This window comes from Sorex araneus, chromosome 2 (assembly GCF_027595985.1).
Source record: "Sorex araneus isolate mSorAra2 chromosome 2, mSorAra2.pri, whole genome shotgun sequence".
Taxonomy (NCBI): domain Eukaryota; kingdom Metazoa; phylum Chordata; class Mammalia; order Eulipotyphla; family Soricidae; genus Sorex; species Sorex araneus.
The window spans coordinates 229576401-229632677 of NC_073303.1; the positions used below are offsets into that span (position 1 = coordinate 229576401).

At 47.7% G+C, this 56277-nt stretch overlaps 2 protein-coding genes across 11 annotated transcripts; one reads left to right on the top strand and one right to left on the bottom strand.

The window, feature by feature from the left end:
* The first annotated feature begins 620 nt into the window (after positions 1–620).
* SLC25A18 (solute carrier family 25 member 18) lies at positions 621–23875 on the top strand. Of its 10 annotated transcripts, none has more exons than XM_055127529.1 (12): positions 621–1084; positions 5195–5328; positions 11232–11296; positions 12870–12985; positions 13940–14062; positions 14421–14476; positions 14597–14687; positions 17158–17276; positions 20717–20882; positions 21497–21651; positions 22826–22901; positions 23165–23875. In XM_055127529.1, exons 4-12 carry the CDS (start codon positions 12966–12968, stop codon positions 23304–23306), a joined length of 948 nt encoding a protein of 315 aa, XP_054983504.1. In that variant the 5' UTR covers positions 621–1084; positions 5195–5328; positions 11232–11296; positions 12870–12965; the 3' UTR covers positions 23307–23875. The 10 variants fall into 10 exon arrangements, with proteins under 10 accessions (XP_054983504.1, XP_054983506.1, XP_054983508.1 ...); XM_055127531.1 differs by having other exon boundaries at positions 5211–5328; XM_055127533.1 differs by having other exon boundaries at positions 5265–5328.
* Positions 23876–26968: 3093 nt separating this feature from the next.
* On the bottom strand, positions 26969–55918 carry ATP6V1E1 (ATPase H+ transporting V1 subunit E1). Its single transcript, XM_004616704.2, has 9 exons — positions 55756–55918; positions 46714–46779; positions 42071–42180; positions 40904–40970; positions 37771–37860; positions 36617–36685; positions 34460–34554; positions 29695–29782; positions 26969–27570 (listed from the first exon to the last, which is right to left on the bottom strand). Exons 1-9 carry the CDS (start codon positions 55786–55788, stop codon positions 27508–27510), a joined length of 681 nt encoding a protein of 226 aa, XP_004616761.1. The 5' UTR covers positions 55789–55918; the 3' UTR covers positions 26969–27507.
* Positions 55919–56277: the final 359 nt, after the last annotated feature.

Genomic DNA, 56277 nt, shown 5'->3' on the forward strand with positions numbered 1-56277 from the left:
CCCTTCGAATATCCTGGTGGGTGGCTAAATGCTTTCCTCCACCACCATGCCCCAACTGAAAAAACGTTGGTTTAAATGGTAATGTCCTTGGAACCAGCACAGTCTTTGCTGGCTGTTTCTCACAAAGTTACCCTCCCTCAGACCAGAGCAGACAACAAAAGCTAAGTAGGGCAAGATTCAGGGAAAGAAACCACATGTTGTCAGTGAGGATTAGTCTCCAGCTCCTGATGGAACTTTCCATTTTGACTTTGGAAACCTCGTTAAATATAAACCTTTTGTCTCTAAAACAGTGTCTGTTATTGGTATCTTAATTTTATAAACAGATACTTGAAAATGTAGTTTAACCATAATTTTCACATTCTCTGCCTCCACTTAACTGAAAAAAAGAGTCTATGGTTTGGCTTTTTCAAAGACCAATCAAAAATCCTCCTGGGGAGGTGAATGGCCTTTGTCATCAAATTGTTATGCAAGAAGTGCCTTGAAAGAAAAGGACCTTGTGACTGGATTCCAGGCGGACAGGAAGGGGCAGCAATTCAGAAAGCCTCAGTGCACTGTCCCTCCCCTCCCCCACGGTTCTCTGCAGGTCTGTGTCCTGACCTTGCACATGAGAAGGCTCCCAGGACTGAGCCACGGCCCCAAAGAATTATTTTGTATCTGCTAGTCTCCTTTCTGCTACCACAACTCACCCTTGTTTCCACAGGCAATAGCTAAACTTTCTGAACTGAATTACTCGCCAAGAGGCAGCTGGAAAATCCCCAAATCTGGCTCTTGTGTGCAAGTTCCCAGCCCCAGTCTGCCTCCATGGTGTGCATATAAATTTACACACCCTTGAAAAGTTTGAAAAACCACAACTTGCACCTACAATCTTGGATTTGAACTTCATCCTGGAAGTATATGACAAGGATAGAGTAGCTTTATAGTAGTTAAAAGCCGGCAAGTACTTCGAGTGGAGTACTTTTCTTGGATTGTATCCAAGGTTTTTGCTTTGGGAAGAAACAGTTCTTAGTGGAAAAATGAATCTCCAAGACCTGTGCACTCTCTGAGAAGTAAGATGAAGATTGCCTAGCTTGCTGCCAAATTTTCTGTAAGTATTTTATTACATACTAGCATTTTGTCTAGCTACTATGGAAATTGTTTCCTCTGGGCAGACTCCTTAGTTAAGAGCAGGAAAACTGGCAATAGGAGTGGCTAGAGTAGTAGATGAAGACATTTCTATCCTCCCTGCAGCTTAATCATTAAGGAGGGTGGGTGTCTGAGCTGTTTAATTTGGATCTGCTGTTCTGAGGCTGGCTTGCACATTCATGTTTTCCTTCATTCAGCAGTCTCTGCTAGTGTTGCCTGAATTTTGGGTACAGAGCCCTGGTTCTATTTTAACTAGTCTAAACTGATGATGGTGGACACTACTAAGTGCTGAATACTCAGCAGGACAATACCTCGGTGGCATTTTCCAGGGGCAGCAGAGAACTGCAGAATCCATACGTGCGTGGGAAAGCGTCTGCTCAATCAGTGCTGACGTTTCTCCCTCGCAGTTCAGCACTGCTTCTCTGTTCACTGGACCTTCCGCAGCAACACAAATTCTGGCTTTCCACTCAGGGTGACTAAATTAGACTGAAGATAATCAGTCCTCGACGATCTGCAAATTAAAGCGTAAGGGCACTGACCAAGCACATATATTTGGAGCCCCATATATTTGGGGCACACCCAGCTGTGCAGGAGACTCATTCCTGGCTCTGCTCAGGAATCCTGGAGGCTTGGAGGGCCAAGTGTGGTGCCGGAGACAGATCCCAGAGCAGCCGCTTGCAAGGCCAGAACTTGACCTTCATTTAGTCCTTAGCTGCATATGATCATAGCATCTTGTTCAAAGCAGACACTCATCAGAACATCAGGAAGATTGGGAAGTCCGCCCATGCGGGTGGTCAGCACTGATTTATGTACCAGGTGCTCCTCCGGTCCAAGCCTGAGATGGGAGAGTAGGACAAGGATAGCCACAAAATTGAGACATTTCCTACATTGTCCATCTGTTCTCCTGGTCAGCTTCTATTCTGCTTCTCCTGCACTTCTCACCCCTCATTTTCTGAGCTATTGAATGTTCTAAATCAGCATCTTACTCCTCAGCATTCCCACTCTCTGACACCTGCAGCTGCTGTTGCATTGGGTGGGCACATTGCTGGTGTCCGAGGCCTACCCCTTGCTCTGTGGTTGGGTGCAGGAGACCAGATGGGTGCCAGAGATTGCACCTGGGTCGGCCACATTCAAGGCAAGTGCCCTACCCGCTGTACTCCAGCCCCTGTTGTAATTTATTCAACAAACTTTAGTAAGCTTATATTTAGCTTTGCAAAGTTCTAAACCGAGGTTGCCAAGCTGGGCTGCTCATTGCGGGTGTAAAAGTCTTGGCTTTCACAGAATCTGGTGCCTGAGTATTTGTTTTCATTGGTCTGGGTTTTATAACCTGGCATTGGGAATCTTTTTAAGTTTTCCTGGTGACGCTTGTGTAAAGTTTTAAGCCACACTCCAGAACCACCAGGCTGCCAGCCTTAATACACAGGTGTCCAGGGACCCCTGTGAAGATGCTGTTCTTGTTTCTATGTCTAAGGTGAGTAGGGTTTGTGTGTGTGTTTTCAAGTAAAAATAGTTTTATTTAGGAAATAGGAGGGAAGAGAAATGCTCTCAAGCTGGATGCAGGGGGCTTCAGAGTGGGGAAATCAGGATGCAGATTCCATACTCATCTGGGACACTGCTTGAGAGGAGTGAGGCCTCAAGCCCAGCCTTGCTTAGACAAGAATGGCTTTATTTTTGCCCCTCGAACAAACTGCTCTTCCAAAGTGTTAGCGCTCCTCCCCGCACCACCACATTTGTTTTTGGTGGGTTTTTTTTTTTTTTTGGTTTGTTTTTTTGAGTCACACCTGGCTCTGCACTCAGAAATTACTCTTGGTGGTGTTCAGGGGACCATATGGGATCCTGGGAACCGAACCCAGGTCAGTCGCGTGCAAGGCAAACGCCCTCCCCGCTGTGCTATCGCTCCAGCGCCGGGGGCGGGGGGGGGGGGGAGGGGGGGAGGGTTCCCTTGTGTTTTGAGCCACTCCTGGCAATGCTCAGGACTTAACTCATGGCTCTGTGCTCAGAAATCACTCCCAGCAGAGTTCGGGGGACCATACGGGGTGTGGGAGACTGAACCCAGGTCAGCAAGGCAAGTGTATCTCCCTGCTGTACAGTCTCTCCAGCCCAAACTTTTTTTTTTTTGCTAATAATCTCCCTAAAACTGACCTTCCCTGATGCTTTGAAGTCCATGTCTGCCTCCCTTCCTGCTCCATCAGCCTCACCTTTCCCCCTCCTTCTTGACTTCCTCTGCTGAAATATGGTACCTCTCTCCCTCTCTCCCTTTCCCCCTCTTTCCCCCCTTTCCCTCTCCTCTCTCTCTCTCCCTCTCCCCCACCCCCTCTCTCTCTTTCTCTTCTCTCTCTCGCTCTCTCATCCTAGTAGGCGTACTATAAAGCATGTACTCAACCCTGTGATTCATCTCTCCAGCCCCAAGGATGTGCTCTTACACCTGTTTTCTGAAGGGCTTTCCTCTGGAGTTTGTTATATGGAGCCTCAGGAGGCATCTGTGCAGTCTCTCTTGCTTTCTGTCTTCAATTCACACTCCACCACATTCAGTATAGCCTTTCCTTTACAGCGGGTAGGGCGTTTGCCTTGCACAGACTGACCTGGGTTAGATTCTCAGCATCCCATATGGTCCCCCTAAGCACTCCAGGAGTAATTCCTGAGTGCAGAGCCAGGAGTAACCCCCGAACATGGTTGGGTGGGACCCAAAAAGGCATAAAAAAATAAAATAAAATGATGTGGGTTGGGTTTTGGTGGTTTTTTTTTTTCTTTTTGGGTCACACCCGGCGATGCACAGGGGTTACTCCTGGCTCTGCACTCAGAAATTACTCCTGTCACTGCTGGGACCATATGAGATGCTGGGAATCGAACCCGGGTCAGCTGTGTGCAGGGCAAATGCCCTACCCACTGTGCTATCACTCCAGTCCCTAAAATGATGTAAGTTTTACTTGTTTTAGTGTCACCTCACCCACCCTCTCCCCTCCCTTAACTCTCCCTTCTGGTACCCCTAGGTGGGGGTGCAAATTAGTTCCTCCTGCAGATTTGTGTCACATGGACACTACTTTCTGTCCCGGGTTGTTTAATCAGTTGCCAAGTCGAGTTGACTCCCCGCAGAGATGACATCTCTAGGCCCTGAGCGCTGCTCTTCTACCCCTGCCTTGCTTAGCCTGTCGGAGCTGCCTGCGCTGTGCCTTCGGCCCCTCCTCCGCATCCTCTCGGCCTTGGCCCATGGTGTTATTTTTAAGTGGGGGTGTTGTCATCTAGTGTACACTGTTATGAGCCTGGCACTGTGCTACACGCTCGAGTGTGAGGAAACAAGTGAAGATGTCAAGGGACTTGTTACACAGTGGTAACCTGAGAGTCAAACCCATACAAAAGCGAAGCTGCTTTAGTATCTCACTTGCTCTTCGTAGCAACCCCATAAAGCAGATAGTTACCCCCACAGGGGTCACTCCCTTGCCTGCTCTCCAGGGCCCTCCTGAGGCTTGGGCGGGCGTGCGGGTGCTTCCAAAAGTCTGCGGCTGTTCACCGTGTCCACTCACGCCAAGCTGCAGAATGAGCATATGGTCAGGCTCTGTTCAAGGTCCCTGAGTGCCAGGAGACCCACGTCCCCAAGAAGGGTGGCACGTTAATGCCACGCCCGGGTCTCCAGCGCCAGAGCGCGCGCCCTTTCAACTCCCTCCCTGGCCTGCTTATAGAATCCCTGTCTGTCGGGGCTGCGAGTGAGCACCAGCCTTCTCGCAGCTGCTGTGCCAGAGTGGACGAAGCTGGCCTCAGAGCAGCTGCCGTCCAGACGCCGAAACACTGGCGGCAAAGCTCAGCGAGTTGCGACCAGGGGAGTCTGAGAGGCCACTGCTGGCTGCAGTCTCACTGCATCGATTTCAGTGTTTGCTCTGCCCCCTGACCTCAGTCTCAGCGGGTGGTGACCCCTGCACCACCCCCAAGCTGCCCCAGGCCACTCTGGCCCAGTCACTGCAGCAGCCTCAGGCCCCTGTGGGGGAGTGCCCGCTGCTGCCCGGGCGAGGCTGGGTGCGCAGTAGCACTTGGGGTTTTCCCTCTGAAACCGGGGGAGAGACCGGGTGCTTCTCTGCAGCTTCTCTCCCGTGAAGGACTGAGGGCGTGAGGAGAGGACAGGAGCGAGCAGCACTGTGTTCCCCCTTCAGCAGCTGCCCCCCGACTGCCCTGTGACTGCATCTGGCAGAGGCAGCGGCTCCTTGCAGAGAGCAGGTAAGTGTCTCTGATGGGGGTGGGACTGCCGGGGGGGCAGGGCCGTCCCTCACTTACTTGAGCAACACAGGCCTGGAACTGGGGTGCTTTGGGGGGCAGACAGCCACCTCTGAGGCAGGAAGTGTGCCGTGTGCCCACTGGGCAGGGCCTGCTTGCTCTTCAGAGGTGAGGGAGTGGTCCTCATGCTCGTGTGGAGCAGCAAGACCCGACAGTCCACAGCCCGTCTCATAAGCAGGAGCCTGAGCAAGTGCAGCCCCGTCTGGGCTGGCACGGGGCTGGCACACCTTCCTCCTGGGCAGCTTGTGGTCGGGATGGAGATGCAGGCAGGTCAGAACTGCAACTGGGTCTTCCTGGGCGCATAGAGGAGGGGTCCCCGCCGAGGGGAGAGGTGGGGACAGAGTGTCCTGGCTGCCAGGGGCGGCATGTGCAAGACAGACGCAAGAGGCTGACGTGGCGCTGGGGACACAGCCAAATGGAGATGCAGTCCAGGGGCTGCCGCCGGGCCCACCTTGCTGCCTCCTCACAGGGTCTGTGTGGAGGACAGGGCTGAGGGGAGTCAGGCCCAGGGGGCAGCTAGACTGCGGATATGCAGGGCCAGGGGGCGACACTAGTGGCATGAAGCTAGTGAGGAGAAACAGGGTGTGAGTCAGCGATTCTTTGCCTGTGATGAAAGAACTTGTATTTTCCTCAGTCCATTTCTGATCAATAATTTTGTAAATATAGCGGTAGGGCATTGCTTGTGGCTGACCCGGGTTCAATTCCTCTGTCCCTCTCGGAGACCAGCAAGCTACCGAGAGTATCCCGCCTAAACAGCAGAGCCTGGCAAGCTCCCCGTGGCATATTTGATATGCCAAAAACAGTAACAGCAAGTCTCACAATGGAGACGTTACCGGTGCCCGCTCAAGCAAATTGATGAGCAATGGCATGACAGTGCTACAGTGCTGCAGTAAACAATGGATTAGTAGGAAAAGTGTTTCTATGTGTAGCAGGGACCAAATCCCCAGTGTGTAGCTGAAAGGAAACCACAGAACTGAGCCACTGGCTCTGGCAGGAGTTTCCTTTGGTATTAGGGAGAGGCCTGGGTGTGAGTGACCAGGCCGCAGACACTGCCCACCCATCATTTGCAGAATAGGCTGCAGTGGGGAAGTGGGCAGCTGAGGGGACACGACCCCCCAAGGGCTACACCCAAACAGTCTCCGGAGCCGGACGACCCTCCCGTCTTCCCACAGGCTGGAGAAGCCCAGCCACAGCCCCGTTGTGTCCCTCCCTGCCGCCTCAGCTGCTTCTCTGCACTTCTCCTTCCCAGCCCCTCAGGGGTGAGGAGAATTGATTCCTTTCACCACTCCTTTCCTGAGGCGGGGAGGGGCTCAGGGCCGGGCTCCATTCCAGCACCTGGGGGATCACCCACTGAGCATCTCCGGAGGCCCCAACAAGACAAGTTCTTCCCGGCTGGCCCTGGGTCCCCTCCCCAGTCACTGCCCACCTCGCGATTTCCCTCCCCCGCCCATCCTTCCAGGCTCCTTGTCCCAAACCCCATTTCCCAGGGCCGGTTCACACTATACAGAGTCGGGGTTTCCTTCCCTCAACGTCCAGTTTGTAAATGCTTTACTTGTTTGAGGAGGGGAGGTAAAGACTGTTCTGCTGTCCCCAGTATCTTCGTGCTCACCTTGTCCTCTGCACCTTCTAGCCCACGTTCTCCTGCGGGGCCCCTGTCACCCGGCCTCCCGCCCAGCCTGGGGAATGCTCGCACTCTGCAAAGCCTATGACAGCCCAGGCCCACCCGGGATGACCACCCATGGCTCTGACCCTATATGCAACCCTGCCCAGGATGCTCCAGTTGATAGAATAAGGGGTGTTTTTAATTAGTGATACAATTTTTTGGTATAAGATAAGGACTTCCATTACTAAGTTACAAAGAAGAAGGCCAGTTTGCTTCAGACAGTGATCCAGGTCACTGGAAGGGCATTAGAGGACAGTCTCGCCAGTGTTAAGAGCCCAGGGGGTAGGACAAGCTCCAGGGGAGGGAGCAGACATTGGGCATAGAGAAGCCCGGGGTACACCAGCCTACACCACAGTGCTGGGTGTGGTCCCTCACCCTGGGGTGCCAGGAGTGATGCCTAAGCACCAAGCTAGGAGTAGCCCCTCAGCACTGCCAGGGCTGGCTCCCAAAGAAGAGTCAAGTGGAGGGCTGGGCAGGTAGTTTGGAGCCCGAGCTTGCCTTTGGGACCTGACACCACACGGTCCCCCGAGCACCACCAGGAGTGACCTCTGAACACCACTGGTTGTATTCTCCAAAACGAGGTGTGTGCTCTACCACAGGGTGTCACTCCCAGGCCTGGGGTCAGGTTCCGGGAATGTGGAAGTCTCCACTGCACCTGGTGAAGGGCTGAGGGGATTCCTAGAAGGAGCAAAGAGATGCCAGAGATGGAGCCAGCTCCCTCCTGCACATCCAGGGGTGCTGAGAGGAATCACTATTATTTCCCATGCAGATTCCTGCCATGCAAGCATCTTATCTGCTGTTCTATCGCTCTGGCCCCTCACACCAAGATTTTTTTTAATTAATTGATTAAAACACTGAATTATAAAGTGTTTATGATCGCGTTTCAGAGTCCCAATGTCCCAGTGCCATTCCCTTCACCAGTTCTCACTCCCTTCCACTGACGTCCCAGTTTCCTTTCCTCCCCCTCCTCACCCCCCTGCACCTCTGCCCCTGCTCCTCCCCACCCCCCAAGCCTGCCTTTTGTGCAGGGGCTTTTATTTTCCCTTTCTCTTTTAGGCACTGTGGTTTGCAGTATTATTGCTGAGAGGGTATCATGCTTGTCACTTGACCTCCTTTCAGCACTTAGCACTCATCTAGAGTGACCACTTCTTTTTTCCTTTTCTTTTTTCTTTTTCTTTTTCTTTTGGCTTTTTGGGTCACACTCGGCGATGCTTAGGGGTTAGCATAGCTCTAGCTCTGCACTCAGGAATCACTCCTGGCAGTACTTGGGACCATATGGGATGCCGGGGACTGAACCTAGCTTTGCCTGTGTGAAAGGCAAATGCCCTACCCGCTGTGCTATCGCTCCAGCCCCAGAGTGACCACTTCCCCCTGTCATTGTCATCACGGTCCCCTTCCCTGACCTACCCATTCCCCAGATACTGAAATATTTTTTTTTCTTTTTGGTCATATCCAGCATTGTTCAGGGGTTACTCCTGGCTCTGCACTCAGGAATTACTCTTGGTGGTGCCTGGGGGACCATATGGGATGCTGGGGATTGAACCCAGGTCAGCCGCGTGCAAGGCAAACACTCTACCCGCTGTGTTATCACTCTGGCCCCTGAAATGTTTAAAATACATGCCTCTCCTTTGATCCCAGGGAATTCCAGAGAGAATGCCTCAAGATTTTGCATCCTGCGTATATTTGGGGGTGGGGAAATCTGGTGGTGCTTGTGGCTATTCCCAATTCAATGCTCCCAACTCTGGAGTTCTCTGGGCAGAGCTCAGGGCACCATGTGGTACCAGGATCACCCAGAGTCGGTTGCATGTGAGGCAGCTCTAAGGCAAGCACCTCGCCCTGTGCTATGGCTCCAGCCCAACCCCTAAGAGGAGTGTTTAAATAGTTAGTTTTATTATAATATTCCCAATCTAGTACAGGGATTTAGTGTGACTTTTGCTCATGAAAGTCTTCGGCCGAGAATGATGTGAGCATCTTGGTCAGTCGGCACAGTTGCTTTGTGGCCTTCTCCCCCAAACACTTCCCCCTCATGCAGGATTGCAGAGAGAACTGCAATAAGTTTTAAGTTTAAGAGAGAACTATGATAGGGGCAATGGATCTTTGGTTTGTTGGTTTGTTTTGTTTGGGGCAGTGCTAAGGGCTCTGTGCTTGGGGATCACTCCTGGTGGGCTCTGGGACCATGAGGGATGCTGGGGATCAAACCCAGGTCAACCTTCTACCTTCCCCACTGTGATTTTGTTCTGGCCCAAGAATTTTAAATTGCTTTTGTTCCCAGCTCTATCCCCGCTGCCTGGCATTCGCCTAGTGATGACTCTCAATGGATTACTGTGGGGTGGAACAATTATGAACCTTATCACCAAATTCTGAATCTTTTTTGTAATATGATTCTTTAAAACCTTGATAACTTGTGACTCCACGTAGTGCATCTGCCTTGCATGTGTGAGGCCAGGGGCTCAATCTCTGAAGTCACATGGTCCCTGAACACCATTGAGTAAGGCAGGTTCCCCAGAGCACTGCCAGGTTTGGCACCAAAACCGAAATCCAATCCAAACCAAAGAAACTATTTCATCTCAGAAACATCAGGGCAGCTGTAGGATTTTCAACTACATTTTGTCATGGTTTCCTGTTCTGCTTTGTTTTGTTTCGTGTTTTGCGGAGGTGCTCCCAGGCAGTGTTCAGGGCCCCTGTCATGGGTCCTCTCAGTGATTCTCAACCAACTGGATGAATCTCAACTTATTCTAGGGCTTGAGATTGTGATGCTGCTCAGGCTATAGGGTTACCCAGACCACCCTGGCCCTGCTCTGGAGCCTCCAGGGTTGCACCCCGGGCTGCTGAGGGATCACACGGTGCTCGGGATCGGACAGAGTCAGCCACCATGCAAAGCCCTAATCCCTCTACTATCTCTCTGGCACTAAGATTCTCAATTACTTTGGTTTTCTGACTTCAAACAAAAAGTGTTTCCTGGGGTTGGGAAGATGGTTTGAAGAGCTGGGAGTATGCTGTGCAAGAAGGGACTCCTGGCTCCAGCCACCCTCACCAGCACCACCCTACCCCCAACAACACACACATACACCACATACAAACATAAAAGGTGGGGTGGTCGCCTGCTCCAGATGGAATCCCGGCGACCAAGAGCTTCCACAAGCAAGGCCCAGGTATGCGGGTTCCAGAACTAAATCTCCATGCTGCATGGAGACAGAGGTGCCAGGCTGTCCCTCCCCGGCTCCCCGCCCACTCGTCGGCCTGGCTGTCACCCCCACAATGGGCTTCTAGGCGTCATCTTAGTGCACCAACAGCCCTGGTCCAGAGACACAACGAGTCCTGGAAGACACCACAGAGCCGGAGATCTCTCTGGGCCCCATACCGAGCCATTTTCACTGGGTCACCCCAGGTGGAGCAGGTGTGCTCTCCCTGCCTATTCCAGATGGAATCCCGGCGACCAAGAGCTTCCACAAGCAAGGCCCAAGTATGCGGGTCCCAGATTAAATCTCCATGCCACATGGTGGCAGACACAATGGGCTGTCCCACCCCAGCTTCCTGCCTGCTCATCGGCCTGACCGTCACACCCACAAGATGCCTCCAGGCATCATCTTAGCACACCAACAGCCCTGGTCCAGAGACGCCCAGTTGTATCCCAAAATGGATAAGTGCCATACAAAAATGTCTCTGCAACCCAACCATTTACATCTAGGATTCCAGAAGCCCACGGCCCCGACACCCAAGATATTAAAAATGAGCAAGGGACAATAAATGATCTAGCATCTGTCCCTGGCAGGCAGGCTTGAATGGTGGTGGGAAAATTCGAGCAAAACATAATGCCCAAAAGTAGAGAGAGGGTATTGGGGAAATTGTCTCTCATGGAGGCAGGGTGAGGACTGGGATGGGGTGGGATATACTGGGGACACTGGTGGTGGAAAGTGTGCACTGGTGGAGGGATGGGTGTTCGATCATTGACCAGTTTGACCCTCAGCACCACATATGGCCCTTTTTCCAAAAGGAAAAAAGATGTTCATATATATCCTATTGTTTCTTATCAATTGTACCTGGAATTACAGCATATGTTTCTCTTATAACAATCTATCAATCTCTCAAACAACAGCCAACACACTTTTTTCTTTGTTTTTCCTTTTACGATTCTATTTATTTTTTTGTTTAATTCCTTTCTATTTTTTGTTTGCTTTTGCAGCAGCCAACACACTCTAAAATCCTGACATTGTCCCAACACATCCCTCAAGATTCCAACTTTTAGAGGTACATTGTTGAGTTAGGTTTTTTTTTTCTTTATTTGGTTTTAAGTTGCTGTGAATACTAATCCCTAAGAACTGCCAGCTTCCTACCCAGTCCCAGCTGACTTACTCAGACAGTTCCGTAACAAAATGTGCAATTTATGGGGCTGGAGCAATAGTACAGTAGGTAGGACACTTGCCTTGCATGTCATTAACCAGAGTCAATCCCAGCACCCAGTATGTTCCTCCAAGTACCAACAGGTGTGATCCTTGAGCACAGGGCCAGGAGTAAGCCCTGAGAACTGCCAGCTATGGCCCCAAAATACTTTTTTAAAAAATCACCAGTTCTAGTGAGTTAAGCAATAGTGATGTACTTCACTGACAGCTGTGTTTATTGGCACAGGCTCCCAAGACAAGGATAGAGCCCATCTTTCATTTCTCTTCCCAATGTCATGCTTCATTTCCCTTCCCTTCTTTTTTTGGGGGAGGGTCTCCTTCTTTTGTTTTTGTTTTTGGGCCATACTTGGTGGTGCTCAGGGCTTACTCCTGCCTCTGTGCTCCGGGATCACTCTTGGTGGTGCTCAGGAGAGAATTAGGATCAACTGTGTGCAAGGCAAGTGCTTTACCCACTGCCCTATGTCACCAGTCCCTGCTGTTGTTTTGGGGGCCACACCCTGCTGTACTGGGGGCTAATACAGGCTCTGCATGGGTGTTGCTTCTGACAGTGCTTGGGGACCAGGCAGAGTTCTAACACAGCAGCAAGAATAGTTCTGTCCAGGGCTGGCGCGATAGCACAGCGGGTAGGGCGTTTGCCTTGCACGCGGCTGACCCGGGTTCGATTCCCAGCATCCCATATGGTCCCCTGAGCACCGCCAGGGGTGATTCCTGAGTGCAGAGCCAGGAGTAACCTCTAAGCATCGCCATATGTGACCCAAAAAGCAAAAAAAAAAAAAAAAAAAGGAATAGTTCTGTCCCAGCATGTCATCTTGCTACTCAAAACTCTAGTTGAGAGGCCAGAGACAATAGGTAGGGTGCTTGCTTGAACATGGCTAACCTGGGTTCCATCCCTGGCACCACATATGGTCCCCCAAGCATCACTCCCCTCCAAAACACAAACATGGAATTGGAAAGGAACTTTAAAACATTTCAAGTATTTGACTGCCGTACTCTGTGGATGGCCCCAGGGCTCCCACGTACAGGCCTGAGCCCAGCCCTGGAGCTTCCCGGCCATTAGGAGGGTCTCCAGACCATAAAAATTCCCCCCACAATCCTTCTCATTGCACAGCAGCAGCTTCTCTTGTGTGCCCCATGCCACACCCTAAAGTGTGACTAAACTCCTCTCTGGGAGATTGCATTTGGGCTGTCGCCCTCTCGTGCCCCCGTTTCCAACTTGACTCTCCGTGTCTGAAGGTTCTGGGACCGGCAGGAAGAAGCAAGCTTTCAGGGCCCATTTTCCTGCTGTCTCAGGCTCCCGGAGAGGGACACGCTGCCTCCCAAACTTTACAGAGAAACTGCAGCCTAGGGGCTGGTGACTTGCCAGCAAGGTGCTTCGGAGTTGACTCCTCTGAAAACTGTGCTCTTCGGCTCTGCCACCACAGGCTCCGGCCACAGCCACAGACCCTCCTTCCATCACAGCCCGCCCAGGACACCTCCCCTGAGGAGTGAGCGCACCAGCAGCCCTCACTGCCTGCAGAATGTCCAACCAGGATTTGAGGTACTCTGGGTGACACAGCCTGTCGGCTCTGTTTTGGGTCCGGGTGGTTTGCTGTGTTGACTGCACATTACTCAGTTTCTCTTCCAGATGCCCAAGGCACAGCTGAGACACGGCAAGGGCAGGCATGTGCGGCACACCCTCGCCTTGGTGGGCTTAGGAAGGAGTGTTGCCAAGTGTCAGTTGTGAATTGTTCCAACTGCATCTTTAAGCAAAATTATCTGAAGCAAAATTTAAGTTACAATTTAGTTTGTTGTCACTAGCTCCTTGCTTGCCTGCAGTTGTGGGAAAATCTCTGATCTACTCTTAACTCTTCTAGGTAATCTCCTTTCAAATATTTTGTTCCTAGTCTGCTTCTGAGTTGAAAGAACAGTTCACTAGAAACCTTCATTTTCTATCTTCCACATGCTGAAAGATCTGACTTTTGCCAGTTCTGCTCACCCCAGCCTCCCAGCTCTGGCTGTGTTGTGCTAATTAGAAGCCCTCCCTGACCGAAACAGAGATGCTTGTACAAATACCAGTTACTGTTTACCAAACATATTAGTTTATTTAATTTTCACAAAGTCCCTTCCCGAGTCTCACCTAGGAGAAGAAAAAAGAGAAAGGTGTATTTGCTTAAATCAACAGGATTAAGTTAACATGATCAAAAAGTCCCATGCTTCAAAATGAGTTCTGCCTGGCCTGAAGCCCGGAATAAAATTGTAGTTTGTTTGAAAACTTTCCTGTATCTGGCGGGTACAAACCAGAAACAGGTTTTTGGCAGCAGCTAGAGCAAAAGGGCGTGTTCTGAGACTCGGGTGAGAACTTCCCACACCCTGGGCTGAGGACAGGCTCCTGGACACCGGGGCCCATCCCTGCCCCCTCCGCTGTCTCGGCTCTGCCCTGGGGTCCTGTTCTCCCTCAAGCCCTGCTCAGCGTGTTCCCCCAAGTCTCTCTCCCTCCCTGTCCATGGCCCAGTATTGCAGCAAAGCTCATCAATGGCGGTGTGGCGGGGCTCGTGGGGGTGACCTGTGTGTTTCCCATCGACTTGGCCAAGACTCGACTGCAGAACCAGCAAGGAAAAGATGTCTACAAAGGAATGTAGGTGCCGGGCGGGAGGGGCACAGGGACCCCAGGGAGGGCTACGGAAGCTACTCCTTCCATGGTTTATTTTCATTTGGGTTTTGAGGCCACACTGGTGGCACTGGGGGGCTCCTTCCAGCTTTGTGCTTGGGAGTCGCTCAGGGGACCTTGTGTGCAGGTCATCAGATCCAGGCCTCCACACGCTAAGGATGCAGTCAGCCTGTGGGGCTGTCTCTCTGGCCCCCTTCCACACTTTCTTTGGGGAGTGCATGTATTAAAGTGGATTTGGGGCGAAAGGCTATCTGGTGTGTACCCCACAGGGCAGTGGGGGAGGACTCCTTCTCACCACCCCCTCCATTCCTGGCTTTGCTTGTAGGGTCGATTGCCTGATGAAGACAGCTCGGGCAGAGGGATTCTTGGGCATGTACCGAGGTAAGCACCACAGGGGCCACAGGGAGGTGACACAGCGACATGAGACTGCATTCCTAGAACACTGAGGATCGGTGCTTCTGCCCATGTCCTTAGTGCTTCGTCTTCATTTTTCCCTCCCAGGGGCTGCAGTGAACCTGACCTTGGTGACTCCGGAGAAGGCCATTAAGCTGGCTGCCAATGACTTCTTCCGGCAGCTTCTGATGGAAGACGGGTATGGGTGGCTTGGGTTCCAGAAATCCTTCAGTGTCAGTGGAGGTGCCAGGAGAGGTTGGCACCTGTACCAGGCTTGCTTATATGACTGTATATAAACATGTACACCCAAACTGAGTTCTGGCAGAAAGTGAGGGCAGATAAGCTGGTGAACCTTGGAAGTTTAGCTAAATGATAAAGGAGACTATGTCAAATGCACATATTTCTCAACTACCTGATGAGTTTCTTTTCACCTCGTTGATATAATTAACATATTACAGAGTGTACACTTGAAAATCAAAAGCAAGGAATATTGGAATTTAAGTGTGTGTGTGTGTTTTAATTTTGAGGCCACACCCAGCAGTACTCAGGGACTACTTCTTGCTCAGTACCTTGGGGGCTACGCAGTACTGGAATACAGTACTGGAAACTGAAAATGGGCCTCGTGCATGCACACAGGCTCTAGTCTGCAGCACTGTCCCCGTCCCCGCCCTTTGGACTCATTTTTAAGTCAGGCCTTATGTTATCTTTTCGTGAGTTACGTGAGTTCTTTGTATATTTTGGATATTATGTAATATCCATTTTCATACAGCTGACTTGCAAATGTTTCCTTTTATTCCCTACGGTGTCTTTTAATTTTGTTGGTGGTTTTCTTAGCTGTGAAGAAGCTTTTTTGTTATTTCTGGGCCACATCCAGCAGGGCTCAGGGTCTAGGTCGCCCCTGGCAGTGCTGGGGAACCATGTTGAATTGGAGACGGGGCACGGGCCTCCTGCATGCCAGGTATGGCTCAGTTTGTTATGCTATCTCCTCGTCCCAGAGTGTTCAAATTTGAATTTTTTATTCCATTTGTTTTTGCTTTTGTACGGTGCTTGGATGGTCCTTGTCAAGGAGCCTTCCCCCTGTCTTTTAAGAGTATTTGTGTGTGTGTGTGTGTGTGTGGAGGGGTAGGTGCATATTTGGCAGTGCTCAGGTCTTAGTCCTGGCTCTGTGCTCAGAGGTCACTCTTGGTGGTACTCAGGAGGCCATATGGGATGCTGGAGATCAAATGTGGGTCAACCACATGCAAGATAGCACCTTACCTACTGTACTCTCTCCAGGCGCCTCTTTAGGATTTTAATTATTTCAGGTTTTATACTTAGGTCTTTTCAGTTCGCTGAGTTCATTTTTGTGAATAGTGTAAGTATCTAGTTTTATTCATTCACACATGCATTTCCAATATCCTGGCACCACTTATGGAGATATTATCTTTTTGTCCATTGGTATTCTTGACTTCCTGGTCAAATTTTAGTTAATCCCTTGTGCATGGATAATTTTATTTGCTTATAAATTAGCTTCTTTTTTTTAAGTGGGGGGGGGGGCAGGGCTACATGCAGCTGTGCTTAGGACTTATCCCTGCCTCTGTACTCAGATATCACTCCTACAGGGGCTCAGAGGATCACCTGGGGTGTCAGGGATTGAATTCAGGTCAGCTGCATGCAAAACAAGCATCTTACCAGCTATACTCTCTCTGGCCCCAGTTATATTATTTTTAGTGGTTCAGGGGATTGAACCTCAGAAAGCCTCACGTAAGCCATATTCTGCACTACTGAACGACTGTCTCTGATTCTGATGATGATTTTGTTTGGTTTTGTTTTGGGGTTATGCCCAGAGGTGCTTGGGGTCATTCCTGATGGTACTCACAGTATCATATGTGGTTCTGGGGATCAAACCCCAGTGGGCCACATGCAAGGCAAGCGCTTTACCTGCTGTGCTATATTAATTTTATATATTGTAATGTACTATACATATTATATATACTATATATTCACCAACCCTGCTGATTTTGGTGGGGTTTTTTTTTTTGGGGGGGGAGTCACACCCCATGATGCTTAACGGTTACTCCTGGTTCTGCACTCAGGAATTACTCCTGTGTGGAACTGAGGGATCATATGGAGTGCTGGGGATTGAACCTGGGCCGGCTGTGTGCAAGGCAAACACCCTTGTACCTTGTACCATCTCTCTAACCTCCCTGTTGGTGAATTCTTAAAAACCAGTCCCAGTACTCTGCTTTTTCCATTGCCCTGGAATGGAATTAAGAACAAATTCCTTAAAGGAATCAAGGTTAACTTCCTGCAGTGGGCAGAAATATACTAGTTTCAAATTCTATGTAGGTGCTAACCTTAATGGAAGCTTGTTTAAAATTTAGTCTCCTGTGTTCATAAAGAGAAGAGCTGTGGGGCCAGAGAGCAAGCACGGGAGGTGTGCCTGGCACAAGCCTTGCTTGCACCCGCTGACCTCCACTTGACCCCCAGCACTCACATAGTTCTCTGAGCACCACCAGGAGTGACCTATAAGCACAGAGCCAGGTGAGTTTTTATCCAGGTGGGTGAGTGGCAGCTGATGGGGACAAGGCTAAAAGTCATGTATGGAAAGGGCCGACTAGCAAGGGGGAGTGTAGATGGGCTGGGCTGTGTGGCATGCTGGTCTTATGACAAATGGACTGCTCCCACAGGAAGCAGCGGAATCTGAAGATGGAGATGCTAGCTGGATGTGGAGCAGGAATGTGCCAGGTGGTAGTTACCTGTCCCATGGAAATGCTCAAGATTCAGCTGCAGGACGCCGGGCGCTTGGGTGAGCCTATATCAGCTTCAGCTGGGGTCACGAAGGCTGTGGTCAGAATAGGCGTCCCCACATTCCACAGGACTTTACTGACTAGGCTCTGATCAGCTTTTTAGGTCAGTAGGTCTTTCCCTTATGGTTACCATTCTCTCTTTTAATTTTCTTTCTTTTTTTGCTTTTTGGGTCACACCCAGCAATGCACAGGGGTTACTTCTGGCTCATGCACTCAGGAATTACTCCTGGCGGTGCTCGGGGGACCATATGGGATGCTGGGAATCGAACCTGGGTCGGCTGCGTGCAAGGCAAATGCCCTCCCCGCTGTGCTATCGCTCCAGCCCCTACCATTCTCTCTTTTAATACTATATCTAGCAGGAATAAGGATCTTAATTCAGCATGGAAGAGAATGGGCCCTATGATAGACTTAAGCAGACATTATGCTTTATTTCCCCATAAAGCTTTACTTTTTTTTTTTTAATTGAATCACCATGTGAAAAGTGACAAAGTTCTCAGGCTTATGTCTCAGTTATACAATATTCAAACACCCATCCCTTCACCAGTGCCCATATTCCACCACCAAAAACCCCAGTATACCTCCCGCCCCACCCCCTCACCCCCAACTGTATAACTGATGAATTTCACTTCATTTTATCTTTACCTTGATTACATTCCATATTCCAACACAAAACTCACTATTGTTGTTGGAGTTTCCCCCCAAGAAAGACATCCCTACTACAAGGAAGCATTTGATAATTAGTTTTCCATTACTGAGAATGAAGAGATATGTAGCCCCACTGCTCCAAGTACATAACTCTTTTTTCCCCCTTTTTCCTTTTTTTTTTCCCCTTCCCGCAACTCATAGTAATGTGGATGCCACACCGAATTTCTTCCTGAAAATGGAAAACAACCAGGAAAGAGGGATATTTCCTCTTCTTGGCCAGCGTGAGGCTGTTGCTTAGCTCACAGTCCAGAGAAATGGCTGCTACTTTGATTACCTTCAATATTTCAACAAAAAACTCACTGTTATTATTTGGAGTTTCCCCCCACCAAGTCAGACCTGCTAAAAAGGACAATTAAAAGATGTTAAGTCTTTGGATTTTTGTATAAAGTCCAGGGAAAATTCTGCCAGAAATTGCATAGCCCATCTCACAGTCCCAGTGCATTGCTGTAAGAAGCTGCGCTGGATGGCAAAATGTCTTCGGTCTCTGGAATCAAAGTCTTTAGGCGCAGAGGGTCCCCATAAAGCTTTACTTTGATTGCAAAGTCATTAATTTGATTACAAATACATCAGTCAATGGAAATTGTATTGTATCTTTATACTTATGGGGGTTGGTCTTGGTGGGATGGAGGAAGAAATTCCAGTTCTTCTAGTTTTAGATGAAAGTGAATCTGGGTCTTTCCTAAATTCCAGTCCTCTAAAAAGTACAGAGTGATGTAGGACCCAAGGAAGAGCAGCGATGGCTATCTTAGGGTGCTCGCCCTGTGGGATGGAACACAGGCTTCTCAGGACTTCACCATCCAACTAACATGCCAAGGTGTAATGTACATAATACCACCCGGCCAGGCCCTCCGTAACTCTGGGGCTCCTGCCCTCAGTAAGCCGGGTCCCTCCCTTCGAAGTCCTCAGCAAGCCTCAAATCAGCTGTGTGCTCGTGTTCTGCAAGGATCCAGCAGGACTGAGCCAGGCTGAACCGGATGAGCCTGAAGCAAAGGAAATTGCAGAAAGTTGTATTCAGGGGCCAAGCAAGAGTACAGTGGGTCAGGCACTTGCCTTACACACATCCAACCTAGGCTCACTCCCTGGGCCCCACTGGAGTGATTGCTGAGCTCAGAGCCAGGAGTCGGCCCTGAGCACCACCTGGCCCAAACACCAGAAAAGAGAAAGAAAATGGATGGACGTGAATAGATGAATGATGTACCTCCAAAGAGGGCAGTCAGGGTAATGATGTTTATTGATGAGCTGCTTCCTTCCTCCCCCACCCCTCCCAGATCACTTGTCAATAACCTGCCTGAGGGGGCTGGAGCGATAGCACAGCGGGTAGGGCGTTTGCCTTGCATGCAGCCAACCGGTTTCGATTCCCAGCATCCCATATGGCCCCCTGAGCACTGCCAGGAGTAATTCCTGAGTGCAGAGCCAGGAGTAACCCCTGTGCATCGCCAGGTGTGACCCCCCAAAAAAGCAAAAAAACAAACAAACAAATAACAACAACAAAACCTGCCTGAGGTTAGACTGCTTGGGCCGAGTGACATGCTGCTGCTCAGGACCATCGGTGCGGGGCCGTAAGGGACCATGTGGTGCTGGAGGTTGAACTTGATGCTTCCTGCATGCTTCGCTTGTCTCTGATCTATCTCCCCAGGCCCGTTAGTGACTTTCTTCAATGGTCTGTGGCAAGCACCTGCGTGCACAAACCAAACATACCAATAGTAATATGTATTATCTGGGGCTGGAGAGATCGTAAAATGGGTAGGATGGTTGCTTGCCCATTTGTTTGCCCACACAGCAGACCAGGGTTCAATTCTGACCACCCCATGTGGGCCCCTGAGCACCTCCATGAATAATCCCTGAGCACAAAGCTAGAAGTAACCCAGAGCATTTCCGGGTGGCAAACAACAACAACAACAACAACAATAATAATAAAACAAAACAAACCAAAAAAAATGCTATCTGTAGGGCCCAGAATGTGACTCAGTGATAGAATAGATGTCTCACAAGGCCCTAGGTTTGATCTCTGGCATTAAAAATGAAAGCAAATAAGGAACTTCTTAGTTAGACATGTTGCCCTGCTGGGTTATCAAACAGAATTAGGGCATGAAATAATTTCCTTCTAGCAAGAGTTATAATTTAGAAAAGCCTTGTCAAACTCTGAGAATTATGAAAATAATTACACAAATTAGTGCATTGAACGCATTAATGGGAAGCCCCCCTATTTTAAATGCTTGTATTCAATATACTCAGGGGAGGGAAAGTCCATTTTATTTATTAGATGTTTAATGCGTCAAATTATGGGTTGTGAATTATTTAAAATGACAGGTAGAGCCAGTTCTATAAGGGGTGATGGTGTGAAGGGCACACTCACCTCATCATGGACCCAGGGAAGAAGAACTGCTACCAGTCCAAAGTAGCAGTTTTGTGACAAGAAACATTTGGACAGACAGATAAGCTCAATGGCCTGAGCAGTGCTTTGCAGGGAGGCCGGGTCTGACGCCCCGCATGGTCCCTCAGCACGAGCAACCCCCCCACCAAGCCAGGAACAGCTCTGAGCACACTCCCAGCATGGCCTTCTAACAAACAAAACAATTAAAGACTAAGATTCGGACAGTCCTCAGAGTCGGTGGGTGTTAGTCTGGCCTTGGCATTGTTCCAAATATAGGAATTGGAGTGTCACACCACTCTTGGTGGGTGTCCCTGCGCCAGCGGGGGCCTGAGTGTAATGGAGTGTCTCTTGTCCTTGCAGCCACCCATCCTCAGGGGTCGTCCGCAGCACCTTCCTCCTCTAGGTCCTATACCACCGGCTCCGCGTCCACCCACAGGCGTCCCTCTGCTACTCTCATTGCCTTGGAGCTGCTGCGCACCCGGGGCTTGGCTGGCCTCTACACGGGGCTGGGTGCCACCCTCCTCAGGTGAGGCTCGTGCACTCAGATGGGGAGGAGCAGGGGTCCTGGCCCCGTCCGCCTCTGCCCCCTGGCTTGTACATTCTGACACGTGGTGGTGCTTTATGCTTCAGACGTGTCGACACAGGGCAGGTTTGCAGAGTGGCTGCTGCTCCAGGTCCATGCCCCGTGACTGGGCATTCTAGAGGCCAGAGGCACATGACTGTGGGTCACTAAATGGCAGACAGACTCCTGTGTTCTCGTGTGCGGCCAGGAGCACTGCACACTGGAGAGGCACCCTGGGAAAGTTGTTTTCTCTCCCTGGGGAAACTGCCCCGGGAGGCACATGGGCTGCCCACCACTCCCTGCCTCCCTAGCTCAGCTTTTACCCTTCATCCTTTTCTAGAACATTTTCTGTCTTTGAATCTCCAGCTGCATTTGGTTTCTCAGTAAGAAGCTGCATTTGCTGGTAGGACAAAGGGCTCTTAGGTAGTCTCTTGTTGTATACATGGGGGGCCCAGAGAAGGAACTGTGGTTCTGTTTACGGCCTGTCTGATGAGACAGTTACACATGAAAAATTTCTGACTGCTGGTGGAAGCCTCGGCGATGCAGCCCCGCTCAGAACTCCTTCCCCCCTTCTGCAGAGACATCCCCTTCTCCATCATCTACTTCCCGCTCTTTGCCAACCTGAACAACCTCGGCTACAGCGAGCTGACGGGGAAGGCTTCCTTTGCTCATTCCTTTGCATCGGGCTGTGTGGCCGGCTCCCTGGCCGCAGTCATGGTGACACCTCTGGACGGTAAGTGCAGGGGCCTTGGGCCTCAAGAGTTGAGTTGCTTTATAGATGAAGCCTGTCTCATTAGTTGCAGGACAGACGGTAATTCCACACGTTCAGAGTAAAAACCTAAAAACCATCTCGATTAAGAACCCCTCGGCCACTCGATAACACAGCGGGTAGGGCATTTGCCTTGCACGTGGCTGACCTGGGTTCGATTCCCAGCATCCCTGAGCACCGCCAGGGGTAATTCCTGAGTGCAGAGCCAGGAATGATTCCTGTTCATTGCCGGGTGTGACCCAAAAAAGGCCAAAAAAAAAAAAAGAAGAAGAACCCCTCGGCCACTAACAAAAACTTATCAAAGATCTCGGGGAAAAAAATGAATCCAAGTTTCATGCTTTCCTTTTTCAGTAATCTTTTCCATTACGGCACTGGGAGTCATCCCTGACGGCTCCCACCTGAGCCCCTGCCTCACGGCCCCGGTGCTCTGAGCCAGAGCCCCAGCCAAGGCTACTGATACATTGTTTTTTTTTCCCCCCCTGGGGTGTCTTCCAAGTAGTGCTCCAGCCTCCCAGGAATGCTCTGCTGCCATTCAATGCAAGGGCCCAGGAATGTGGTGTCGCACAGGCCCTGTGGTGCCAGGGGTTCCCCAGACCAAACGAAGGAGCCCCCAGGACGGCGTTTGGTGATACTTGGGGGACCATGTGGTGCCGGGGAAAGTGTGCCTTCACCCCTGTAGGGCCCTGTAGTCTTAGGCCCGAAGACTCCTGATTTTTTAAAACTTGAGGCTAAAGGCAGGAGCTAAACAGTGTGACAATGCCTTCCCAACCTCTGGGATTACACCCCACTCCTCTAGCCCTGAGGTGGTAACCTCAAGGATGGTGTGGTCCTAGTTCCTTCGTTCTGTAAAGGAGGCCCAGGCACTGGAGAAGACAGCACGGGGGCTAAAGTGCTGCCCTGCATGCGGCCAACCTGACTGGGACCCTCAGCACTACATGTGGCCACTGAGCACTGCCAGGGGTGATCCCTGAGAGCTGCTAGGTATACCCCCACCACAGAATAAAAGGTCCAAGGAGAGGAGGAGCTGACAGATCACCCACCCACAGCCGGACTGTTTCATATGCGTGGCTCTGCCACCCAGCCGCTTTAGTTTGGGGACCAAAAGTTCACCACTTATTTTAACTTTTGCTTGATTCAGTTTTGAAAACTCGAATTCAAACCCTGAAGAAAGGCCTGGGTGAGGACAGCTACAGCGGCATCACTGACTGTGCAAGGTGAGAGCCCCCGACCCTCATCCCACCCCCTGGCCAGAACTGCAGCACCCCCTGCACTGCCTCTGACCTCCCTCACATCCCTGCAGCACCCAGTCCAGCCAGATCAAGAAGATACTCCCGGGTCAGTATGTTCCCGAGGCAGATACCCAGAGCACAGCAGGGCACAGAGAGGCCCCGACTTCTCTCCTCGCAGGGCTCAGCGCTGAAGGTTGCTGCCACGGGGTCTCCTCTCTCTCAGCTCACCACTCTTGCTCTCTCCTCAGGAAAGTCTGGACTCAGGAGGGACCATCTGCATTCCTGAAGGGAGCAGGCTGTCGGGCCCTTGTCATTGCTCCACTCTTCGGCATCGCCCAAGGTGTCTATTTCATTGGAATTGGAGAGCGCATCTTGAAGCTCTTTGAGTAGATGTTGCGGGGACTCAAGTCCGTTGTACCTGGAACAAGAGGGCCCGCCGCTCTATTTTGCCTTTAACTTGTAGTGCTACCTCAGTCTTGGAAGAAAGCACCTTCTTTTAGTAGCAGCTGAGTCTCCCCCATCCTTCCCATGTGCGTGCAGAACGACAGCCGCATTCACTTCCTCTCGGGCTGCACCTACCGGGGGTCTTCAGAAGCCCCAACCTACTTCCTAACAATGCTTGCTTGGGTTGGATTAGTTGCAGAAGCTTAACAGTAGAGATAGAAGGGTTGTTTCTATATTTCTATTTCATCCTCAAACTTAGTATACTTGAGATAGTTTGAGGATTTTAGTATTGTTACTTCTAATTAAAATGGAACAAAACTGACTTAGGGTTAGTTGAGCTCTGACTGACAAAAGCTATAGGAACAGTGAGGCCAGCGTGAAACTAGCACAGCCTTCACCGAAGCCTCCACTGAGCATCCTGGATCCAGGTCACCCCATCCCAAACCCTCCTCTGGGCACAGGCGCTGCCAACACCGTGTCCATGAAACACTGAAATAAAGCTGACTGGTTTGAAACTTTGTCTTTAATTAGTGGAAAAAGCAGGTGGCTGCAATAATAATCTGCCACAAGTAAAATGAACCAACAAGTGAAAGGAACACTGATGGTCCCCACTGCTTCCTCTTCAGTTTATTTAGGAGGGGGCAGGCCATCTCAGAACACTTTATTATTATTTATTTATTTATTTATTTATTTATTTATTGAGTTTGCACACCTGGTGATGCACAGGGGTTACTCCTGGCTCTGCACTCAGGAACCACTTCTGGTGGTACTCAGGGGACCATATGGGATGCTGGGAATCGAATCCAGGTCGGCCACGTGCAAGGCAAAAGCCCTACCCGCTGTGCAATCGCTCCATCCTCTAAATTTATTTATTGAATCACCGTGAGAGCATTCAAACCTTTTGGGTTAAAGTCTTGGTCATACAATGATGAAACACCAGTGCCTTCACCAGTGCACATTTTCCACCACCAGAAACTCCAGTATACCCTATCCCACATCTCCCCCTACCTGTGTGGCAGATGATTTCCACATTACTCTCTCTGCTTTGATTACATTCAGTATTTTGACACCAGACCCACCATTATTATTTGAGATTTTACCCCAACATTCATATCTGCCGAAAAGGCAACATTAGACAGTTTTTCTATTGCTAATTATGAATCGCATGTGATGTCACACAGCTGCACCGCGCAATTTTGGAGTTCTGAAAATTTTTTTTTTTTTTTGCTTTTTGGGTCACACCCAGCGATGCTCAGGAATTACTCCTGGCAGTGCTTGGGGGACCATATGGGTTGCCGGGGATCAAACCCGGGTCGGCCGCGTGCAAGGCAAATGCCCTACCCGCTGTCCTATTGCTCCGGCCCCTGGAGTTTTGAAATTTTAATAATTAAATCTAGAGGGATTTCTGCTAAAAGCCGCTAGGTTCCGAGATTTGTTTTTGAGTCTCTGGGATCATGGCCATTAAGCAGCTTGGTCAGTAGCCAGAAGGGCCATTCATGGGCGGCGACTCAGGGTCTTGTTGGGGCAGATGATTTCCAATTTATTCTCTCTCCACTTTGATCACATTCAATATTTCGACAAAAAACTCACCACTATTGGGGCCGGAGCGATAGCACAGCGGGTAGGGCGTTTGCCTTGCACGCGGCCAACCCGGGTTTGATCCCCAGCATCCCATATGGTCCCCTGAGCACCGCCAGGAGTAATTCCTGAGTGCAAAGCCAGGAGTAACCCCTGAGCATCGCCAGGTGTGACCCAAAAAGAAAAAAAAAAAGAAAAAGAAAAGAAATGGTAACTTATGAGCCCCTCGAAGCTAAGACATGCAAGAAACCCTGCTCAAGTCCTCATCAATTATAGGAATCAGCCGATAGGCAAGTTCAAACTCTAGCTCTGCCACCAAGCAGCTGGGCAGATCTCCATGGTCATCTGAGGAAAAACGGCAAGAATGAGTGCTGGCGACATGGTTCAGTGCTGGGGTGCATGCCTGGCACGTGGAGGTGCCAAGCCTGATCTCCAACACTAAATGGCCTCCTAAGTATTGCTTGTAGGGTCTCCCCAAGAACAGAAAATGATGTGGCCAGAGCCACAGCACGTGGCTGACCCGGGTTCAATCCCAACACCCTCTATGATCCCCCAAGAGGTAAGAAGTGATCCCTGAGTGCAGAAGCAGGAACAAGCCCTGAGCACAGTCAGGTGTGATTTCCCCACTTCCAAAACGAGAGAATGAGGGTAACCCGCAGGCAGAGAACACTACTGCCAGAACGTGTAGTATGTGTCCAGTACAACAAAGATGCACAGCCCTTGGTGAGCACTGGGGCTGAGTACACACTCTGATCTGGTATGTGACCCCAGTGGGCACAACTACGTATGTGAGTACCACAGGAAGGCAAGTGTGTGTTCAGGGCTCACTCCTTACACACCACATACAGTGTCCGCATCCCAGCCAGGAGTAAGCCCTGAGCACGTCAGAAGAACCACTCTCTTGGGCTGCTGAGATAGTGCAGCAGGTAAGGCTCTTGCAGTCAACCCGCGTTGGATCCCCGGCATCCCACATGGTCACCTGAGCCTCCCAGGAATGATCCCTGAACAGAGCCACACTTCAACAATTACTGCGAGGGAGACAATAAAAAAATACAAGAAACTTTGTTATACCTCTCCTCTTAAAATTTTTTTTCCTTTCTGGGTCACATCCAGCAATGCTCAGGGGTTACTCCTGGCTCTCCACTCAGGAATTACTCCTGGCAGTGCTCCAGGGGCCATATAGAATGCTGAGGATTAAACCCAGGTTGGCCACGTGCAAGGCAAACATCCTCCCCGCTTTATTATCACTCCAGTCCCCTCCCCACAAAATCTTAAGAGGGCAAGAGGGTTTTCTATCCCTACTTCCTTCCTATTTGTGGGGTTTTATTGGTATGTTTTTGAGTCACATCCAGCAGTGCTCAGGGCTTACTCCTGGCTCTGTGTTCAGGGATCACACCTGGTAGGGCCTGGGTGACCATGTGAGATGCTGGGGGTTGAACCCAAGCTGGCTGTGTGCAAAGCTGCTGTACTACCTCTAGCCCTCCCCACCCCCCTTGTGATATCAGAGGTCACACACTTCTTCTGTGCTAGGGATTGCCCATCTTATTGCAGCATTAGGGGCCCTAATGGCAGTGCTACCTGGATCACATCTGGCATGTGGGACGGTGCTGGGGATACAAACTATGGCCTCATGCAGCCCCAGGCCCCCAGGAAGCACGAAAGGAGGATACAGAAGAGCAACAGTTTCACATACTGGCAGCTATCAACCTGCAAGATGCAAAATTAAGAAATCTCTAGATTTCTGGCCTGAAGATATAGTATCAGTAGGGCATCAATCCCCAGCAGCACATACGGTGTCCTCATCCCTGGCAGGAGTAAGCTCTGAGCACTTCAGAATACTAGATACTTCAGGAGAATCACTCCCTTGGGCTGGGGGGGGTGGCGCAGCAGATACGGCTCTTTCAGCCAACCTGGGTTTGATCCCCAGCATCCCACATGGTCACCTGAGCCTGCCAGGAGTAAGCCCTAAGCACAGTCGAGTATGCCCAATCCCCACCCCAACATCCCCTCCTCCAATAACTCTCAAGCCACAGATTTGCGGTGGTTTGTATTGTATAATAATGACAATAAATTCCACATAAACCTTCTGTTTTAATAAATAAAGCATATTTGTCGCTTACATTTTAAAATCACATTTAGACAGAAAAAGGTCTAGGCCCAAAAGGTAACAGTGAAGCTACTACACTCCATGCATTTTAAGCCTTAAGGACAGAGAAAGCCATAAGCCTCTATCGCTAAACTGGAAACCAGGAAGCAGAGAAAGAGCAGAGACACTGGTGCGGCTCATGCAACCACCCCTGACCATCCCTCACCTTCGTGACAGAGGGTCACTGAAAGCCATGTTGCTTCTTTAAATAAGCTAGTGGTAGTGTTCCTGGTCAGAGCAAATGAAATTTCCTCCCATTGTTAACATTTCAAGCAAGAGTATTAGCAACAGAAGGGTAGCTACTGATAAATAGAGAATATCAGAACAGGAAATAAGAATCTGTATCGATAATCTTGGTTTTTTCAAACATCAGAAACTTCCATTATCTCTGAAGTAGAAGAGCAGAGAATGCCACCTCCCAGCTCAGTCCAAAAACTTCCTGTTGGCATTTGCACCAAACAAGGCTCCCCGTACCTCTGGCATCATCTGTGAAGAAACAAAATTCTTTAGTAAATAAGCTCTTTTTCTTTGGGGTAGGTGAGTAAGGGGCGGCAGGCAGCATGCCCAGAAGTATTGGGGACTCTATGCAGTTCTGTGGATCAAACTGGAGTTAGCCGCATCAAGGCAAATACCTTATCTCCGGCCTGTACTATCTCTCTAGCCCAGGAGGAATTGTCAACTGGAGAACTTGGAGAGAACTATACTTGGGAGGCCAGAGCAATAGTACAGCGGGGAAGGCGGTTTGCCTTGACGTGGATGATCAGGTCAAGCCCCAGAATTCCATGTCTCCAGAGCACCTACAAGACTAATTCCTGAGTGGAGAGTCAGAGCCAGGATAACCCCTGAGCATCACTAGGTGTGATCCCAAAACAAAAAATCCCAAAACCACCACCACCTCCACCCCGCAAAAAAAAAAAATAATAATAATAAATCCAATCAACCAACCAAACACACCTGACTAGACTTGGTAGCCAGCCATGAGCCCCTTTGAGGCCAGGAAGGAGGGCGGAACTAACACACCCTGAGACCGGAAGGGGTGACTGTGCTCGCCCTGCACATGGCTGATCCCTGGTACTGCACGGTCCTCTGAGCAATGCTGAAGCAACTGGGCAACTGTGTGTGTCCCAAACCTCCCTGTCCGGCCCCCTCTCCCCCCTCCTCCCCTAAAAAGTCCTAAAGTCATGCTCAAGCACTTCTGTTGCACTGAGGCAGGAAGAAAGGAACCATTACCAGACAGGCCGGAGCACATGCTTTGCATGTGGGAGCCCTGGGTTCAAACCCCAGCACCACACCCCGACCTGCCCTACCTGCAACACTGGGAGTGTGTTCTGAACACCATCAGGTGAAGAGCCCCAGAATTAATTTTAAAACTTAAAAGTCTTTAAAAAATGGGGTGGGAGGGGCTGGAGCGATAGCACAGCGGGCAGGGCGTTTGCCTTGCACTCGGCTGACCCGGATTCGATTCCCAGCATTTCGATTCCCAGCATCCCATATGGTCCGGCGAGCACTGCCAGGAGTAATTCCTGAGTGCAGAGCCAGGAGTAACCCCTGAGCATTGCCAGGTGTGATCTGAGGGGAAAAAAAAAAAAAGGATGGGAACCATACACCATCAGGAATAATTCCTGAGTATAGCTGGGTGTCGCTCCAAAAGCTTAAAGGGGGGGGGGGCATGGGACCAGGAATATGGTTCAGTGTTAGAACACAGGCTTTGTACGTGAGAAGTCCTGAGTTTGATCCCCAGTATTATGGACCCTTAAGAACTGTTGGAAGTAGCCCCCGCTCCCCTAGCAATTTTTATTTTTTATTTTTTTGCTTTTTGGGTCACACCTGGCGATGCACAGGGGTTACTCCTGGCTCATGCACTCAGGAATTACCCCTGGCGGTGCTCAGGGGACCATATCGGATGCTGGAATCGAACCCGGGTTGGCCACATGCAACGCCCTATCGGCTGTGCTATCTTTTTAAAAGTATATTTCCTTTAGGACCAGAGAGATAGTACAGGAAGGTAGTATGCAGCTGGCCCTGATTTGATCCCCAGCACCACACACAATCCCCAAGCACCCCTGAGCAGAGTCAAGTATCAGCTCTGAACACCCATGTGTGGTCCAAACCCCACCACGACCCCTCCCCCACCAGTGTACTTTGTTGCCATAATTCTTTCTGGAGAAAAAATTCTGGTCAACATCAACCTGTAGCAAAATGCAAATATTAAAAAACAAAAACCAAGCAAACAAAAACACAAACATCAGAATGTGTATAAACCCAATTGATGTCCTGGTCCCAGATCCTCCTTCATGTGACACTATCCCCCGAGTAAATGCCACTAGGTAAGAAAATGTACAAACTGGAGAGAACAAACCTCAAAACCAATGAGTGGACATGATATGTTATCTGGATAACTTTTTTTTTCTTTTTGGGTCACACCCGGCGATGCTCAGGGGTTATTCCTGCTCTGCACTCAGGAATTACTCCAGTGGTGCTCAGGGGACCACATGGGATGCTGGGGATCGAACCTGGTTGGCCGTGTACAAGGCAAACACCCTCCCCGCTGTGCTATGGGAGGGTGACTTGATAGCAGAGACAGACTAATGCAAGTGTTCTCACACTCACCTGCTGGGCTATGAGGTCCAGCCGACTTTCCAGAGTATTGGAAACCTTTATTTTACGATCCCCATTGTAGATCTCAACTCCACCAGCTCTGTAATGGACACAACAAAGGGCAATTTTTATAGATTTGAAAAAGACAAAAACACACAGAACTTTTCTTTTAGTTCATTGTGAGAAAAGCAGTTTTAATGTATGGAGTGTCTATAGAATAGACCAACAGGTTCAAGCCATAAACTTGAAATTCAGAAAACTTCTGAATAGTAATGGGGGGGGGGCTATGGCATTAGCCTTGTACATGATCAATTGTTGGTTCAATTCCTGGCACAACATATAGTCTCCTGAGCACTGCCAGGAGCCCTGAGTACCACTGGCTGTGACCCATCCCAAAAACAAAAAACTAAAAACACTGAAGTATGCATGCTGATAATTATCACTTAGTGAACGATAACTTGATTTTGTTACAGCAGCATCTAATTTAATTCTATCAACTTTTCCCAATAAAATAAAAAGAGGAAGAAGCATCAACTGAATGTGTCTTGAAGGCCAATCCTGCTAATTGTCCGGCGGGACTCACTATGTGTCAAAAGGAAACATCTGCAACACTGCCAAGCCGATGCTCAGAAAGAAGAGAGCGGGAAGGAGGAGCGGAAAGGAGAGGAGAGAAGTGGGGGAGAGGAGGAGGGAGGGAGAGAAGAAAAGTGCCTGTCATAGAGACAGACTGGGTGGGGAGGTGGGAGGAGGGAAACTGGGACATCAGAGTGGCACAGGTGTTGGAACATTGCACGACCGAAACCTGACCATGAACAACTTTGACAAAGGTCTCAAGCTGGGCCAGAGCAGTAAGGCAGGGGGTAGGGTACTGCATGTAGTAAGCCTGGGTTTGGCCCTCAGCACTCCATATGCTCCCCCGATCCCTGCCAGGTGTGATTCCTGAGTTAGGAGTAAGCCCTGAGCCCTGCTGGTATGGCTAAACAACAACAACGACAGCAACAAAACCCACCGCAAAAGTAAAAAGCTGAACTGACCTCCAGTCATTTTGGCAGTAAATGATTAGCAAAATGATTAGCTGGAGAGATAGTACAGTGGGTAAGGCACTTGCCTTGCACACAATCAATCTGGGTTTGATCCCCAGAATCTCATATGGTCCCCCCAAACACTCCCAGGAGTAATTCCTGAGTGCAAGCCAGGAAAAACACCCTGAGCATCACTGGATGTGCCCCCCTCCCACCCTCTAGCATCCACACACAAAAGAGACTAGCAAATCTTTTTTGTGGGCTGATGGGGATTGACCTCAGGTCCAGTCACACGCAAGATGCCTTTCCCACTGTACTATCGCTCTGGCCCAGCAAATCTATGTACTTATCCCTCATGATGTGAATGAGTATTCCTGTTTCCATTCAGAAATACCAATACCCCAGCCATAAAGTAAATATGGTGTGTACACACAGACATATACACACACTTTATGGTACATATATTTATCATAAAATAAAAATGGTATGTTTACTCTATTACTTTACTAGTCACTGAAAGTCAAATATCTGGCACCAAAGACTTCAGGAAATGACAGAAAACTTCCTGAGCTTCGAACCTTATGTTTCACATTCCACTTGAGGTCTCCAACAATGAGTACCACAAAGAGGCTATGGCTGTGCAATCCTGAGCCAGCCCGGCACTGGCAGTGCTCACAGACAGGACACATCTATGAGTGCTGTGAGGGAGGTGCTGCCAAGCAAATTTAGGATGAGAAAATCAAAGTGCAGTGAGACTCAAAGTCAAGACTCCAGTCAAGCCTCGCACCCTTTCATCAAGTTCAAACATCCCAAGGGCTCTGTTCTCTGAAGGTCTATGGGGTGGACCTCACAATGCGAGAGAAAATGACAGGAGTTCCCAGTGACCTTCTCAATGGCACAGGCGTATCAGGAAGCTAAGGAAACCTCTCGCTGCTGTCACGGTCACCAGCAGTGTCACTGTAGTGCCAGTACAATTCTCTCTGCAATGAAACTGAGTGGCTGACTGGAGTCTTTCTAATAGGAAGGCCCGTGGATTATCCAGTGAGGAAAGAAGATAATCAAGAGAGTGATCTGATGCTGAAATTATACACGACCCTTGTCAGAGATAGAGTTTATCTTCCTCCACATCTGATAGAGACCAGGAACTGCTCTGACATTTGGATATGGAAATAGGGCTGTCTCTTGGAGGATGAAAGAGTGAACAAAAGCAGGCTTGTAAGAATGGACAGACACTCCAAGACATTGAAGCGAAAAGCCGATTTAAGGATGAAACACCACTGACCAAGCAAGTGGAAACAAATATAAACAAATGGACTACATCAAAAAGCTTCTGCACTTCAAAAGAAGCAGTGACCAGAATGGGCACTGGTGGAGAGATAGGTACTGTTTGATTGAAACGTAATCACGAAAATTTGTAAGTCTGTAACTGTATCTCACGATGATTCATTAAATTTAAAAAAAATTATAAAAAAAAATGTTCTCTTATAACTAAGATGGGCTATAAAAACTGTGGGGGAAAAAAAAGAGAAAAGAAAGAAACAGTGACCAAAATATAGAGAGAGCCCACAGAATAGGAAAGAATATTTACCCAATACCCATATGATAAGGGATTAATATCCAAGATGTACAAGACACTAGTAGAATTATACAAACAAACAAAAAAAAAAAATTCAACCCCATCAAAAAATGGGGGAAAAAAGTGAACAGAAGCTTCCTCAAAAAAGAAATACAAATGGCCAAAAGGCACATGAAAAAATGCTCCACATTGCTAATCATCAGGGAGATGCAAATCAAAACAATGAGATATCATCTCACATCACCGAGACTGGCACACATTCAAAAGAACAAAAGCAACCAGTGCTGACATGGGGAAAAAGGGACGCTCCTTCACCTTTGGTGGGAATGCCCACTCATCCAGCCTTTCTGGAAAGCAATATGGACATTCCTTCAAAAACTAGAAATTGAGCTTCCATATGATCCAGCAATACCACTTCTGGGAATATATCCCGAGGATGGAAAAAAAAAAATAGTAGAAATGACATCTGTACCTGTATGTTCACTACACTACTGCTCATAATAGCCAAAATCAACCCGAGTGCCCGAGAACAGACGACTGGTCAAAGAAACTTTGGTGGTAAGAAACTCTGGTACACCTATACAATGGAATACTATGCAGCCGTTAGAAAAAAAAATGAAGTCATGAACTTTGCATATAAGTGAATCAACATGGAATGTATCATGCTAAGTGAAATGAGTCAGAAAGAGAGAGACAGACATAGAAAGATTGCACTCATCTGTGGAATATAAAATAACAAAATAGGAGACTAATATCCAAGAATAGTAGAAATAAGTACCAGGAGGTTGGCTCCATGGCTTGGAAGCTGGTCTCACATGCTAGGGAAAAAGGCAGCTCAGACAGAGAAGGGAACACCAAGTAAGATGTGGTTGGAGATCCCGCCCGGGAAGGGAGATGTGTGCTGAAAGTAGACTAGAGACTGAACACAATGGCCACTCAATACCCCTACTGCAAATCACTCACAATACCCAATTGGAGAGAGAGAGCTCAAAAGGGAGTACCCTGCCACAGAGGCAGGGTGTGGTGGGGGGGAGATGGGACTGGTGGGGGGAGGGATACTGGGTTTATTGGTGATGGTGAATAGGCACTGGTGGAGGGATGTGTTTGTGAACATTGTATGAGGGAAAAACAAGTTCTAACATGTGTGAATCTGTATCTGTACTATCATGGTGATTCACTAATTAAAGAATAAAATAATTTTTTTTTTAAAAAAGAAACTTTGGTGGGCTGGAGCGATAGTACAGTAGGTAGGGCATTCGCCTTGCATTTGGACAATCCGGGTTCGATTTCCAGCATCCCATATGGTCCCCTGAAAACCACTAGGAGTAATTCCTGAGTGCATGAGCCAGGAATAACGCCTGTGCATGGCCGGGTGTAACCCAAAAAACAAAAACAAAAAAGAAACTTTGGTACATCTACAAAATGGAATACTATGTACTATTAGGAGAGATGAAGTCATGAAATTTGCTTATAAGTGGATGGACATGGAGAGTATCATGTTAAGTGAAATGAGTTAGAAAGAAAGGGACACACAAAGAAGGACTGCACTCACTTGTGAAATATAAAATAACATGAGATGGACACCCAAGGACAGTAGACACAAGGGCCAAGAATATTGCCCCATAGTTGGAAGCCTGCCTCATGAGCTGGGGAAGAAGGCAGCTGGGATAAAGAAGGGATCACTAAGTCAATGATGGTTGGAGGAATCTTTCGGGATGGGAGATGTGTGCTGAAAGTAGATTAAAGGACCAAACATGATAATCCCTTAGTATCTGTATTGCAGACCATAATGCCCAAAAGTAGAGAGCAAGTATGGGGGAAATTGTCTGCCATGGAGGCAGGGGAGAGTGGAAAGGGGGAGTATACTGGGGACATTGGTGGTAGGGAATGTGCACTGGTGAAGGGATGGGTGTTTGATCATTGTATGACTGAAACTCAAACATGAAAGTGTTATAACTGTACCTCACGGTGATTCAATGATAAAAAATAAAAAAATTTAAAAAAAAGAATGGACAGACATGCAGAGAATATAAGAACTGCAAGCAGAAAAGAGCCTTGCCTCTGTCTTTGTGGCTAAAAGTGACATCGAGAAAAATCCAATTTTCAAAGGTCCAGATTAAAGGCAATTCAAGCTTCCAGACAAAAATGTTAAAATGTTAACACAAGCAAGAATACTTACATCTCCTCAGGCAGGTAGGCCTCCTGATCAATTTGAACATCAACATCTTTTTTGGTGGCTATTTTGTACATAGGGATTGCTTTTTGCACAGAAACCTGGAAAAACAGAAAACAATGACAAGTAGAAACTATAGAAAGGTTGATTTTTCAATGATCAACAAACTATCACTTGTATCACTTTTGTACAAGCAAAAAAAAAAAACTTCCCACTGATCTTCGATTTGCTCGAGTGGGCGCCAATAACGTCTCCATTTGTCCCTGTCGTGTGCTAGTGTAGCCCAATGATATCTGCTCGCTCCAGGAACAGGAAGAGCCTCAAACCGTTCATTCAGGGTTTTAACGAAGAAGTCTGACCATGTTGTTGGTGGGCGGCCACGACTGGATCCCACGGGACGTCAAAAGACCGCGTGGCCACCCAACAAACTATACAAGCAAGAATATACTCCTATTTATTCCAAAGGGATAATAGCTATTATAATAGGGGCTGGAGTGATAGCACAGCAGGTAGGGCATTTGCCTTGCACATGGCCAACCCGGGTTCGATTCCCAGCATCCCATATGGCCCCCTGAGCATGGCTAGGGGTAATTCCTGAGTGCAGAGCCAGGAGTGACCCCTGAACTAGGTGTCACCCAAAAGGCAAAAAAAAAAAAAATTGCTATTATAATAAAAATGGCCATATTATTGGCAGGAATGTAAAATGACGCGGCCACTGTGGTAAATGATAAATGGGACAGCAGCCAAAAGGCTGGAGCACACAATTCCCAGCATGTCAAGGTCCCTGAGCACCACTGTGTATGGCCCCAAAACCAAATAGTGTGCATGGAGAGATAGGAGATAAGGTGCCTGCCTTCCATGCAGCCAGACCCAGTTCTATCCCTAGCATCACCAAACTGCCAGGACCAGCCCCTGAGTAGAGCCAGAAGTGGTCCTGGGCATTACCAGTTGTAACTAACCTCCCATGGGCCCCTCCCCCAATTTTTTTTTTTAAAGCAAGGGGTGGGGGTAAGAGACTGTGGTAGAGGGATCAAAACAAGACAGATTAACCCAAAAATTAACCAAAAAATATAATGCAGAGTAGAAAATGGAAACTAGACTTTTGGCAGTGATCACAATACAGTATATATAAATGCTGTGCATCTAAAGCTAATATGATATTTAAACCAGTGCTACTTCAATAAATAAGGGAGGGAGGAAGGGAGGGAGGTGGGAGGGAGGGAGGGAGGGAAGGAAGGGGGAAGGGAAGAAGGAAGGAAGGAAGGAAGGAAGGAAGGAAGGAAGGAAGGAAGGAAGGAAGGAAGGAAGGAAGGAAGGAAGGAAGGAAGGAAGGAAGGAAGGAAGGAAGGAAGGAAGACAAGCATCTTACCTGTTGTATTCTCTCCAGCAGCAATAAATGAATACTGACTACTATTGTCAGCACTCATTCAACCATCATGGTTAAGCTGTTATCTACTGGAGAATTCATTCCTAACATTTTAATTGTCCTTTGGGTTTTGTTTTCCGATTTTTTTTGCCACACCAAGCTGTGCTCAGGGGCTTCTACCAGCGTGCTTGAGGGGACCATGTGGTAACAGGGATCTAGCCCAGCTCTCCTACATGCAAAGTATGCACAGTAGTTCCCCCTCCCGCCTTCTTTTTTTCCATTTGAGGAGAAATTTAGCCCCGTCCAGTGATGAGCAGGGGATATTCCTGGCTCTGTGGTGAGGTCGTATACAGATGAGGAAGCATCCTTTACTCTAGGCTCTTTCACTCTTTCTTCCTAGCCCTTTGAACTATCTTCCTGACCTAATTCTCCTCCCCTCCCTCCCCTCCCCTCCCCTCCCCTCCCCTCCCCTCCTCTCCCTCTCCTCTCCTCTTCTCTTTGTGTTTGGGCCATACAAAGCGGTGTTCCAAGGGATCAATCCCAGATTGGCCATGTGCAAGGCAAGTACCATACCTGCTGGTTGTACTATCACTCTAGCCCCACATTCCTAATGGATATTTTTTGTTTTTTTTAATTTTGGGGCCACACCCAACAGTGCTCAGGCGACCATACAGGATACCAGGGAACAAACCTGGGTTCGGTGTATGCAAGGTAAGCATCTTACCCGCTGTACTATCTCTACTGCTCCATCATTTCTAATGTTTGAAAAAGAAAGATTACTTCTGTAAGCTCTTTACCTTTACCAGAGGGAAATCCTGTTTTCTGCAACGTACAATCATTCGGGGCTCCAACAACTGGTATAAACCCTGTAAAACACAATGAGAAGCAATCATTATCAAATATAACAGTAAAATGTCTTTATTTCTCTAGCTTGGGAAATGTCTCTTTGTGAGCTGGGTGATAGCACAACGGGTAAGACATATGCCTTGCACATGGCCAGTCAGGTTCGATCCTTGACATCCCATATAGTCCCCCAAATTCCATCCGAGTGCAGAGCCAGGAGTAAGCTCTGAGCACCACCAGTGTGGCCAAAACCAAAACAAAGAAAGTCCCCTTATTTCCCTCAAACAGCATACATAGTATAAGAACATAGAAAGATATAGGGGTCAAGACAGACAGTACTGCGGGCAGGGTGCTTTCCTTACACGGCCAACTGGGGTTCAATCCCCAGCATCTCATATGATTCCCCACAAACTGCCAGGAGTGATTCCTGAGTGCAGAGCCAGGGGCAATCCCTGAATATTGCCAGGTGTGGCCCAAAACCAAAAACAAAATCTTATCATAAAACAGATGAACAAAAATCACTCTGGTAGAACTCAATTTACATGGCAGTCTTTCTTGGTATTTAAAAATTTCTTCAAATTTCAGGAGGTTTTGGGTCACACCAGCAGTTCTCAGGGATCACTCCAGGTTCTGTGTCCCAGGACTACTCCTGGCAGTGCTCAGGGGACCATACGTGGTGCCTGTGATCAAATCAGGATCAGCTGCATGCAAGACCTTAACCCCTGTACTATCTCTCTGACCTCTCACAGGAACAAAAGTTAAAGACAAATATGAGGACTTATTAGCTAATCTTCAACAGTATTTGGTCTGGACACCAATATCTAAAACAACTATTCTAGGGGTATGATCAAAGTAGGAGTGCTTAAAGCTTGAGGTTCCAAAGAAAAATATGGACCCTGGATATAAAGGAGTAAAACCTAGATAAAAGAGTGGTAAACTGAGATGACCTAATGAATCATTTATTACGATCCTCCCAGGCAGTACACATTTCTCTATAAGACAAGAAAATACTAAGATGATATAGCAGCTAAGATTAGAAAATGGGAAAAACAGAGCTCATGCATCTTTTGCTTCTGTAAGAGCTGGCAGATCTGATTGCTAACAGTACCTGGAGGACCAGTCCATCCAGCAGCACTTGGTACCTGCTTGTGTCTTTTACCACCTTGCTAAGTCTTTGTTTTGCTTCCGCCAGTAAGTCCTACAAAAAAACAAAAAAAAGTTACCTATACGTCTGGATAGTCAGCTGGGAACTCACTTGGGGGGCTGGTCCTAGCACATGCCTATTCATGGCACCTTCTACTGCTGTTTTCATTCAAGGCACACTCTGTGATTTAAGCCTGCTGCTTTTTTTTTTTTTTTAACTAGTGAATCACCATGAGGGTACAGTAACAGATTTACACATTTTCATACTTGTGTTTCGAGCACCCCTCCCTCTACCAGTGTCCATTCTCCACCACCAGTGAACCCAGTATCCCTCCCACCTCCCACTACCATCTCCCCTCCCCCAGCCTCTGTGGCATGGCATTGCCTTTTGATCTCTCTCTCCTATTGGGTGTTGTGGTCTGTAATAGCGTTGTGGTCCGTATTGAGTGGCCATCGTGTCCAATCTATAGCCAACTTTCAACACGCATCTCCCCTCCCGAGCGGGTCCTCCAACCAAAGCTTACTTGGTGTTCCCTTCTCTATCTGAACTGCCTTTTCCCCCAGCATGTGAGGCCAGCTTCCAAGCCATGGAGCCAACCTCCTGGTACTTATTTCTACTATTCTTGGGTAGAAGAATAGTCTCCTACTCTGTTATTTTATATTCCACAGATGAGTGCAATCTTTCTATGTCTGTCTCTCTTTCTGACTCATTTCACTTAGCATGATACATTCCATGTTGATCCACTTATATGCAAAATTCATGACTTCATTTTTTCTAACAGCTGCATAGTATTCCATTGTATAGATGTACCAAAGTTTCTTTAACCAGTTATCTGTTCTCGGGCACTCGAGTTTTTTCCAGGTTCTGGCTATTGTAAACAGTGCTGCGATGAACATGTAAGTGCAAATGTCATTTCGACTGTACTTTTTTGCTTCTCCAGGATATATTCCCAGAAGTGGTATTGCTGGATCAAATGGGAGCTCAATTTCTAATTTTTTGAGAAGCATCCATATTGTTTTCCAGAAGGCCTGAACAAGTCGGCATTCCCACCAACAGTATAGAAGAGTCCCTTTCTCCCCACATCCTCTCCAACAGAGGTTGCTTTTGTTTTTTTTGGATGTGTGCCATTCTCTGTGGTGTGAGCTGGTATCTCATAGCTGTTTTGATTTGCATCTCCCTGATGATTAGTGATGAAGATCATTTTTTCATGTGCCTTTTTGGCCATTCGTATCTCTTCTTTGGGAAAGTTTCTGTTCATTTCTTCGCCCCATTTTCTGATGGGGTTGGAAGTTTTCTTCTTGTAGAGTTCAACCAGTGCTTTATATACCCTTGATATCAACCCCTTATCGGATGGGTATTGGGTTATTAGGTGAATATCCTTTCCCATTCTGTAAATTGTCTTTATTTATTTATTTATTTTGCTTTTTGGGTCACACCCGGCAATGCACAGGGGTTACTCCTGGCTCTGCACTCAGGAATTACCCCTGGTGGTGCTCAGGGGACCATATGGGATGCTGGGAATTGAACCCGGGTCGGCTGCGTGCAAGGCAAACACCTTACCGCTATATATATAGCTCCAGCCCCTGTATATTGTCTTTGTATTCTGGTCACTGTATCTTTTGCGGTGCAGAAGCTTCTTAGTTTAATATAGTCCCATTTGTTTATCTGTTTCCACCTCCTGCTTATTTTACTCAAAAATACTTTGAATCACACTGAGCTACAAAGTTCCAAGGTTGTCCATGATTGAACTTTAGTTGTTTAATGTTCCAGCACCACTGTATTTACTTCCCTCTACCCATGTCTCCAATTTCCCACAGTCCTCCAGCCTCTGTGGCACTTTTCTTTCCTTTAGGCATTGTGGTTTGCAATATGGTAACTGAAAGGGTATTGTGCATATCACTTTATCTCCTTTCTGCAACAAAACCAGTTGCTTCCATGCTATGGATACTAGGAAGTACAAAGCATCATCACAGTGCCAGGGAGCACCAGTTCAGAAACCTATAATTTCTGTGACAGCTGTGTGACTGACAAGGGCAAGATCTACATGAATTGATAAGAATCTACTATGCAACATGATCCCTGTTTGAGTTTTCTTTGTTTGCCTTTGGGGGCCACTTCTGGTGATATTCAGGGTTAACTCCTGGCTCTGTTCTCAGGGATCACTTCTGGCCAAGATGATCCCTTTGTTTAAATCACAAAAACACCAGCATGGCCCCAAAACAAAACAAAACAAAACAAAACAAAAAAATTGAGGGCTAGAGAGTGATTATAGCAGATAGCACTTGCCTTACACATAGCTAATCTGGGTTCAATCCCCGGCATCCCACATGATCCCCTGAGCACCATCAGGAGTAATTCCTGAGGGCAGAGCCAGGAGTAATCCCTGAGCACCACCAGGTATGGCCCTCAAACCAACCCCCCCCCAACTTTCTAATTTCCTTGGTCCCTATCACCTTCAGATCTAAGGGGGTCTTATATTCTGTGAATCAGAGAATCTCCAAAGACAGATATGTGTTGCATTTTTTTCGAAGGGGATTTTTGGGTGACACCAGGGGGTACAATTCCTGCTTAGTGCTTGGGGGTTAATTAGTAGTGGTGCTTGGGGACCAGGTGATGCTGGGGATTAAACCTCCAGGCCTCCTGCATGCAAATCATGTGCCTTAGGCTTTTGAGCTCTCTCTCCAGTCCTTATTTTTATATTTATTATAACATCTGTCACTGTCACTGTCATTCTGCTGTTCATCGATTTGCTCGAGCAGGCATCAGTAATGACTCCATCTTGAGACTTGCTGTTACTGTGTTTGGCATATCGGATACACCACGGGTAGCTTGCCAGGCTCTGCCGTGTGGGCGAGATACTATCGGTAGCTTGCCGGGCTCTCTGAGAGGGGTGGAGGAATCGAATATGGGTCCACAGCATGCAAGGCAAATGCCATACCACTGTGCTATCGCTCCAGCCCATTATAATATCTAAATAGCAATTTGCTAATCAAATATTTTCTCCTTAAAAAAGCTAACCAACTTCTTAGTAAGTTATACTGAACTCTCAATACGTAAATGAAGAAACATAATTTTACAATCAGTAGGAACTACTCACTGTAATGAGGTCATCTCTTGCTCTGAGGACTTTGAGCCTTGCTTGATTCATCAAATTGGACATCTGGCTAAAAAAGGTATCAAAGATAGTATTAGAATACATAAAAACCAAAAATTGTAGAGAAATAATACAACTGTAATGAATGAATATACACTTTCTTGTTATGTATAGAAAGTTTTCTTCCTTGGGCTGGAGTGATAGCACAGTGGGTAGGGCATTTGCCTTGTATGTGGCCGACCCGGGTTCAATTCCCAGCATCTCATATGGTCCCCCCAAGCACCGCCAGGAGTAATTTCTGAGTGTATGACCAGGAGTAACCCCTGTGCATTGCTGGGTATGACCCAAAAAGCAAAAAAAAATTAAAAAAATAAAAGTTTTCTTCCAAATGACCAAAAGAAACCCACTGAGATCACCCACTGACTTCATCTTTTTTCAAAGGGTGCTTATCAAGTAGCAAGTATTTTCCTATCAGTTACTCTAATCTTTCAGTAACCCTGTGAGGCTTCCATTTTCACATTTTTAGAAAGAGAAGTTAAACAACTTGTTCAAGGCCAGATATTAGGAAATGCTCTAGTTAAGACTTTAACCCCAGGCAGGTAAAGATGCTTGGACGCAGCTGATGCAGTCTGATGCTGGTAGGTACCACTTAGTCATGAAAAAGCTAAGACTGAATTCTGAACACCAAGCCCTTAGCACTACTGGGTGTGTGGGAGGGAAGTTGGGGGAGTTGGGGAAGACCCTAGCCCAAGAGGCTGACAGAAAACCTGGATTCCATCCCCAGCACTGGAAAAAAAAAAAAATGAAAAGAAGTTGGTTCATACCAGTCTGACTCCACTGCATTTACACATGCTCTGCTCTTGTCCCCCTGACATTTGTGTGTGTGCATGCTAGACGGGTCCACATCTGGCAGCACTACGGGAGTCAAGTGGTGCTAAGGATCAAGCCTAAGGCTTCTGCACGCAAAGCATACACTCCAGGCCCTGGCGCCACTCCCCGCTGCTACTCCCTCTGCCTTTTTTGGAGGGGAGAGGGAGGTTTGGGGGCTACATAGGGATGCTCAGGGCCTACTCCTGACAAGGCAGGTACCTTAAGGCTTGTAATGTGTCTCTGGCCTCACTGCCTTTTTAAACCTTTCTTAGATTAATTCTATAGCCAAAATCAACTTACATTTTCTTCTGCTGTTCAATCTGCTTTTCTTTCTTCTCATAGTATTCCATAATTTTTAGTCTTTGGGTTTGCACCAGACGGCCTTTCTCAATGTTGAACTCTTCTTCTGCCTACAAGGGAATTTGGTAATATTGATTGATTACACCAGATTTTAATCATCAGTTTTATTTCAAGCAACTGATGATTTGAAGTACTTATGAGTTCCTTTTTCTATATCTAAAAATATCTATTATGACTCATTTTTTGTTGTGCAGGGGGGGGAAATTTTTAAGCCACATGTGACAATGTGCAGGGGCTATTTCTGGCTCTGGCTCAATGCCCCTGGCAATGATCAGGACACTATGTAAGGATCCAAACAGGGCTCTGCCACAGGGGCTACAATCAAGAAAACCCTGAGTACCGCTGGGTGTGGCATGTGTGTCCTGCCATGGACTCACACACACACACACACACACACACACACACACACACACACACACACGATTAAGTGGGGACCCAAAGACAGCTCTGTGGTACAGCACGTGCTTTGCAAGCATGAGGCCTTGAGTCCAATTCCTGACATGGCTCACGTGCCTGAGTGAGACTTCTGTTTGGGAACCATGAAGCAGCAAAACTAAATGCAGGTCTCAAGCACACTGCAAACAAGTGTGTGTGAGCACAACTAAGGTGTGACAACTTCCAGTTATCACAGCATCAAAAAGGAAAAGGAAGGGCCACACTCCACCCAGATGTGACCCCAAACAGCCGCACATGAACGCCCCCTCTGTTCCTGAATGCCTATGATCCCAGAGGTCAACTAACTACTTTCAGCACCAGCAGCTTCTTGCAGAAATGCCTCTAGACTTGGGGCTGGATAGATAGCACAGCGGGTAGGGCGTTTGCCTTACACACGGCCGACCCGGGTTCAAATCCCAGCATCCCATATGGTCCCCTGAGCACGGCCAGGGGTAATTCCTGAGTGCAGAGCCAGGAGTAACCCCTGTGCATCGCCAGGTGTGACCCAAAAAGCAAAAAAAAAAAAAAAAAAGAAATGCCTCTAGACTGTGAACTAAGCTATGGCCCCATGCCGTCCTGGGAGGGGAAAGGTTTTTCTCTCTCAGCCTTTCCTTTCGCCGGCAGTGCGGTGACCGCCATCTTATAAGGCCCACTAAACAGAGGTACGAGTTTGCAGTGATGCAACTTCTGGCAGAAATTTCTCTGGACTTAAGTACCAGAAATCCAAAACCTCATATTCTCAGCAATGGAAAACAGATTATCAAATGATGCCTTTTCGGCAGGTCTGATTGTTGGGGGGAAATTCCAAATAATAATAGTGAGTTTCCCGTTGAAATATTGAATGTAATCAAAGTAAAGAGAAAGCAAAGTGAAAATCAGCCACACGGGCGGGGGCTGGGGGTGGGATGGGAGGTATACCGGGGTTCTTGGTGGTGGAACATGTGCACTGGTGAAGGGATAGGTGTATGACTGACACTTAAGCCTGAAAGCTTTGTAACTTTTCACATGGTGAGTCAATTAAAAATTTTTTTAAAAAAAGGAAAAAGAAGAAGAGGGATTTTAAATAAGCATTATATAATCTGTCTTGGAAACCGAATAAATATAATAACTCTAACAGTCCTTTAAAAATTATAGCTTAGGGGGGCTGGAGCAATAGTACAGCGGGTAGGGTATTTGCCTTGCACGTGGCCGACCCGGGTTTGATTCCCAACATACCATATGGTCCTCTGAGTACTGCCAGGGGTGATTCCTGAGTGCAGAGCCAGGAGTAACCCCTGTGCATTGTCAGGTGTGACCCAAAAAGAAAAAAAAAAATTAGAGCTTAGGGGCTGGAGAGGTAGTACAACAAGCAAGGTTTCTGCCTTGTCCACAGCCAACGTGGGTTTGATTCCTGGCACCCCACAAAATCCCCCAAGCACCCGAGTGCAGAGTCAGGAGTAAGCTCCGAGCTTCACGCCCCCCAAAAAAAGAAATCATGACTTGTAAGTTATGGAACTGGAGAGCTAGCTCAAATCCCTTAAAGCACCACAAGGACCAAACCCAAGCACCTACATGGTGTGATAACCCCCACAAAACAAACACATTATATATATAAGTTATCAGCTTTATTTTGAAAATTATTAACTTGTTTACTTAGAGGCTACTCCCGCACCCACTGCAGTACTCAGGAGATCATGAGGTTCTGGAGATGAAATACAAGACTCCATCCATACACAAAGCCAGTCCTTTGAGCCATCACTCCAGCTCCATTGCTCTTTCTTTGAGCCATCCACACCCAGTGGTGCTCAGGGGCTATTCCCAGCACTGTGCCTGAGGGTCATTCAGGCAGTGTTCGGGGAACCATGTGGTACCAGAGTCTGCCACGTGCAAGAGCCTGTATCTCTCTTTAGCCCTCTTACTTTCTTAAATAAAAAAGTCTTTATTGAGATAACACTAGCTTTGTAACAATGTATATTTAAGGTAATCCACAGAGCCAGAAAGCCAGAAATAAGCCCTAACCACTGCCCAGTATGGCAAACACACACACAACACACACACACACACACACACATATTCAAACCCAGGTCCGCTGTATGCAAGGCCACTGGGGCTCCAGTTTCAATGAAGTCTTTATTTATTTTTTTTTTTGCTTTTTGGGTCACACCCAGCTATTCTCAAGGATTACTCCTGGCTCTGCACTCAGGAATTACTCTTGGGGACCATGTGGGATGCTGGGGATTGAACTGGGGTTGGCCACGTGCAAGGCAAACGCCCTATCCTGCTGTACATGAAGCTATTTTAAAAGTTTACTTTTAATAATAGTGTACTGAGGACTAAATACTAAGAGATGATACTGGATAAGGAACTTGCCCTGCACATGGCCAACCTCAGTTTAATCCCCAGCATCCCACATAACTCCCCACATCCCACTAGGAGTGATCCCTGAGTGCAGAGCCAGGTATAAGCCTTGAGCACTACTGGGTATGGTCAAAAAACAAACCAAAACCAAAAACAGTGTATCAGATGTCTGTGATTTTCAAGTAGTAATAAATTACAATTTTTGAATAGTTCAAGCTGATAATTTACATGTCTAGTAACTTGGGTATCTGAGCTTTCATATTCTAAATACTAATAAATGCCTAACTGCTATTTCTATGCCTATAATAAGAAGTAAGTACAGGGGCTGGAGCAATAGCACAGCAGGTTTGCTTGGATTCGATTCCCAGCATCCCATATGGTCCCCCGAGCACACCGCCAAGAGTAATTCCTGAGTGCATGAGCCAGGAGTAACCCCTGTGCATCGCCGGATGTGACCCAAAAAGAAAAAAAAAAGTAAGTACACAGAAGGTGCTGGATAAATGATAAGGCTACTTAATTTTTCACTTTTTTCTTGAGTCTCACCAGCAGTGCTCTGGAGCCTAGTGTTGAGGATCACTCTTGGTTATATTTGGGGGAACATGGGACATGGGGTGCTAGGAAAAGAGCCGCCCCAAATTAAGACAACTTAAAACAGAAAGTATTTCCCAGCTGAAATAGAAGTTCTATATTTGTCACAGAGAGAAATAAGGAACTAGTACATAAAAGAAACTACAGTACTCATGTGATCATCAACATAATATCACGCAAAATCAACTATCATATATTAGTAGTAGGCAAAATAATCTTTATGAGATGTTCAAAGCTTCAGGGAGTTTTAGTTCTAGAATACCTAGGCACAAAAATTTCAGGCTATAGTGGTAATATGCAATGACAATCAAACTGGACAAATGAGCATATATTAACTTTAAAAAAGCAAAATAACACAAAATTCCACCATCCTCAACCATTAATCATAGTCACCAATGCAAAATGTGTGGGTTTTTCTATTTGCTACTACAAAATTTTACGATACTTATTGGTTATCAGAATGTTCAGGGCCAAAGAGCTAGTACAGCAGTAAAGGCATATACATGTACATGGCATGTACACGGCCAACCCAGGTTTGATCCCGGCATCCCATGTGGTCCCTTGAGCGCCACCAGGAATGAGGCCTCAGTATAGACCCAGGAGTAACCTCTGAGCATCAGTGGCTGTGGGCAAAAAAATCCCAAAAACCAAAAACCACCCCAGAAAGTTCAGAAAGAATCTGGAGAGATAGTATAATAGTATAAGGGTCATGGTCTTGCATCCTGCCAAACCAGGTTCAACCCTCAGCTATACAGATGGCACCTGAGCACCACTAAGGTCCCAAAACCAAAAACCAAAACATGACTAAAGAAAAAGAGTGTTTAGAAAGAAAATTTTATTTTTAATATTATTAGTTCCATGCACTGCACTGCTAAAGATTTTACTAATTGGGGCTGGAGTAGAGCATTCAGCTCGCATATGATGGACACAGATTTGATCCTCAGCATGCCAAAAGGAAGCCTAGGTATGTCCCAAACACACACACACACACACACACACACACACACACACACACACACACACACAACCCTTTTATTTAAAGAAACTAATATATTACTTAACAAAATAAAAAGACTGGAGATACAGTACAAGTAGTACAACACTTGCATGTCAAATCCTGGATACCACACATGGTCCCCTAAGCAGAGACAGGAATCACACCTGATAAGTAAATACTGTATGAAAATCTGATAATGTCTTTAGGCCAGAAAATGTAATCTCACCTTTGCATCAATTTCTTCTGCTTTCTCATTGGCTTCTTGTTCAATGAAAGCCATCATATGCTTTATCTGTAAGAAAAAAAGAAAAGATTTTCTCATTTTTTAATGTAACAAAAGAGGTTAATATATTTATCTTTTTGGAATCATTTAAATCAATCTTTTATTGATGGCTTATTATGGGCCACATACTGTCTGAAATAATAAATGAGATCATTTCTATTTTCAGAATTCTCTGGTTAATGGGACCAGTAATAGAACTTAGGCTATCATTAACAGTATTGCAGGGGCTGGAGCAATAGCACAGTGGGTAGGGCGTTTACCTAGCACGCGGTTGATTCCCAGCATCCCATATGGTCCCCTGAGCTCCACTAGGAGTAATTCCTGAGTGCAGAGCCAGGAGTAACCCCTGTGCATATTGTCGGGTGTGACCCAAAAAGAAAAAAAAAAAAACCAATAGTACTGTAAATCACAGGACTTCAATAAAATTTGAAAAATAAAATGAAACTGGGAAAAAATAGGGCTTCAGATACCGGAGGAAGGGAAAGGGAAACAGACCCTCTCTGATTTTGTCCTACTTCAGTCAGCCCCTGTCTTTCTGCGACTTTCAACACACTTCATTGTGACTCCTAGCCCTTCCACTGAAATTTTTCTCATAAAATGACAACAATGTCCTTGCCCTTAAATTCTGACCAGTCAGCACCTCTTGATACAATGACCCCCTTCTAGACAATCTCTTCCCTTCACTGCTTTTACTGCCACTCTTCTCTCCCTCCGCTTCCTTGGCACCATTTGTGTGCGTGTGTGTGTGTGTGTGTGTGTGTGTGTGTGTGTGTTTAAAGATATCCTACTCAAAGTAACCTAAACTCAACAAATATAGTAATGAACTTAATGAACTGTTAACCTCTTTCCTCCTGACCTCTTTGATTTGGGCACGGAGGGGAAGAGGCGTGTGCTCAGGTCATTCCTGGTAGTGCTCAAAGTCACCAGGGCAAGCACAGGGATGTTGGGGACTAAGTCCAGAAGTCTGCACACTGATGACAAGTGCTCTTTCACGTGAGCCACATCCCCTTTCTCTTGAGGTTTATCATCAAATCTGTGATTCTCTTTGTGGCCTTCACTCCCTATCAATCACTATGTCTAATCAGTTCTACCTGGTTCCATCTCTCCATCTTCACAGACTAGCAACAGCCATAGATATCTCTTGTGAATTATTGCAACAGCTTCCCAATTTGTCTCCCTCCCCGGAAAGAAGTCTTCTCCCTTCTGTTTTTGTTTTTGGGCCATACCCGGGGTCACTACTGGCTCTGGCTGGAGAGATAGTACAGTAGGTAGAGCGCCTGCCTTACACATGACCAACCCAGGACAGATCCCCAATACCCTATATGGTCCCCCAAGCCCCACCAGGAATGATTCTTGATTGCAGAGCCAGGAGTACCTGATTGTAAAGCCTTGAGCACCACTGGGTGTGGCTGAAAAAACAAAACCAAGCAAAACAGAGAGGGGCAGAGGTCACGCACCTGCTTTGCGAGTGTGAGGCCATGAGTTAGATCCCCAGCACCGCTTCATGCTGAGTGTGATCCCAGTGGCACTGCCAGTGGGACCCTTGAAGACACATGAAAGTGTGCCATCTGCAGCACACCACAACCAAATGTATGTGCAAACACCACAACTCAAGTGTGTGATCCGAGCAAGGAAGGCAGCCAAGGGAGCAACACTTATCCTCCTCAGTATACAAACATGAAGAGAAAGGAAGTAAGGGAAGAAGGGACATAACACAGAGAGAAAAAATGAATGGGAAGTTCAGACAATGCAGGAAATGAAAGAAAATTTCACAAGAGCTATAATAATATCCCTAAAGGAACAGGAAGAGCTGAAACTAATCACTGTCACTGTCATCCCGTTGCTCATTAATTTGCTTGAGCGGGCACAGTAACATCTCCATTGTGAGATTTGTTGTTACTGTTTTTGGAATATCAATACGCCACGGGTAGCCTGCCAGGCTCTGCCATGGGGGGCAAGATACTCTCGGTAGCTTGCTGGGCTCTCCGAGAGGGGCGGGGAAATCAAACTTGGGTCGGCGGTGTGTAAGGCAAATGCCCTACCCACTGTGCTATCACTCCAGCTGAAACTAATGTGTTCATAAAATCGCAACAGGGGATTTCTGTACTCAGGTATCACTCTTGGTGGGGGCCAGGGGACCATACGGGTGCCAGGGTTCAAACCTGGGTCGGGTGCATACAAGGCACCCTAACCACTGTACTATCGCTCCAGCCCTTGCTTCCTTTCAAAGTAATTCTACACTACAACTAAAAGATCTGAACGCCGATCTTCCTGAGGAAAGTAACAGAGGTTACGGTACTTGCCTTGCATGAGGTGATACTGCACATGGTCCCCTGAGCACTGCCTGGCATGACCCCCAAACAAACAAATATGCCAGGGAAAAAAAAAACATTTGCCCACCAAGCACAAGGTTGCCCCCTATGCCCAAAGTTGCCCACAACTGCTGAGAAGAGCCTGACAAGTCTGGGAGGGTCCCCAGCAAGAAAAGGTCTGTAATAAAGCAGTGGCTTAGGACGGGCCACGGAAAGCAAAGAAGCCAGGCCCTGTCCTGAGGAGGAAAAGCCTAACTCTAGAGTGCAGCTGCAAGAGGGCGAGTGCCACAAACCCTGAACACGCGCGTGCAGGGTGGCAGGGTGCTACCTGCCATAACCAAAGGCCAAATGTTGCCCCACTCTAACATCTGAACCTTACAGAGCTGGGAGTAGCCCCACCCCCCAGTGGTGGTGCACCGCCACGAAACAAAACAGGGGCCCGAGGAATAGTATAGGGATAAGGGCTTGGCTTTGCAGGCAGCCAGACTAGAATTGACCCTCTGTGCCTCATACTGCCCTATAGGCATTGCTGGGCTGATTCCTGAGTGCAAAGACAGAAGTAAACCCTGAGCACAGCCAGATGTGACTCAAAAACCAGAAAACAAACAAAATGGTTATGATGGTAAAAGTTAAGATTTTTGTTTAAATTTTGGGGGCCACTCCTGGCTTGATGCTCAGAGATCACTCCTGGAGGGGAACCCGGGGTCATCCTCATGCCAAGCAAGTGCCCTACTTACTGACCTACACCGACTCTAAAAGTTAAGGTATTTTTAACAATAAAAATTCAACCTTAGGGGCTGGATCAATAGCGCAGGGGGTAGGGCATTCGCCTTGCACTCGGCCGACCCGGGTTCGATTTCCAGCACCCCATGTGGTCCCCTGAGCACCGCCAGGGGTAATTCCTGAGTGCAGAGCCAGGAGTAATCCCTATGCATCATCGGGTGTGACCAAAAGAGAAAAAAAAAAAATTCAACCTTGGCTCAACCTTTAACAACAGGTTAGTGATCTCTTATAGAAGGGCTTAATGGTCCTTGGGTGAAATAAAACAATCGTCTCACTCTTTCCTCTAAGGAAACTATTTTGTAGCATTTTCAGCAGTTTTTCAAACAAACAACACAAAATATATTATTTCAGTTCTGCTTTGGGGCAGGGATTGTCATTCTCGAGATGGAAGCATCCAAACCATGGTGGTAGGAAGGTGGTGGGAGTGTTTGAATATTAAATGTAATCAAATATTATGAACTACTTTATAAAGTAAAAAAAATGCCTGGTATATGGAGTCCCCAGATTTGATTCCCACCATTGCACCCCACGCACCATGGGTAGCCTTGGTGGTTCCCAGCACTGTGAGCCAAGGCACTGCTTAGGTGCACCATGGTGCTGCCAGGTACGTGGCTTAGTGGTAGAAAGAATGTTTTGCATGTGTAAGGCCATGGGTTTAATTCCCAGCACAAGGGAAAAAATCCATCTATATCTTAGAGACTTACTCTTTAGGAGCCAAAATATTTCATGCAAATCAGAGCCTACACATTATACAGGAGGGTTTCTCAAAGGGTGAGCACATGCTTTGCATGGGGGAATACTGGGCGCAATCCTTGGCACATCATATCTCCTAAGCACCACCGAGAGTGGCCCCCAAGCACTGTGCGTCTGCATGTACAAGGGTATTCACCAAAAGAACGGTGACATCACCTCAAGCTCGGTTTGAAGCTCCACCTAATTCAGGATGAATTTTTTTTTTTTTGGCAGTGCTCAGGTTACTCCTGACTCTCCCTCCACTCAAGAATTACTCCTGGCGGTGCTCAGTTGACCATGCAAGGCAAAACACTTCACCCACTTGTACTATCACTCCAGGCCCCAATTTTTGCCATTCTTTTTTGTTCAGTTTGTTTTGGGGCCACACCGGGGGTATTCCGGAGTCATGGTTCTGCACTCTGAGTGTATGTGTGAGGTCATGGGTTTGATTCCCACTTCTGGTGGGGTCTGGGGATGCGGGAGACGGAACCTGGATGAATGAGCAAGGAAAATGCCTTTCTCTCTATACTATCTCTCAGGCCTCAGACTGGAATTTTAAAAGGAGTTTATCACTAAATACAGTAACCAAAACAGGTGTTTATGAATGCTACAGGAGAAGGTCTGGCCTTCACAGGAAAACTCTGACTCAAACCTGCATTACCTACTTTATCACTAACTAGACCTTTTGCTACCAGATTTGACTAGATGAGACAGCCTGGAGCAAAAAGCACTCATTTTAACTCAGGTGAAAACTGTATTTACTGTCAACACAGCTCTTTTCTATCTTAGAGTTCCAACAGGAGATCCCTAAAGGACAATCAATCCCTTAAGGACACTTAACTCCACCCCTAAGGCAGAAAACTCTGGTCTTTAAAAATTTCTCTTCCTGATAACCCAGTAATTAAGTTTCTAGAGTCAGATTCCTCTCCAAATCTGATGAATTAAGACACTATATATCTAGGACTGGGGAGATGGAGCAAAGGGCTGGAGTGAATTCTTTGCACTTGGGACTCCCCAGCTCTGCCAAAAGCGCACCCCACAGTCATGCTTGAGGACAGCCCTACTGGTCACACACCCCTCAAAACCAAAAATATATAAAGTATTATAATAAAATGGGGGCAGAAATCAGGGAATAAAGCCTTCATTAAACACCTACTATGAGGTGAGAGAGAGAGAGTATGGGAGTTGGTGCTTGCCTAGCACACGGCTGACCTGGCACCACATATGGTTCCCCAAATATAGCCAGGATTAACCCTGAGCACGGTCATGTGTGGCTCCCAAGCCCCCAAAATACACACCTACAACCATTATCCTAGATGCTGCTGAGAATAGTTCATAAAACACAATGTTCTACATATATATGTGTGATTTAATATATCTAATTAACTTTTGGTTTTGGGTCACACCCAACAGTGCTCAGGGCTTACTCCTAGCTCTAAATGCAGGGATCACTCCTATCAGTGCTCAGGAGACCACTTATGGTGCCAAGAATTGAACCCAGATCAGCTACATGAAAAGCTAGTACTTACCTGCTTTAGTATCTCTTCAGCCCCAGGAAGTATATATATTTTTTGTTTGTTTTTGTTTTGTTTTGGGGTCACACCTGGCAATGCACAGGAGTCACTCCTGGCTCATGCACTCAGAAATTACTCCTGGTGGTGCTCAGAGGACGATATGGGATGCTGGCAATCGAACCTGGGTCAGCCGCATGCTGCTATCGCTCCAGCCCTCCAGGAAATATATTTTTTAGAAATTCACTATTCTGAGGCCAGAGAGATAAATGGCTCAATGAGCTGAGAGCAGGCACTGTGTGCAGGAGGTCCAGGTCTGGAAGCCTGGTCCCTAGAGTACTACCAGGTGTGACCCATGAGCACCATGCTGGGAGAGGCACCCTGACTTCCCCAGCACCACCAGTTGTGCATTCGATCAACCTGGGTTCTATCGTCAATATCCATTATGGTCCCTGGCACCACCAGGAGTGATTCCTGAGTGCAGAGCCAGGAGTAACTCCTGGGCATCACCAAGTGTGACCCAAAAAGAAAAAAAAAATCATCATTGTTCTGTAAGAATAGTCTAAGACTGATTTTGTTTTGTGGTACCTGGGATCAAACACAGGGCCTCCCACATATAAGGCATGGATTCTAACACTGAGCAGCCTTCCCAGCCTAGAATAAATTTTTTGTTTTGTTTTATTTTGGGGCCACACCAGACAGTGCTCAGGACTTGTGGCTCTGTGCTCAGGGCTTCATCTGAGGTGCTGAGGATAGAACCTGGGTCAGCTGCAGAGAAGGTAAGCGCTCCAATACTGAAGAGTTTTTAAACTTCTCTGTAGATGCTATTTTTGTTACCCTACTTCCTTTTTGTGATTAGTACAAGAACTCCACTCATCTTGGGTTAAGAATAAAACAAAAGGTCTCTTCTCATGAAACAGGAACTATTCAAGGAAAAAACATCTGATTACTCATCCAAGAAAATTAACAAGCTGTTGAGTGTGCTTTAGTCAGAGAATTTTCCTAGAACTTAGAAGCAAACTGGGACTGGAACAATAGTACAGCAGGTAGGCACTTGCCTTGCAAGCAGCCAACTGGGGTTCAATCCCCAACATCCCATATAGTCCCATGGGGAGGAGTGATTTATGAGGGTAGATCCAGAAGTAAACCCTGGGCATCAACAGGTGTTGTAGCCCCAAAACAAACAAACAATGAAACAACAAAAAAACAAGCAAACTCAAGTACACTTAGTTCTCTATACTGGTGTTTCTCAACCTTCCCCCACAGTTCTCCTTCTGACCTTGTTCCTTTCCAGTAGCCCTCATCCTACTATGCCCCCCTAATCTTGTGCTGTGCCTCCCTCATTTACATAATTTTCACCTTTAGAATATCCTGGGGACGCATCTGGAGCCACAAAAACTCTGCTCTAAACCATGTAGACTAAGTTTCAGCTGAAGCTTCCTTCTCTGAGAAACCTGCTGATGCTAGACTAGTAAATGCAAGCTTCCAGTGTGGGAATATCTGCAGGACAAATGGAAATTTTTCAGGCCCAGGTTTCTGCTGAGAAAATTTTACGCAACATTTCTAAAGACTACAAATAGAAGGTAGGGAAGGTTAAAAGTGACCGAACAAGCTAGTATCACAGGGAAAAGTGCGCAGAAGGTAAGGAGTTTGGCATGTAGTTTGGGGTGGGGTGTAGTACAGCAGGTAGGACCTTCCAGGCCTCAAATGCAGAAGACCTAGGTTCCATACCTGGCACCCCAAAGCCCTGCCAGGAGAGCTTCCTAAGTGATGAGCCAGAAGTAGGCAAACAAACAAAAAGAGACCCCAGTTTAATCATGGGCACAGCTAGTAGTGGCCCAAACTACTCTCCAAAAAAACCCTAGTTTCCCATATATATGTATCTATGTAGCACTTAGCACTGTCGTCCCGTTGTTCATCGATTTGCTCCAGCGGGCACCAGTAATGTCTCCACTGTGAGACTTGTTGCTACTGTTTTTGGCATATCGAATACGGCACGAGTAGCTCACCAGGCTCTGCCGTGCGAGTGGGATCCTCTCGGTAGCTTGCCGAGCTCTCCAAGAGGGATGGAGGAATTGATCCTGGATCATGACAGTCATAGCAATTTTTTCCATGAACCTTGACTCCTCTACTTTGTACCAAACACTGTTAGGAATTGAGGTTCATAAATACTGTTTTTTAAAGGAGAGCATTTGCTAAATGTCTACAGCACTCTACTCGGAGACATGCCCTCTCTTCTACAGCACCTCACCTTGGGCTTGTCCCTGTCGTGCCGGGGCACAAATTTCCTTTACTTTTGACCTCACTGTTTCCCTATGGAGAATTTCACATTCTCCTTAGAATTAGCATCCTTCTTATTCTGTCTCCTTAGAATTAGAATTGGGGTTCGGTCCCCAACCCCAGGGTCCCATAAGGTTCCCCGGGCACCGCCAGGAGTAATTCCGAGTGCAGTCAGGACTAATCACCTCTGACCACCCCCCGCAAAATAATTAGTATCTTCTCACAATAAGCATATTTACTTCAATAAACGAAGAATGTTAACTAACCTAGAGACTAGTGGGATCAGCCATTGGAATTCAGAAGCTGCTCCTGCCATGATAACCAACATCCTCAAATGCTTGAAGCAGAACAGGGCGGCAGGACTCACCCCTTTACCATCTTTCAGACAGGTAAAACCTCAGGATCACCTGAACAGGGCCGAGCGTTTGCTTCGCACGCAGCACACCGGGTTGGAGCCCCCACATCCCACTCGGTAGCCCAAGCCTGCTAGGAGTGACTTCCTGGTGCAGAACCAGAAGACAGCCCGGGCGTCAGCACAGCAGGTAGGGCGTTTGCCTTGCACGCGGCCAGCCCAGGTTCCATCCCCGACATCCCATAGGGTCCCCGGAGCACCGCCTGAGTAATTCCTGAGTACAGAGCCAGGAGCAACCCCTGAACATCGCCGGGTGTGACCCAAAAAGAAGCAAAAAAAAGCAAAAAATGAACCAGAAAATACTCCTGCGCACCACTGGGTGTGGCCCTCAAAACAAAACAAGCCTCAGGAGCAAAAACCCAGTGAAGACCACTTCACATTTCAAACGTGTTCTTTGCTTTTTCTTCCTCCCGGGTGGGGTGTCCGTGGGGTAGGGGCACACCCTGAGACTGCTCCTGTCCTCGCAACCCTGCGGGCCAGGCCACGGTGTCCGGAAGACCCTCGGTGCCAGGAGTCGCCGTGCAAGGCACGCGCCAGGCCCAAATGTAGACCTCGAAAGGGCTCTTCTTGCGTCTGCGCGCTGGGAATCGAATCCAAGGCCTCGTACTACTGAGGCAAGTGCTCTCGAGCCGAGGGACATTCCTGACAAACCTGTTCTCAGCTCGGGTCCACCACGCAAGCAAGTACTTTCCGGGAAAACAAGGACCGTCACGATTAGAATCAGGACACTCAAGGGGACGGCACGCCACCGGCTAGAAACGCGCAGGATCCGAGCGGAAACCGCCTGAGCTCGGCGAGCGTCCCTTCAGCACAGCCCCTCAGGGCCTGGGGGTCGAGGACCTGGAAACCGGGAGCCGGCCCCTGGGCGCCCGCGGCCTCTCTTGCCCTGAGCAGGGCCCCGGCCTCCACCCAGAGGGGCGCCGCGGCTTCCAAAGACCAACCCCCAGCTTCTCACCTGCTTCTGCACGTCAGCATCGCTGAGGGCCATAGCGAAAGAGACAGTAGCGAGCGGGCGCCCGGCTGCAGCTACGGCCTAAGGAACCAGCAGGAGCGAGGAAAAGTGCGACGCAGGGCTCGCTGCCTTACCCTTATAACCCCGCTTCCGGTTCCTGGCAGGTGATCCGCAGCCCGCCCCTGGAGTCTCCTGGGCCAGTGGGAAGACAGCTGCTCGCCTGCCATCCGGAAGTCCCGCCCTTTCCCCCGCCCCTCCAGGAGGGCGCCTGCGCCGGCTGGCCCCCCACCCCTTAGTGCTTATTAGCTTTAGTAGCTCCTGACTTCTATCTTCCTTTTTTTTTTTTTTTTTTTTTTTTTTACAGTTTTTATTTTATTGAATCACCGTGAGATAGTTACTAGCTTTCATGTTTGGGTTACATTCTCTCAATGATCAAACACCCATCCCTCCACCAGTGCACATTCGCCACCAACTTCCTTATAGGAATAGCCATTATTTTTTTTTTGTAATTCTGTCTTAAGTTCT

What these genes read in the sequence shown, in the direction of transcription:
- ATP6V1E1 (XM_004616704.2), bottom strand. Translation starts at nt 55,788, where the DNA reads ATGGCCCTCAGCGATGCTGACGTGCAGAAGCAG. An exon ending in CAAGAGATGACCTCATTACA is followed by an intron (nt 37,861 to 40,903) that starts GTGAGTAGTTCC and finishes GTTTTTTTGTAG; the next exon opens with GACTTACTGGCGGAAGCAAA. An exon ending in TGGACCTCATAGCCCAGCAG is followed by an intron (nt 27,571 to 29,694) that starts GTGAGTGTGAGA and finishes GTTTCTTCACAG; the next exon opens with ATGATGCCAGAGGTACGGGG.
- SLC25A18 (XM_055127529.1), top strand. Translation starts at nt 12,966, where the DNA reads ATGTCCAACCAGGATTTGAG. An exon ending in ATTCTTGGGCATGTACCGAG is followed by an intron (nt 14,477 to 14,596) that starts GTAAGCACCACA and finishes TTTCCCTCCCAG; the next exon opens with GGGCTGCAGTGAACCTGACC. An exon ending in CTGGGTGCCACCCTCCTCAG is followed by an intron (nt 20,883 to 21,496) that starts GTGAGGCTCGTG and finishes CCCCTTCTGCAG; the next exon opens with AGACATCCCCTTCTCCATCA.